This window comes from Rhinolophus ferrumequinum, chromosome 23 (genome assembly GCF_004115265.2).
Source record: "Rhinolophus ferrumequinum isolate MPI-CBG mRhiFer1 chromosome 23, mRhiFer1_v1.p, whole genome shotgun sequence".
NCBI classification, from domain to species: domain Eukaryota; kingdom Metazoa; phylum Chordata; class Mammalia; order Chiroptera; family Rhinolophidae; genus Rhinolophus; species Rhinolophus ferrumequinum.
This window is the reverse complement of record NC_046306.1, coordinates 3,032,033-3,103,050: the sequence shown is the minus strand read 5'-3', so window position 1 is coordinate 3,103,050 and position 71,018 is coordinate 3,032,033. Positions and strand designations below refer to the sequence as shown.

Genomic DNA, 71,018 nt, shown 5'->3' with positions numbered 1-71,018 from the left:
ATTTCTTATTGCATTCCCAAACTCAATCGTACTTTTTTCAGAACTTGCTTTTGAGAATGAAGGGGCATAGGCCCAGCTTTGGTGAGTGGTCCAGTCTGAGTCTCGGTGACCTCCGTTCTCCCATCCTGACCTTGATGGAGTCGTTTGCTAGGGCGACCGACTTGGCCTGGCTTGCCTGTGACTTTCCCAGTTTTAGCCCTAGAAGCCCAGTGTCCCAGGATCACCCTCAGTCCTGGGCAAGTCAGAAAGGTTGGTCATCCTACACTTGACAATCCCTGATCACGTCACACACCCTGAGCCCACCACAGACGGCCCTTTCCTTCATCTCTGCAGTTTTGCTCAGGGCTGCTGTCTGCCTGGAGCTTAATATTTACAAGTACTTTTGGGCTTGCTGGCAGGACTGGCCCCACAGCCCGATCCGATCCCGAGACCTGTTTCCCTCCTGTGCCTCCTCCCAGCTCTGTGAGAGCAGTGGGGCAGGAGTAGGTGCCGGCATCACAACACCCATTCTCTTTGGGGGAAAACCCCTTAGTGTGGTCCTCTTCCATCGTTACAGGAGCCAAAGAGCTCTGGAGGTGCGTGTTCCTAATCCCCACCCCCTGGGACTCTGGCCCGGCCAATTGTATGCTCTCATCCAGGACTCTGAATCTTGAGGGAGACACGAAAAGACATTAGAGCCCACTCAGCACCTGGCAGGGGAATTCTGTGTGCAGGGGGCCAGCCCGCTGCTGGGTCCAGAGCATGGTCTTTTATGCAAGACCTGCAGCTTCTCAGCTCCCTTAGGACTGGCCTGCTTACTGAGCCCAATGCCTTAACCTTGTTGTCCGTTCTGTGAGCTAACTAATGTCCTTCTGATTAATTCCTTCAACACTGAGGCTGGGTGAATCAGCTTCTGATGTCTGCATTTTAGACTATGTTGTCGACTATGGTGGGTTCAGAACGGTAACATTATCCCTCTCTACCAACTAGCATTATTTATCAATTTATCCATCCATCCATTTATCCCTTAATCTTTCTCTTAATATACACAGCCATCCATCATCCATCCATCATCCATCCATCCATCCATCCATCCATCATCCATTCATCATCCATCATCTGTCCATCCATCCATCATTCATCCATTCATCATCCATCCTCCATCCATCCAGCCATTCATTCTTCTTTACCACTCCACTCCCTTTCCTCCAGTACCGTTAACCACCATACAAATATATTAACCATTTTGTTTGTATTTTTGTAAAATATGTATTGTCGCTTTGTATGCACATACATGTATACACACAAATCTTAAGTATATTGCTCAGTGGACCTCACATATGTCTATACTATAATTACCACCCAGATCAAGATACAGAAGACCTCCAAAACCCAGAAGTCTCTCTCATGCCCCTCAGCCAATTACTGTCCCCTTCACCCCAAGGTAACAACTGTTCTGACTTCTATCACCACAGATAAATTTTGGTGCATGTGATTTCAATTTACATAAATGGTCTTGTTACGTGTCTTGTCCTGTTCCTTCGTTTTTTCATTAAGTCCTATGTTGTTAAGATCCATCCGTGTTGCTAGGTGTTCATTGCACCCATCATTTCTAACTCATATAGAATACTTAACGTGATGGCCCGATCTGCTTATACCTGCCCTCTCTCGGGTGGCCTCAGCTCCCGGTGATGGCACAGCGAATGTCCCCACTGTGTTTGTGCATGGGAATCTGCCAGGTTTCTCAGTTTGCTGACATGTGAGAAGGTCAAGTTTTAAACCTTGGGGTGGGGGTGAGGGATTACAAAGTGAACCTTTCACGTGTGTTATGTTCTTGATGCTTTCACTGAATTTGTCAGTGTCTCCCTCTGGACAAGGGGGACGTGGCCGCCCTTCTGGGATGTAGAACCCTACTCTCCACCTCTGCTAATTTGACTCACCAGAGCCTCTCAGCACCTCTTAGCTCTGCTAGGATGACACGGGCCATCGTGGTGAACTCACGTAGCCACTCTGTGAGGCTCGCCAACCTGCCTGCCATTCAGCAGCCTAGACATTGTAAGAGGAGTCTTCGCAGGAAGTCACAGGGAAGGGAGCAAGAGTGAGAGAACAGCAAACGTTTGTCCATAAAGTCTTCTGTTGCGTGTTAGGGTCAGGCCAGCGGCCGAGGAACTTGGAGGCCACCGGCCTGGAAGACATGACGCGTTTTGTATCTGGTCTCACATGCATTCTGTCTGTGAAGAAATTCCTGGAGGCTTGTGGATGGGGGGTGTGGAAGAAATGTTTTCTCCAAAAGTTTAGGGACAAAATGGCCTGAAAAGCACCATTCTGCCTGTGAGGCCGCCTGGCCCACCCAGAGGAGCTGACTTCCTTAGGATACAGTAAAGCCTCCTCATCCTGTGCAATTTCATGAAGATCGGGAAGGTTATACTGGGGAGGATTTAGTAGCCGAAGTGGGTAGGAAAAGAAAATAAATGACTAAAAGAAAATAATCACTGTCCTCCAGGGTGTAGCCTGAAAAGTATCCACATAATCCTGATTTCATAATAATTCAAACCAGATGAAGAGCACGTCAAATCCAACCCCACACCAGTTGCTCTGATTTCTGATCGATTATTGTGGAAATGGCATTCAGATAGTCCAGGAGGAAGAGTGGGCTGTGAAAGTGCACCCAGCTCCCAGACACTGGGAGGGAGAGCAGAGAGGGTCGGCCACAGACTCCAGAGTTAGGCAGGACGAGAGCCAAATCCGTATTTTTTCATGTATCGGTTATACGACTTGGGGAAAATTACTTTCCTCACCTGTCAATGGGGGCAGTAATTGTTCCTGCTTCACAGGGTTACAGGCGCTTCAAGGTAGAAACGCTGCGAGGCACACCAGAGATCAACACCCACCAGGAGCTCCCTTAATGTCAGCGCTTTGCTCAGTTTTCACAGAACAAACCACAGGGTCCCTCCCATCAAGTGGTCGCCACGGAGAGCCAAGGTCAAAGTGAGCGATAGTGGAGCCATTGAGGTCTATCCGTGGTGTGGTCACTGTCATGCGGGGCAGCCTGCGGGGCCTCTGGTCCCGCTCCCCACATAAGAACACAGGATATGGTGAGGCCAAAAAGGAACACCCACGGAGCCATAGGTAGGGGAGTCATACCGCTGTAGTCTCACTGGAGGCTGGGTTCACACGACGTGCGACTTGCTGTCTGCTTTCTGCCAACCGACCGACTCTCTCCTCGACTTCCCTCCCTAACGCAGCCGCGGCAGTTACATTAGTGGCCAATGGCTCAAGGGTCACAGCTGACAGCCATCCACTACCCGAGCCAGCACCTTTCCATGTGAGGCCAAGAGCCTGGAAACTGCTCTCTGGGGCTCTGACCCCACAGTCACCTCTAGATATTCATCCTCCAAAAACACGTTTACTCGTGCAGCAAGATGTTTTCGTGAGAGGGCAGCACTGTTTGTCATACAGCACTGTGACATGATGGGAACACCTTCAGTGCCCATCAACCGTCACTGTGAAATACCCCAGAGTGCGTCCATTCAGTGGCTATTCTGCGCATTAGAAGGAATGAGTAGATTGGTACATATGATTGGGAAGGGCAACTGCGTCCGAGAGGAAGGCGTGAGACCATATTAATAGGATGTCTGCGTTTTTTGTCAAAATAAGTAAGAAGGAATAATGCATTAGAGCATTAGAGTTGAGCCCAGAAGAAAACAGTGAGAAGAATATATATAAAGAGCTGATAGTGACCTTGTCACGGGACGGTGGTCTTATAGGTCACGTGGTCATATAGCTAATTGGCCAACATGGGCCCCTCCGAGAGTCAACGAGGTTGCTTTGCTAAACCTGCCCCCCAGGCATGGACCTGAAGCCATGCGAGCCATCGGGGGCCTCCCCAGGGGACTTTCCTGTGTGACCAAGAGCAGTCAGGCTCTTGTTTGCTCGTGACAGAATCCAAGTCAAACCCACTTGGCTCTTATTCCCTTTTCCCGAGCCCGTCATTCAGTGGGACTGTGATTAAGCCAGGCCTGGATGAGGGAGGGGGGACCTTGGGGACTAGAGCCATCCTCTGGGGACAGAGCATTGCCCAAGCTGTATGGGTAGAAGGCAGCATGGATACTGGAAAGGCAGAACCAACATGTCCCACTGAAGTCCCCCGTATACTTGTGCAGCCCTGGGAGTGTCTCAACTTGAACGCTACTGGGAGAAGTTCAGGGGTAAGTAGGGGGAAAAGCGTCCCTTCAGAGAAACCCCCGTGGGTAATGCTGGAGGCCACAGAGGACTCAGAAGAGCAAGAGGGTCAGTGAGGAGAGGAGGAGAAAGGGAATATCGGTCCCGGACCTTGAAAGGGCATGTTTTGTTCCTTGCACCGGAGCGAGGGAGCTATATTTTGAAGAGCCAGCAATGGGGTGTGCGGGAACGTGGTGCTCTGAGCGGCCAGTTGGCTCTCCCTGATTGGAAGCAGCTGTGGGCCTTTGCGTTTGGAGCGAGTCAAAGAGTTTGGTGTGTTGCTGGTGTTAGAGGTGACCCCGGATGATTTCCTGCCACCCAGGCCCCACCGAATTGGAACCATTTTTCAACCTGGTCAGACATCCAAGACTCACAGGGGTTCTGAGGAGGTCTCCGACCATCCATCTAAATCAGTCTTGCGATGTTTTTCCTGCGAGAGCTCAAACGATTCCATTATTGTGCGAACTCCCAGCACCCAGACCTCGCAGGCTCGTGCGCTGTCTTCCCCTCAGAGCACTTTGGGTCACTCACGCTTCCAAGCAGAGAAATGATCCCCATGAGGCCACCTCTCGTGATTGAATTCTCAGGAGCCCTGGGAGGGTTCTTGCAGTGTAAACAGCAGCCTTAGAGAAGCTGCTAGAATGATCATCAGATTAGGAGACAATGATTCCCCTGGACAGTCCCCATACCCACCAAATCGGGGCAATTCATAGTGCCTACCTTAGAGGGTTATATTTTTCAGCAAGTTTTTAAATAACTTTTTTATTTCGAAATAGTTTTAGATTTACAGAAGAGTTGTGAAGATAGTACCTGTAAAGCTGGGCCCAGTCTGCCGCATTTTGAACATCTTCCATTTCTATAGTACATTTGTCACAACTACAGAGACCCCACCCTGGCATGTTACTGTTAACTAACCTTCCCAGTGTATTCAGATTTCACTAGTTTTCTCCTAATTTCTCTTTTCGGCTCCGAGATCCACCCAGGACACTGCACTGCATTTGGTCGTCATGTTTCCTTAGGCGACTCTCAGACTTTCCTTGGTTCTGATGACCATAAGAGTTTGGAGGAGGACCCGTCAGGTGTTTTGTGGAATGTCCCTCAGTTTGGATTTGTCTGACAGGGTTGGCTTTGGAGAGGAAGACCACAAAGGAGAAGTGCCCTTCTCGTGGCATTGTATGGGGGTTCATGCCGTCATTTAGCTTGATCATAGACCGTCATTTTGAGGACTCAATGATGTCACACTTGCAAGAGGCATAGATGAGTTGCTGGCTCACAGCAGATCTGTGATGACTAGATAGATGGACTAATGAGTCGGTGGTTAAGAGTGTTCACTGTATCAGGTGGTGTGTCTGTGTCCGACAAAGACAAATCAGCCTTACCTCATTCCCTCCAGGACCCCGCAGGCTGGGGTGTGGACAGCCACCCCCACCTCCAATCCACTCTGCTTTGTTCAGCTGCTTCAGAGTTAGCTTTGGAGCGCTGGCAACTGGGATGTGTGGGAAACCAGAATATGAACCAAGACGGCAATTTCTGGCCCTTGATGAAAAGGGACAGAGCAACAGCTCAGCATGCAGTGGGGACAGTGAGTCACGAGAAGGGTGGAGAGTCTCTTGAAATAGCTCTCAGGAAAACTGTGTGGCCAAGAGAACCACCCCCCGTGGCTCTTTCACTAACTTCCCATGTAACCTCGGAGAATCGCTTCAAAATGGTGCAGCGACAGTGGACTGGCCTTTCTCACCAGGTACTCTTCGACTTAAGGTGATTAGCCTCGGGTACACATAGATACAAGGACAAAAAAGTCCCGGTCCTCAGAAAGCTCAGTCTTAGAACATTGTGAGACTCAAAAGTGACAAAACGTATAAAAAGTGCTTCAAAAGTAGGAAGTGCAATGCAAACGAAAGACTTTTGAATAAAAGGCTGAATGGGCATCCTCTGTCTTTCGAGTCACTTTCTCACCAGCACGGAGATCCCATGGCTACCATGATCTTCGAATATAAAAGACGCTGCTGTGGAGGTTTCGTTGCCTCTGCATGGCCAGTTATCTTCTATAACAAATAGGAAATTTTAAAATGACAATCTTTCAACCAGGTCATGTCATGGTGATTGTGAGTCCCTGAAACTCAAACCCATCCCTTCTTTCCTATTGAAAATCTAGTAGGAAACATTTCAGCAATTTTATTTCAGTTCAGCTAAGGTGATGGTTTTCAGAGGGAACATCTAAAAAGTTCCCAGCGAGGTTGGCTGTCTTGGGTTCTTTAGTTACAGGGAATGTCCAATTGAACCCAAATGAGTATTCAATTTTTTTAATTTTTTTTATTTTTGGCCGAGGAAGAAACAGTGATGTGTATGCATGTCATCTGCCTTCTGCTTGTTGCAATTCTTGGAACATTTTCATCATATTCTCCTAATCGTGAAAGGGTTCACAGCACATTTGGGATCATGGATGAAAAATGGGTACCAGGGGAATCCAATTAATTTTTATTTTTAAGTACGAAGGGCGGGCACTGGCTTAGTGCTATGCTCGGCCCAGTCTCTCAGGATTATGAGTGCTCCAGAGTTTAGCAGACACCCTCTCACATGGTGCTGGTGGGTGAGGCTGCGCCAAGCAACGCAAAGTTACACGTGTTACAAGTGTATGTGCGTGAGCTCTGGCAGCTTTAAATTTATGCTGTATATAAATTGCACTTATTTTCACCAGGGCAAAGTTCAAACTCCAGAGCAATATCAACTTCGTCCTAGAGTTGAATCTACAAGACGACAGAGAATCCAAGGGCTCCAGGCTCCTTTTTCCTCCTGCCCTCCGTTGACCAGAAACAGAAGTCCTGCCTGAACCAGGCAGGTGGCCTCAGGAGGATGAAGCACGTACAATGTATGTGTAGCTGAAGTTCTGTTTGCAGACATGTTGGTCTGTTCGAGCAGAGTTTGTGCGAGAGCCCCAACTCTACTCAAGTTATACAGGTCGTGGCATAGTTTTAAGCTACGAGAGCCAAGGGATTCTCTGTTCTGCCTGAGCTTAGATGAGTTGGGTTTTGTCTCTTGTTATCTAAAGAATCCTCTCTGATTTCTGTACACAGAGCCTGGAGTGCAAAGGGATGCTTGCTAATGGGGTGTTGTCCAGGCGACTGAATGCTTTAAAACATACAGTCCGGAGGACCAGTGTTCCCAACCTTGGCATACGGACATTTGGGGCCAAGCGCTTCTTTGTAGGGGTTGCCCTGCACATTGTAAGATGGCCAGACCTATCACCGTCTAGACTCCAGTAACCAACATCCTTCCTCAAAGTTGTGACAATCAAAAATGTTTTCAAACATGGCCAAGTGTCCTCTGGGGAACAAATCACCCTCAATTGAGAGCCAGGATGTAAACAAACCCACAGTACCTTATTTGGGAGAATTGAATGGACCTGTCCTATCAAAAGTAGCAGCTGGGTTGGATGAGAACACCAACAAATAAGATGAGGTGAAACGAAATGAAAGTCAAGATCTTGCTTCTCGTGTTACTTCTGGTTTGGAAGAGGTGCGTCATCTTCAGAGGCACCTGCCGGAGCGGATCCAAGCCAGTTACATTCCAGGAGCTTCCAGGGGACAAACTGGCTTCATTCATCCAAGGTCATCAGTCACCATTCAGCCCTGGTCTGTTTTGGAGTCATTTAATTTCTTGCTGAACACTTCTCATCTTGCTCAAATTTGCACCCTATGTCTGTCTTTCTCTCTATTAATAATGCAAGGGTTTCAAATAGGTAGAAGTTTGCTTATCATCCTAACCATACTTATTTAGAATGTCGAATTCCTCTCGAGATGACAAATTTGCTCTCTGTCAAAGTTATGCGGCTGAATGTTTATAACAGATCCTCTCATTAATTGGATTGTGTCACTAGAATGCATGCTTTTCTTTCTTTCAGGTGTACAGGTGTGAAAAGTCTCAGAAATAATCTTGCAAGGGGAAGCTTCCACTCACTTTCACCTGAGGGGACCAGACTGTGTAGGTCCACCCTTCAGCACCTTAGTTTTTTCATTGGCTTTTGACGTGGAGCAGCTTGTACTTACTACACAGCCATCTCCTCTGTTGAGTCTGGAAAGACTGAACATTCATTACACCCCAGAACTGGTCTCAGCTTCCTTCAGAATTATTATTTCTCAAAGCTTATTTAGACAACCTCTGGCCTCCCTTTCAGTTTATATAAGTATTTTCTCACGAGCCTTGTTTCCTGGGGCGTCTAAGGCTACTTCGAACCATGAAATCTTATTCATAATTCTATTGTGAGACAGAACAAAGTCTACATAACCTCATCAGAGGTAAACAGCAACACTCTTCCAATTGTTTCCCACAATGCTCTTCTGTTTCCCAGAAACGGTGTCAGAGTTCTTGACTCTATTGTGGAAGTGTACCCATGCAAAACCAAATAAAAAACTCTTGCAGCTGACGCTGCTCTTCGTCGCTTAGCCTTGTTTACCCTTTAATTTCATTGCCCCTGCTTTGCCTGGAATTTTTTTTTTAAATTTTAATCCCCTGAGATGAGTTTCCAGTGATTTTCCCCACCTCTTTCCATCCCAGACACACAAATTTGGGGGAAGGAGCAGGAAGTGGTTTAGAGAAAATGTCAGGCAATCGAAGGGGACAATTGGATATTCCTCAATGACAAATTAGCAGGCTGAATTTAAATTAATTTAATTAGCCAATGCAGGGGAAACAATAACACAGCAGGACCAGTTGTCCAATATGCCAGGTTTTGAAACCGATTTGGTCACATCGATGAATACTGCAGACAAAGGTCCTGCCTGGGTGAACCTGTGTAAACTTCCCTCTAAAACCTGATTTTTTCAAAGAAATCTAAGAGACTGAGACAGAATGACTATTTAAGGCCAGCAAGAAAACATGCAAATAGCAAATAATCTTGTTTCCTGTCACTGACAGCTCTGGGGGGCAATTTACCCTTCAATTTGTCTGAACATCAAAAGAATCCCTTGGTTTGAAATATTTCCCAAAATGGCACTAAATAATGTGTCTCTTTCAAACCAAATCCCTGCTGGAACAGAAGCCCTCATTTATATACCTATCCTATTGGTGTGGTGCATTGAAATTCCCTGTAAGACAGAGGAACTTGTCAGAGAGAGCTTGGGTCTGTTCAAAGGTCAGGCGACCTTAAACATTATCATTCGGGTGATGCCAAAGCAGGGGCGATGACACCTGCCAGGGGACTCTCGGCCACAACTTGGCACAGGCGATCTTCATGCTCTCCACGAAGACAGGGAATGGGGTGGAAGCGTTTTCTTGCCTCTGTGTAGAGAGACCATTTCCCCCAGGAGATCAGCCTCCATGCATTATTGAAACAATGTGACCCAGGTTTTCAGTGTTCCACCCAGAGAAAGAAAGAGTTGGTTCTATAGCAAAACTGTGCAGTTTGGCGATCCAGGCCACAGCCAGCCTTGGACTGTCAGCTTGTCGTTCACAGAGACCCGAGGTTAGCGGTCTATTGGGTTTAAATGAAAAATGAAAGCCACACTGGGTGTGTGCCCCCCATTTCGTTACCACATGACCTTTCGTCCCTTTTCTTCCTCCCGACATTTTTTTTTTTTACGTAAGAGATGGGGAACCCTGCTTTCACTTGAACCTTTCATTATTATCTTTAAAACTCCCGCTTCCACCCTCCCTAAAACTACCTTTGGAGAAAGGGCAGCTGACCTTGGCACAGCAGTCAAACACCTTTTACGGATCACATTCCAAGTGTCTCCCTCCGGACGGGGCATCATGTGGCACAATTACGGTGGCAGTGGGACCAGGATCGCGTTTCAGGGCCCCCGCCCCAGGTCACATGCTTGACTTCACCTTCCTTTTCAAGAGTTGGTGGGAGAAAGATTCTGAGCGGGTCACTGCAGACCAGTTATGCTTTGTAGAGGAGCTAAGAGAAGGAAGAAATGATTTGTCTTAATGACTTTTTCAAAGGCTTCCAGGATTTGCTGCTATTCCCTATGGTGTTGAATTAAAGAGCTCCAAAAACCAACCCACTCGACCACTAGTGCCATTGATAAATTTTTTTGGGGGGGAGTGGGGATCTTTTCCCTGTTTTTAAAAATTTGTTTTTTAAAACTGTGGTAAAATATACATGACATTTACCACTGGAAACATTTGTAAGTGTCCAGTTCAGTGGCATTAAGTGAATTCACATTGTTGTGTGACTCTCACCACCATCCATCTCTGGAACGTTTTTCATCTTGGAAAACTGAAACTCTGTCTCCATGAAACGCTCACTCCCCAAGACTGTCCCTCCCAAGACCACAACATCCCAACCGCTGGCAACACTACTTTACTTTATGTCTCTAGAAAGGTAGCTGCTCTAAGCATTTCAGACGAATAGAATCATACTGTATTTGTCCTTTTGTGACTGGCTGATTTCACTTGGCACAATGTCCTCAAGGCCCATCCATGTTGTAGCCTATGTCAGAATTTCCTTCCTTTCAAAGGCTGAATAATATTCCACTGTATGGACAGACCACATTTTGTTTATCCGTTCAGCCATCCATGCACATTTGGGTTTCTTCCACCTTCTGGCTATTATGAACAATGCTGCTCAAAACATGGGTGTAGACACATCTGTTTGTGTTCCTGCTTTCAAGTCTTATTTTCCGCTTTTTGATAATAGTCATCCTAATAGATGTGAGTTGACATCTCATTGTGGTTTTGATTTGCACCTCCAATGATACGTGATGTGAGCCTCTTTTCATGTCTTATCAATCATTTGTATAGTTTCTTTGAAGAAATGTCTATTCAAATTCTTTGCCATTTTTGAATCTGTGTGTTGGTTGTTGCTGAGTTTAGGATTCTCTACGTATTGGGAATAGTAATCCCTTATCAGCTCTATGGTTTACGAATATTTTTTTCCCATTCTGTTTGTTGCCTTTTTACTCTGTTGATAGTGTCCTTTGATGCACAAAAGTTTTTAATTTGATGAACTCCAAATTGTCTGTTTTTTCCCTTTTGTCGGCCTGTGCCTTTGGTGTCATATCCAAGAAGTCAGTGCCAAAGCAAATGTCATGAAGATTTTCCCCTGTGTCTATTTCTAAAAGTTTTATAGTTTTAGCTCTTATGTTTGGGTCTTTGAACCACGTATATCGAGTTAATTTTTATATGTGTTGTTGCATAGGAGTCCAATTTTATTCTTTTGCATGCGGATATCCCATTTTCCCAGTACCATGTGTTGAAAAGACTGTGTTTCCTCCACGAGATGGTCTTGGCGCCTTTGTTGAAAACTCACTCCTGGATGTGCGCAAGGGTTGTTTCCTGGGCTTGCCATTCACGCCCATGTGGTTTCGGTTCCTGTCCAGCAGTTTCAGTAGATTATAAACTTTCTGAGAATGGCGCCCACAATTTCTCTTTATTTTGTATCTTGGTGTTGCCTAGCGGCTTTTTAAAATTGAGATTCACCTGCTCAATGTAGTCAGGGGCACCTGTTGACCTCAGTGACCTGCTGGGTGGGTCTACATCGATGCCTGTCTGAAACATGCCTCTCGTGGGCGTGTCGTCACAGAATAGGCAGGCATTCTGATGATTTTGTCCTGCCAGCCTCTTTCTCTAGCCAGGGTGCCTCTGGTTGATGCCCCATCCATTGCTCACTTCTCAATAAGCACTGCTGAGCAAACAGATGAGCCAGTGGAAAAATGGCTGTTGGGAATATGGGAGTGACCACTGGTGTCTGGATCTGCCCTCCCCCCCCACCCCATTGTCAGTGGGGAGCAGTGGCCCAGTGGGGTTGAATCAGTTGGATTCTCTTTTCAGCCCCCTTTTCTGGGTCTTCTCCCTCTTCCCAGCTCCAACCTTTGGGTCACTCCAGTTCTCAGTCTCCAGATGTCTTCTTGAGCCACATTTATTTCCATGGTGAGCTTATCCCGAAAGCTTTAAGTGTAATCTATCTGCTGACAACTCCCAAATTCAAATCTCCAGGCCCAACCTCTCTCTTGGAAGACCCAGTTAAGTCTCTGAGCCTTTCCGAGCCTCAGTTTCCTCACCTGTAAACAGGGATAAAATGACCTTCCTTGCTGCCGTGTGTCAGGCTTTGTGTGTCAGTGTGTGGCATCCAGCAGATGCCTAGGAAGTGGAAAGCTTTATTTTCAGTTTGTCTTATTAAGGTTCAGCTGTAGGAAGCCCCCAAGATCACTTAATTACCACACATTGCTTAATAAAGACTATCTGGGGGACAAAATGAAAGCAAGAATTAAAATAAGGTAGATCCCAGCGTCTCGCGCCTATTTGAAAGCTGCATGCAAGGTAGGCCATTCAGAGCCACCCCTGCTCACCTCCCAGTGTGACGTGTGTGTACTGTGTGTACCTTTTCTTGTTGGTGTGTTTTTCCAAAGGGTTTTCATCTGTCTCCTCCTCTTGTCTTCCACCAGGTCAGAGCAGTGATGGTAACAGATTTTAAGATTATTTCGAGCTGCAGACAAATGACAGTGGGGCTGAGGGAAGGATGACGGATGGCTCAGTGAGAACAAGTGGATATGTGACCAGTGCCTGGTTGTCCGTTTGCTGGGGTGACAGAGGTGTGCTGGGTGGCCCCACCCAGAACCGCGTGTCCAGGAATGGGTATGAAGAGGGGCAGGTAGGGGGCACCAGAACTAGGGAGAAGCCCTCTCAGCACTCAGGGTTATGGGATCAGCCTCCAAGAATACCTCTTTCATCTTTTTCACCCCTAACACTTTTCTCTGAGAAGTGTGCCTCAAGTTTGAAGAAGAGACAAGGGTTGGAATAAAAGAAATTGGCTGAGTGCTAAAGCAAAGGCCTTTGCAGTATGACCTTCTAATTTTGGGGTATAGGGGCTACCCACACTCTAATTTCAGCTGCTGAAAGGGTGGGAAGAATTCCCTTCATTCAGACAGAACTTCATTGTACATTTCAAAACACTTCAATATCCATTCCCCCTTACCAAGCTTCAGGCCAGAATCCTAGAAGGCATTTTGAGTCCTTTCCAACTCTTTTCCTGCCTCTCAAACTCAATGTGTTGCAAAACCCAGTTGGCTCTACCCCCAAAGTATTTTCTGAATCTGACCTGACCGTGATTCTTCATTCCCACCACCATGGTCCCACATGAAGTCATCACCATCCATCTCCCGTTTGGTCCACGCAAGCATCCTGGCGGGTCTTCCTGCTCCTGCCCTGGATCCCTGCACTCTGTTCTCTGCACGGTGCTAGGGGCCCCAGGGGGCGGAGCTGAGCGCCGCAGACCACTTTTCTCAGGCCTTGCAACCTAAGGGGCTTGCCCTGCTGGATTGCTCACTTGCTTGGGGCCAGGGGCTCCTTCATTTCTTGCAATTTCTCTTTCCGAGCGGCAGTGTCTATCCCATGTCCGCTCCACTATTGTGCCCCAGGAGCAGATAACTGGTTTCCTAGTCATAGGTCCACAGATAAACAGTCATTTTGCCCCAGGATGGATCCTACCTAACGTCTCACCCGTTCTTGATTTAGGCAATTTAAATGAAGAGATTTGGGACACAGAGTAGATGCTCTAGTGGGTTGAGATTTTTGGAGATTTAGATTGGGGGGACTGTATTTTGCTTGTGGAACGGATATGAATTTGGGGGGAGCCGGAAGCCAGACTAGTGGGTTGAATGGTGACCCTTCCCCAAACATATGTCCACGTAGAACCTGTGGCCTTTTTTAGAAAAAGGATCTTTGCAGATATCATTATGTCGAGAGATGAGATCATTCTGGATGATCGGGGGCGGGGGTTACTAAATTCAATGACTAGTGTCCTTAGAAGAGGACAGAATGGGAAAGGACAGGGAGGAGAAGGCCATCAGAGGTTCGAGTGCTGCTGCCCCCAGCCTGGGCCCCAGAGGCTGGAAGAGGCCAGGCAGGATTCTCCTCCAGAGTCAGGAGTAAGCTGGTCCTACTGACGCCTTGATCTCAGACTTCTGACTGTGAGAGGATAACTTTCTGTTGTTTTATGCCATCAACTGTGTGGCAATGTTACAGCAGACATAGAAAACTAATGCACAACACTGCAGCCTCCCTGCCCTTCCGTTTGGCAAATGCACAGCTTGGTTCCACCCCCTGGGGTCTGTGTACCTGCTGTTTTCTCTGCCTGGACCACCCTTCCCTGAATATGTAGGTATCCGGCTTTTGGCTCCCTCCCATTATTGGGGTCCACTCAAATGTCAGCCACCAGGAGAGGCCTTTGCCAACCACTGTCATAAGTGTCCCCCTTAGTTACTCAATATCCCCTCACCCTGCCAGTTTCTGTACTGCATCCTTCGCAGTCTAATTATGATGTTCTATGTTATTTACCTGGTTATTCTCTGTCTTCCCCCAACAGAACTATAAGCATCGTGAGAGCGGGACCTTGTTCCCCAGTGCCACAAACGGTACCTGTGTCCCAGACGGTCTTTAGGAAATTTGCTGAATGAATGAATGAATGAATGAATGAGTGAATTAATGAAAGCAGAAGGAGAGGGCTCCTGCCCTTGCAGAGTTCACATGTCTCACCCAGGAAACAGCTGGGGCTCTAGGCCATCAGCAGGTCTCCGGCAGGGAGGGCTCACAGTTGTGCCCTGAGGCCCAGGGGCTGGCAGGGACTCTGCCCCTCACTGTTCTTTCTTCTTCTGGCTGGAGACTTATTCAGGGACCTAGGGGTCCCGTTTTGCTTGGTCCCTGAATGTCCTGTGCCCCTGTCACCCACCCCTGCCCTGCACTCGGGCTGCAGGGCCCAGTGAGCTCATGTGTGTCATTGCCGTTCACCCTGTCTGGCCTCCATCCCTTTGTTCTGCCTTCTCATCTCCTCTCCAGGGTCCAGAATACCTAGTGCAGCTTAGCAAACCCATAACCATCAAGGGCTGTGCTCTCTCAGGTGGTATAGCTCCGTGCTGGGTGGGCCACTGTTGGGACCCTGGGTTGAGCACACACGTAAGTTAATGAACGAGTCAGCTGGCCCACCAGCAGCAGCACCAACAGATACCACGGGGGTTTAGAAAGGAGGCACACATGGCTTTTCAGTTGTCGAAAGTCAGGACTCACCCACCTTCTACCTCCTGGAGAGACCCCAGTCTAGTGGAAGGGGGACGGGCCCTCAGGTCTTCACAGACCAGTGGAATTTCAGCTTTCCCCATTGGTGCCCCCAGGCTGGTAGCTGGCCCCTGAGTGGTTTGCCTTGTTTGTGAGCAAAAGGACCTGGGGAAATTGAGGGGCAAGTGGCAGCGGCTGGAGAGACCCTCCTAAGGTCTTGTGGCATTGCCATCGGGTCCTGTTGCCATCATCCATCTGAGATGACGCCCATCGGAGTGAGCTCCAGGGGGAGACAGGCACACAGCTCCCCAAGGCCAGGGACTGCTGCCTTCTCCTCTGTAACATAAACCCTAGATACTGGCACACATTGTACACCAAGCACTCCTCAGTCCCATGTTTGTAGACGTCAGTTCGACTCAGCCAACTCATTGGACGAGCTTTGACTGGGCGCCCACACCGGCCAGGTCCTGCGAGATGCTAAGGACTGGAAGGTGACAGTGACATGGAGCTTCCCTTCCATCAGAGGGGCTGTGCCAGGGCAAGGTCCCACAAGGGAGGGAATATGAGATGGGATGAAAAGCCTGGATTGGCCATCACACAGATCTCAGTCCCGGCCCCTAGGACTCCGTTAGTTTTAGTCTTATGCCCTATGGCCAGTTCCTTCATGTCTCCAAGCCTAAGTTTCCCCGATGGTGGAAAGGGGACCCTAAGGATACCTACCCATGGTTGACATGAAGATGAAATGAGATGTGATATGGAAAGAGCTTACTTAGCATGCTGCCTGCGACAAAGCAGAGACGCCGTAAATACACAGCAGCTTTTAATCGTAATAAATGATTTGCATGCAGCTTGTAGAAACCCACCTCCTCGTTTCATATCTGGCCACGTGGAGGGTGGACTACATCCCCTCCTGTGTGTGCAGCTCACTCAGTATCGCTGTGGCGGGGAGACGTGCACTTGGTTTTGTAGAATTCTTGGTCTTGAGATGGCCTGTCTTTCCGAGTTATCTCCTGACTGTCTCCAGCAGTGCCCCTAAGTCTCCTTCAAGCCGACCCAACACATTGAAGTTTTCGGCTTTATACCTAATTCCTACACTCGGCAAAAAGAGTTACTCCGGGGTTGTTGTAGAGCCGACGTCTGGGGGGGCCTGGCCTCAGGTCTGTTGCTACGTGGTTAGCGAGGAGTTCTTGCTGGGAGAAGACGGTTTGCCGGGCCATGGGAATGGAGGGGTGGTGACAGCACTTCACCTGGCCAACGGTAGACACCACCCAGGCAGCCCTTTGGAATGAACACACAGCAGGCCTCTCTGGCCACACCCTCACTGATGATCAACCAGCACCAGTGAGGCCTGTCTGGCTCTGACCCGGAGGGACACTGGCTGGAAATCCCCAGGACTGATGTTGAGACTTGCCCCTGCCAGGTGCTTGGAGCTACTCTCCCATTGGCTGCCCAGACCTGCTCATTTGCATAGCAGGGGTGTTCCCTTGACCTGATCTCCTGTCTCTCCTTCAGACCTCTGCACCAGACCTTGGCGGGGCTTCTCTGATTCTCCAGACAAGGTTGGATTGCCTTGTTCTAGCACCTTGGGCTCATCCTTGCAGCCATGGTCACTGTAAACAAACCTTGAGTAAAGTTTGGGCCACTCCACCCACAGGTGGGCTGTGGGTCTCCAATGTATCATTGTCATCATTGTCACTGCAACAAAAATAACAAAAGCTTATCCTTGTTGACTTATGATGTGTATATCATTACATGTAAGTCAATCACTTAAAATCCTCCCAACAACACTGCGAGCCAGCTAGGTGTCATTGCTGTCACCATTTTTTCAAGGAGGACACTGAGATTTGGAGAGCTCATCAGTGCGCTCACAGCCACCATACTGAGTGGTATTTGAACCCCCGCCGTGACGCAAGTGCCCTTGCTCGCAGCTCCCCTGCAGGTGTGCTTAAGCAGGGTGCACGAGATAGTTTTCGGAGGTGCAGGGACCTGACATCGACACTCATCTCATAATGACACGGCGACTCCTAGATCTTCACCCCTGATTGCCTCCAGGACAGTCCTCTCCGTCAATAGTGTACCCTGAACTGCTCCCTAACACTTCCTTACCTCCCTTTTTGCAGAAAGAGAAGGCCAGCCAAGACCTGAGAATCCAGCACACAATCCTATCTGCTTAGACGTTCGATGGTCATGTTTTGTGCCTTCATTCTATTTAATTTTATAATTACTTTCTCTTTATGGCACGTGAGACTCGTTTCCATTTGTGCAACTGACATCGTCTTTTTTTTGAAGCAAAAAATGTGAGGAAAAAAAGTTATGGGGTAATTGAAAAATATTAAGTGAATAACAGTAGGGGAGTACCCAGCTATGGCAAAAATCAGGGTGGTAGGATGTGTGTGACAGCTGTGCTGCAGGCTCCTTGGACTTAGTTGCTGAGTCTTGCCCATCCCCCAGCAGACCCCAGGATAGCTTAGCCCTGACTGCATCTGTCTTGCATTGTGCTCTAACAATTACCTGCCTTTTCCTTTATCTCCCTGGCAAATCACAGGCTTTTAAGGTGTAAAGGCTGTGTCACACTTCTGTAAGCTCCTGGGCACCAAGCACAATGCTCCTGAGTTGTTGGTGATTGATGGAGTCATCTCTTCCCAGCTTAACTGCTCTCACAATACTGTACCTGACGTTAGCGTTTGGCACAAATTAATCATTTATTCACGGTATTGAGGAAAAGACAGACATGGCTCAGAATTTTTAAATCACAAGCAGCTCCAGGCATCTGATTCCTTCTTGGGCGATGGCGGCCATAGCAGGGAGTGGGGATGGCTGGTCTGCCACGGGGAACTTTGAGCTGCTGAGAAGGTTGGAGAATGTGGGTGGGGATGCAACCTGTCTAGAAATGGTGACCTGTCTAGAAAACTTAATGTGTAACCAGCTCTGGTAAACTATATACATATTTATATCTTAGTGTGTTCCATGAAACAACAGCCCAGCAGTGATGGTGAAGCCACTGCCAGCATGTTGGATTAATTAGAAAAGATCGATGTTGCAAATGAAATACACAGATTCCAACTGCCTTAGAGCATAACGACTTGGCTCTCCAGGTGCAGGTCTGGTTGCGGGGAGGCTTGAGCCAATGCCTTAAATGGCATCACGTGGACCTGATTCTCTGTCTCTCCGTTTTGTCCTTCATGGTGTTGCTTCCCCAGGGCGAGCCACAGGGAGAAAGATGACTTGTCTAACCAGAAGCTCCAGCAAATGTTGCCTGGCGTGTCATTGGCTCTCATTGGGTCATGTGCCCATCCTTGAACCAATCACCTATCCAGAGGGTGGGGTGTGCTGATTGGGCTTGAAAGTCAAACAGGCCTAGATTAAAATCATGACCAGCCCCCACAGCGGGGGGCGGGGGGGGGGCCCTTTGGCAAATCTCTTCCCCTCTCTGTCTCAGATTCCTCATCTGTGAAATGGGGATGATGGCAGTGCCCGCTTGGCAAAGTTGTTGTGAGGATTAAGTGAGAGGACTCAAAGAAGGCACTGAGTGTGTTTGTGGAGCATGTACTAAGTGGCAGACCCTGGTGTAGGTGTTGAAGCCACTGGGGTGAACAGGGAGACATGGCCTATACCTTCTAGTATGTTGTAGGGGGCAACAGACACTTACCAGAGTGTTATAGACATAGGCATTTTGTCACAATGCTGAAAATCCTATACATGCGAATTCCCAGGGCTCCCAGGAGCACTAATAGTGTTCCCAGGAGACCCAACCTAACCTGAGAGGTCCAGGCAGTGGGCAGCCCTTGATCTGAGATCTGCAGGGAGATCAGATGATACTGTGAAGAGAAACTAATAGACCGATCTCATCGCTCTTCCTGGGAGATGCCAAGTTCATTGCCTCTGCGTGATTCCCTCTATCTGGATTGCTTGCCCACGTTTCTGCGTGGCTTGGCTTTCTCCTTCAAATCTTTGGGTCTCTCCTCAAATGGCATCTCCTTGGAGAGACTTCTCTCTCCACTCCACTCAAAACGGGGTCCCTCTCCCTCGCTCCCTTCCATTTGTGCATTCTTCTTCATGGCACTTATCCCAACCCAAAATCACATTAATTAATGATTTGTGTTTTTATTGTTCATTGTCTTTCTCACCAAGAGCACGTAGGCATGAAGAATCCATCCATCTTGTCCACAGTCCTAACATCAGGATCTAGAAGGGTGTCTGGCTCCTGACAGGCGCTTAAATAGTTGTTGAATGACCAAAGGAACAAACTTAGAACCCTTTTAAATGAATTTTCATTGTGATACCAGTTGACATCTCTGGAAACCAAGAGTTTAATCCTAAACTTAAAAAGAAAATAGCCACACACTATTTCCATTTCCTCCCCTAATCCATCACCATGTTCTGGCAGGAGAGTTTGCTCCGTCTCCGAGCTCCACGTCTCTGAGAAGGTATCAGGTCAAATCCTGCCCTCTCTGGATTTCTCACCCTGAGTTATGACTTCCAGACTCCACTGCATTACTCTTTTGTTTAGCGGGTGTCCTGCTGAGGTGGCTTCTCTGGTCTTTTAGAAGGGAACTGTTTTTACCCGAGAAAATGTGGAGCTCATTAAAAACAGGATTGCGAAATTTCTTTCAGAAGCAAATGCGTCTGTGCCATCACTTGAGAAGTGCCCAGGAGTCCCTTCCTTATTCTAACTTTTGAAAGTTCCAGAATCAGGCAGTCCCTTAGCATTCTGTCCACCCCCAATCCCTGGCCCCTACCAACCTCTCCTCCTTCACTCCATCTGTTTCCATGTCCCTCTCACCCTTCATTTCCTTACTTTACTTTGAAGTCTGGACAGTTCCCATGTGTGAGGGAGACCTAGATGAGGAGAAAAAGTGGGTGACACATCAGAGCTATTTCGGCAAATGCAGTGTATAATATCTTTTTTTCTCTCTGACCTGGGAAGAAAAGTTTAAAGATTTCCATGTAAAGAAATAAAACTGGCTGTTTGGGGGACTCCGCCCCTCCCTCCCTCCCCTCCCCCCCACAAACCTCAATAACAACGAATCACCTGCACTCCATAAATTCTTCTATTTTAATCACTGATTTTGATGTTTGGTGATATAGGCAACTTAGGTATGTAGCCCAAATTCATGTTCAGCTCAGCCAACATTTACAAACAGATTTCTCAGGATCACGATGCTCTTTAAGTCAGGTCGTAGGATTGAAGTTCCTGCCTGTAGTAGGTGAGTCTAATTCTTCACGCCTCCCTTTCCATGCCCTTGATCATGTAAACTTGCTGTGCCCTCCTGGGTCACAAGGGCTGGGCCATGGGAGTTGCTTTGGCCCATGGGCTGTTCACAGATGAGACATCAACAGAAAACGGTCTGTGCACTAGGTTTTCTGCCTTTGGAGTCCCGTCTACAGCCATGGGGAGGACATGCATGGGCTTGCCTGCTAGAGGGTGAGTAACGACTGAGGTAGAGCTGAGTCATTTTCGTTGTCCCAGCCAAGGTCAGTCTGGATTCCTCAATAGCCAGCTGACCCCTGGGTCTATTAGTGAGCCCAGCAAGGTCACAGAGCTGCCTAGCCAACAAACGCTTTGTGGCCCATTGTTCTGTTTGGGGGCATGTTCGTTATGCACACTATCGTGGCTATAAATGATGAATACACCACCGTCAAAGGACTTCCAGCTATTGGGAGAGAAAAGTTTGTTCACCACTGTAATTCATGCAGCTATCACTGCTGGTAGATAACATTTATTAAATGCTCATTCATTTTGTGCCAGGCCCTATATTCAACATTTTCTTACATTCTCTCGTTTAATCCACACAGCAACCCTACGTGGTAGTTTCTACTGTTATCCCCATTTCAAAGATGAGGAAACTGAGACTCAGAGAAATGAAATAACTTGGCCAAGGTCACACAGCTAGGCAAGGTTAGGGGGAGTCAGAATTTCAATCCAGGACTGTTCGAGTCTAATGCGCCCACAAGTGTTACCATTAGGTTTTACTGCAAGTCTAAATGTTTTGGCAGCCATAAGGTCAGGATTTATTCCCTTTAAAAAAGCAAATCAGGTAGAACTTTCTAGAAGGGGCAGCAGTTGAGTTTTGAAGTGGCTTTGGGCAGGATTCATGCAATGAGGTGAAGGGAATGGAGAAGTTCTTTGTGAATATTTTTACTCTGCAAACAGATCAAGGCATTCAACAGCTGCTAGCATCAGGTTTCCCAAATCCGGTGACCGGTTGCATTTGCTGGACATAGGAACTCACTAGTACATGAGCTTTAGAAGGATACAGTTGGTGAAAAATTCCTCTGATAAAAGTCAAGGCTACTTCAAGGTGGGTAAGATGGGCAGGTGTGTTTGTGGCATGTTGACTTAACTTGCTCAAAAGTATCTCTCCCATTAATCTGCTAGGATGCCTGAAATTCCCCCCTTTAGGTACGTCATTGAAGGCGCCAGTTGAAATGCACACTTGTTGTCGGAGAGAAGTTGAGAGGGTGTGTGTGTGAGAGTGGTCTGTCTGGGTGGGGGCTCCTGGGAGGAAACGGGAAGCTGTGAACTGGAGGCATTTCTGAGGAGAACGGGCACCGCACGTAAGGACAGACATTCTCACATGAAACTGTCTTCTGCCAGGGGCTGACGCTGTTGAAAATGGAGCCCTGGGTCCCGCCACCAGGATACAGTCCCTTTATGTCTTCTGCTGAGCCACCACCAGGCGCTGGGCTGGCGTCGCAGTTGATGTTTGTATAACACACTGCTTCACGGTTCGGGTAGCCTCCCACCTCTGGGTAGTTTCTGCCATCCTAAGAAATGGCTTATGAATGAATACTCGTGTCTTGCCGACTGGAAGTGTGGAACCTCAGACTTTCTAGAACAGTTTTAAATATTTATTTTGGTAGCATTTGTCATCCCCTGACTAAATCAACCAGTATGACTCTCCTGGCGCTGTTTCTTGAGACAGCCACCATCAGCGGTGTCTACTGACAGCGGTAGGCGCGTACCCCTCACCCCGGCACCCGTCATTTTGACTGCCTACCCAGTGTCACAGTTAGGTGAGACAAAATACTAGGATGCTTTTGAAGGCAAGTGGCAGACACTTAATTTGAACTGGCTTCAACAAAGAAGGGAACGTACTGGCTGATGTCTTTGAGAAGTCGGGGTGCAACGTTGGTTCATCTCCCTACATCTACTTTGTCCTTCTGCCTTCTCTGTGTCAGCTCCACTCCTGAACAGACGTGTCTCCTCATGGTGACAAGATGGCTGCCAACACCCACAAGCTCCCATCCAACCGTCTCAGGAACTCCCTGGAAAAACAGAAGAGCCTCACATTCAAAGTCCCACAGGTCTGCCTATGTCACGCAGGATGCGATGCTGTGATTGGTTAGTCCGGAGACACAAGCCTGGCCCTGCAGCCCCACCCGAACCATGGAGAGTGGGGCGGAGAAGCGGTTCCCCAGGGGAAGATGTAGTCTATACCAGGCCTGGAAGAACGGGGTGCTGCAGGGCCAACCACAGCCAGTGTCCACAACAGAAAGCAGGGAAACCACTGGCACTCTCTCAAACAATTTTTGTTAGACTCGCTGTCAGATTTATTTTTGGGATCAGCCAATTTCTTTTAGCCCTCGAGCACACGTAATTGGCATGTGCTCTGATGTGTGGAATGCATTGTGATAATTTTATTTCACTTGGGACTCTCTATATAATTGATGGAGCTTTTAAAGCAAATAATGTGGAGCCTGGTTCTTCCCCCAGTGAGTCTTCCAATGAACCACGTGATGGACTCAAGAGGAGGTACACGGCTAAGACGGGGACAACATGGAAAAGTACTTAATTACCCGGTTTCTGAGCATGTCCAGGGTTTCCGCTGACTAGGGTGGATGGGAGGAAGAAACTCCAGGATAATGGGAAACTGCATAATGGATTATGTTACTCTCAATAAATCCCCTGAATTTTAGGGAAACAATCTTCAAAAGAGTCATAAAGCCCATGAAGAGGCCACTCGAGGGGATGCTTATCTAGATAAATCGCAATATTCTTAACGGCTGGATTTTGAATCAAAGTTGAAGTGAGAGAGAGGTACAGTCTCCGAGATACAGCCGCACATCTGTCAGCCTGGACAAAGTTGATGAAAAATAAACAGAATGACCTTGCCGTGCCCTCGGCCGCGGCCCTGAAGTGTCCTGATCTATCACGTCTCTTCGGGGCACCGTTGATGGCAGAGACAGTAAGGGATGATCAGGAGCGTTGGCAGACTTTAGGGGAGGAGAAGGACCATTTCTTGGAGTCCTCTGCAGAGGAAAGATGTGCTCATCATTCCTCCAAATGACCTTTCATCAGAGATTAGGGGACTAACGAAACTACACTGGTGGCAAGGAGTGACTCGTCGATGACACACAGAAAATAACTGAGGGTCATTATAAAGCCAGGGTATGAGTTCGAGAGGTGGGGCTGCTTCTTCGTTATAAACTCTGCCCCTGGAATTGGATAGAACTTACTTGGAATCCTGACTTTGCCATTTAAGAGCTGTCGACTGTAGACTGGTCACTTCAACTTTTTTTGACCCTCATTTGTTACATCTATAAAATGGGGATGACGGTAGGATGAATTTTGTTGAGTTGTCAGAAGGCCAAACAGTGATTATAACCCTTATCACCAGCTTGCCCTCGAATCATGTGAATTGTGTGTTTCCTTTGCGCACTGCTTAGCCTGGAGCCCAGGAAGACAGCTAGTGTTCCAGCCAGGGACTTTTCAGTTGAAAGTGACAGAGTCCCCAAATAAGCTTAAACAAGAAATTATGAGCTATTACAAGTGAAAAGTATATGGATAGTGCGGATTTCAGGCCTCGCTGAATCCAGGGCCTCAAATCAGGACATCAACACAGTCTTTCCAGCGCTTGACTCCATTCTCCTCTGTGTTGGGTCCATCTCCAGGCAGAGTCTTGCTTCACAGTGGCAAGGTGGCTACCAGTGGCTTCAGGCACATTTCCTTTCTTCTCCACAATTCCAGTGCATTGAGAACTTCCTTCTCATGTATTCTAGCAAAAGTCCTGAGGGTGACTCTGATTCGTCCAACCTGGCCAAGCCCTGAACCAATCACTGTGGCCAAGTGGATGGGATCTATCCATTGGCCAGATCTCGGTCACACGGGTGCCAAACCCACCTGACCACGTGGACAAAGGTTGGGTGAGTCCTCAAAGAAGAAGGCAAGTGCTGTGACCAGGAGGCAGGGAATGGATGCTGAGGGGGCAACAATAACCAGTGTCTCCCACAGTGGCCTTCCAGGCTAGGAAACAAATCAATCAGTGCAGCAGTAAGCGGACAACTGGGCCCCCAGAAACAGGTGGGCACTGATGGTGTTGGTTCCCAGCCCACTCCTGATTCCCCTCGTGCTCCTTGCTCCCGACACCCAACCAGGTGGGTCCCACCCAAGGTGAGCAGGACTAAACCCTCAGGTTCCCAAGGCGGCACCAGCCGCGTGCAGAGGCACCTCCCCCCGGGGCCATTGGCTCCTTTCGCCACTCACTACAGTCACTGTCATCAGCAATCATCACTGATTTGGATTTTTGCAGTTCCTCTGTACCTTCAGTTTGCCCAGAATACAGCGTATGTATTTTATTCATTTCCACAGACTTTTTTCTCAAAGCTATTTTCAAGAACGATGAGGCTCTCCCTTCGCCATGCAAGCAAGAGTTCCCTGGTGCTGTCTGCCCTCTGCTCTGTCCTCTGCCTAAGGGACGAGGCGATGAAACTGCTCTAGTCCTGGTCCTCCCCCCAGCCCCTCCCTCCTCCTCCCTCTCCCTATTCTCCCCTCCATTTCTCCTCTCCTCCCTGTCTGGCTTAATGCTCTCTACTCTTTAAATCTGAGCTTTCCATAGCTTCAGTTATAGGCAAACCAGCTTTGTGATTGTTATGTTATATGTGTTTTACTACAATAATAAAAAAAAAATGGGGAACAAAGCTTAGCTGGATTCTGTGGCCTATCCAAGGCCCTACGCCTATGGCCTGTTCTCTCTCAGCACAAAAAAGGGGGCTTGTTAGAGAGCTGTTAAAGACACCCAATTGAGGGGTCCTCCTGGGCATCGTCAGAAGGACTGAAGAAGAGTAGAAAAGGGAGGACCTTTCTCACCTGCGAGTGGGTGCTGTTGGCTGTCATGGAGGTGCCACCTCCCATCGGGGTGCTCTGGTGGTTGAAATGGCCGGTTAAAATGCTGCCTCCTCTGATTCTCCGGCTGACCACATTCTCTTCTTTTCTCAGCTCTGTGTGGTTGGGTGTCTTCTGGTCTGAGCACCCTGTATCCTTGGTTGTCTTTGCACTTCGTTCTCTCAACCAGATTAGAAGACTCCGAGGGCAAGGGCAGCGTATATCGGGATCCCTCAGCTCCGGGTGCCTGATAGGCTCATCCCGCGTGTGTTGGTTTTGGTCCAAGCCTCAGAAGGCAGTAGACCCAGGGAGCGGTCTCAGCAGCCCTGACATTTCAACATACCAGGACACTGCCTTCTACCCTTTTCTCTGTTTTAGCGGATTAGTATATTTTCTCTTTTACCAGCCATCCTCCAATAATTTTTTTATTTTATGGGTGATGGATATTTTAATTCCAAGGAAATAGATAATCATGAAGAGATGTAACTCCTAGCCCAGTGGGAACAGAAGATAATCCCAGTCTTGGGTTTTCCTAATTTTCAAAGCATGGAGCACAAAAAATAAAGCAGAAGTCCCCTACAGAACATTGGTCCTTATTGACGGCCAGTGACCCTAAAAGATGGTGTCTTTCAGTCTCCACTGCTAGACTTGGATTTGAGGACCTGGCAGAATGGAAGGGGAATTGCAGGGGTGGATTGAGAACTATTTTAGTTACAATGGCTCTGTAACAATTGCCCACAATCGAATGGTGTAAAGTCCATTTATTATGCCCAGGGGTTCTGTGGGTCAGGATTTAGACAGGGCACAGGGGCACAGCTGGCCCTCAGTTGGAAGTCTTGAAGGCTGGGGGCTGCAGGCATCCGAGGCTCATCCAGACACTGCGGTGGTTGGCGCTGACTATTGGCTTTGAGGCCTGTTTCTCACCATGTAGGTTTCTCCATGTGATGGCTCCACGTGGGCTCGTTTGGGCTTCCTCCCAGCATGGTGGCTGTGTCCAGAGGCCAAGTGTCCTGAGAGAGAGTCAGGTGGAAGTTGTAGCACCTTTTAGGACTTCGCCTCAGAAGTCATTCATGTCACTTCTGCTGCACTGTTTTTTAGAAGTGGATCGTTCAGGCTAACGGGGTCGGGGGGAAGGGTTGCTTAACTCCACCTTTTATGGGAGGAATGTCACAAGTCCCCTAAGACATGAGGAGCAACTCCAGGGCTTCAGACCTGTTTCTCTTCCTCCCCAAGGAAGGGCTGTGACTCCTTGCTGAGCTCTGGCTTCCCAGGGAAGGCCACCTCCCATCCAACCCAAGCTGACGGGGTGGGCAGTGGAAGGAAGGGAACTGACGGATGACATTTGGAGCACGGCCTCTTTTAATCATCCTTCCCTCCAGTCAGGGAACTCTGGCAAGAGAGGGGCCCCGGGCTCCCTTGGTGCCCTCAGAGATCAGCAGTCCAGGCCCTAGTCCATGGGAAGCATTTATTCATTCAGCCACAAATCTTTCTTCCTATGTGCCCAGGCACTGTTCTCTGCACAGATGGCCTTGGTAAAGAACAAAATAGACCAGCCCTCCTCTTCTGGGCGGGCTCCGTGCAGAAGACAAGTCTCAGGTGAGCTGCGAAAGCCTCCTGCCCGTGGACTCAGACGACCATGAAGGAAATACAGGGCGAGACCTGAGGCTTGCCTTGGGAGAGGAAGCTGCCTCTCTTGGAAGCCACCCCTCTGTGCAAGGGCTATAAGCAAATCCCGGGGACACCCTAGGACCACTAACCCTGCTTCTTGGTTCACTTTGCTCCCAGGCCACTGCCCGCATCCACTGGCTCTAAGCTCCTGGGAGAGGCAGGGAGACAAGCCACTGCCTTGAGTCACGAGTGTAGAGTGTAAAGTACAACCCGGGCCTTGGCAGGCGGGTCTTAAGGGTAAGGTGTCATTAGGTGAACACTGAGAAAGGTTGCTTTCCCTGAGCCCCTGAGATGAAAGACAGCAGCCGTTCTGCGCTGCCTCTTATCTCTCCTATTGCTCCAGGGGTGGGGACTGTAGGTTCTGGGGCAGCAAAGCAGCGGGTGGGGGCGTGAAAGCCTGCGTGTGCGGGTGCGTGTGAGTGTGAGTGAATGTGCGTGTGCGCGCGCGCGTGGCCTCTCGGCAGCTGTCTTGGCCCCCACCCCACACCCCACCGCACCGGGCCAGCGTGCCGCCCCCCCCCCTCGCTGTGCTGGGTGCGCCGCCACCGCCGCCGCTGGCCACTGCTCTCTGCGCCTGCTCCCCCGCGCCTGCCAGGCGACCCTCGGTGCGCCCCGGGTTCAAAGGCCCCGCGCCGCAGCTCCAGCCCCTCCGGGGGGCGGGGAGGCAAAGGGGGGTGGTGCGGGAGCCTGAAAAGCTGGAGCCCACAGCCATCCAGCCCTGCGCAGGGATGGGCAGCTCGCTCTGAAGTTTGTGACTGCCGCAGCCAACTCCTGGCCGAGCCGGGACGCAGCGAGCTAGCGGCCGGCCTCGAACCCCCACAACTGGAGGGCGAGGCCCGCTGTGTCCGGCTGGAGCGCCCGTCCGCAGCCACAGGCGTCTGTCCTCCCAGCCCGGTGCTCCCACGCCTGATCGGGGTTCATGGAGCTGGGGCTGTGGCTCCTTTTCGGGGTCACAGTGACCTCCGCTGCAGGTAAGCGGGCGGAGCGGCGCGCCTCTCCTGGCGGGAGCTCACACAAAAGGACCCTGGAGTGGGGAGTGGGGGGACTAGGGGAAGGGTGCCTTGTGGGGGGGCAGCCTCTTGCCTGGGCTCGCCACCTCCTGGGGGGCAGAAGCTGGCCGCCCGGACTACTGCGGGGGCTCTGGAGGTTGCAGCCCACGCGCAGACGGGAGACCAGCAGCCTGGGCCAGCTTGGTCAATTTTTCCTGAAGTTGGGACCTTTTCAAAAAGTTTGCAAACTTTTCAGAAACTGTGTAAAATGATTGCAAAGTTTTGAGAAAGCGTGCAGAAATGCTTGCAAGTTTCCAACGGGTGCAAATAGCTTGCAGACCTTGCAGAAAATGAAAATAGTTTGCAAGCTTTCCACCAAGTATGCACATAACTTTGCAGACTTTTCAGACACTGGGCATGTAGCTTTTGTAAACTTTTCAGAACAGTTGGCATAGCTTGGAGCCCTTACAGAAAGTGCACCTAGCTTGTAAATTTTGCAGAAAGTTTGGTGGTCGCCCTCTCCCTGGTTTCGGGGTCCGGGAGTGTCGGGGGCATGTGCACCCAGGAGCTCAGGAGCCCCTCAATCTGCCTCCTGCAGGATTGGTGCCTCGCCCCCAGCCTGGAGATGCTGGCAGAAGCGGGGTACCCCAGGCCACTCCTGCAGCCAGATCTGAGGGGGACATCGAGGAGACTGTGGCAGCGAAGGCAGTGCAGGGTCCACGCCCCGAAAGCCCTGGGCAGACGCAGGCGGCCGAGGGAGGCCCCGTGCGCGGCAGAGCCCGGCGCTGCACGTGCTTCACCTACAAGGACAAGGAGTGCGTCTACTACTGCCACCTGGACATCATTTGGATCAATACCCCCGAGTGAGTGAGCCCTGGTGGGGACAGGCCTGAGGGGCGGGGCCTTCCCAGCCAGGCCCCCAGCTCCCCACTCCCACAGGATTTGGTCCCACCCGGTCTGTTGAACTCTTGCTGGGTCTCCTGCCAGCCCAGGTCCCGTCTGCAGGTCCCGGTGTGATCCCCACCCCTTGGAGGGCCCGACCAGGGAGAAACCCAATCCCAGAGTTTCTGATCCACTGGAACGGAAGCCCTCCCTGCTAGCCAGTGAAATGAGCCAGCCAGAGGGATTAGATACCTGAGAAGTCCCTCTGAGATGGAGAAGGCCCGAAAGTTATCTCCTGCCCCAGGCGCTAAGTGGGCCATCCCCCTTCCTGACCCTGCCAGGTTCCAAGGAGTTTCAAATTCCTTGAAAGCAACCTTCTCTCCAGGGAGCGCTGGGGTGGCCTTGGCAGGGCCTGGCAGAACCTGCGTATCAGGCTGAGATTCCACGGGCGCCAGGCTCCTTTCCTCCCAGGGGCTGGCTCCTGTTGCCCACTGTCAACCACTGCCACCGCCACAGATGACCTCCCCTTCTCCGCTCCAGTTCCTAAGAACTGTCTCAGGACTGAGACAGGGCTGCCTGATTCGTCCTGGGTCTGTCTGCCTTGCTGTGAGGTCTACCCTCTCCAGCCGCCATGGAAAGGGTGCTGTGCTGTGGGAAGGGTTGCTGGCTGTTTGGTTCACGTCCTCAGTTCAGGACCCCCTGTGTGTAAGCATCGTCCTACAAGCAGCAAAGAGGGCTCCACCTTGCTAGTCACTAGCCCTCTGGCCTTTGCCTCCTTGACCTCCAAATCTGAGACTTGGACCAGATGTCTCAACATTCTGCTCGCTGGGTATTCTGGAGGTCTCCTGGGACTCCCAGCACCCTGCTGGGTCTTCTGGTCAAGGAATTGGTGTAAATGGGAATCCTGGGGTTGGAAAGGCAAATTTGTCACTGTGTTGGGAGCTGCCTTAATTTGTGTCCCTCACGGTTTCCTTCATCCCTGAACCAATTAACCTCTGAGCACTCTGGGTGACAGCTTTGATGGGCTCACTTCCCACCAGGGTCCATGGACACCTGGAGAATGAAGTGCAAAGCAGGGTAAACCAAGGGGTCGAATGTCTTTCATACCAGGTGACAAGACCTTTTAACTACATGTAGGATAGATCTGGAGAGTCACCCATATGCCAGAATGACAGACAGGGCGGCTTCACCCGGCAACCTGGACACAGGCTCAGGGTCAGGGCTCAGAAGAGTCCTCACTCAGTTGGATTCTCTGTCGTTGCCGTCTTAATTAAGAGTCTTCATACTTTTTGAACCAGTCTCCACGTTTGCATTTTGTCCTGGGCCTCACAGATTATGCCGTTGATGCTGATTGCAGACTTGACTTGTCAGGCTGTGTCTGCTCAGGCTTGTCCACACAGTGAGCCCTTCGTGGGGAAGACACAGGGATGTGTGGTTGGGTGGGGGTGGGGGCGGTGTGCTCCTGGACAGGCCCGGCGTTGACTGATTGCCTTCTTCTCAGACAGTGATCAGGGTCAGCATGTCTTACAGCCCCCATCACCCTGACACCTGTCCCCATTCTTATCCTCCTGGCATTGTGATGTGACCAAACCCAGGACTCAGGGAGGTCAACAGCGGGACTGAGTTCTGCCTTGGCAAGAATCCCAAGCTGTGGATCTAGAAGGAGAAAGAAGAAACCAGCCAAATCAGGGATAGGGGGCTGGGGACAGAGGAAGTGAGGGTGGGAGAAAGGAGAGGATTTGGAGACCACCTCAGTTCTCTGCCCGTTCCCAAGTTCCCAAGGAAGCGGGGAAGAGATTGTTTGAAATGAAATGCATCCGAGAGGCTAAGCAAATACCCCGCGATCTGTTTGAAATCCTGTCTCGTAATTTCAAGTTGTCTTGTATGGCCCGAGATGAAGCCATGGATTTTTGACTTTTTCTAGGGCAGACAACTAGCTAACCTTCCTCTCACAGTTTGATTTACCTCTTCCTTTCTTTCCTGACCCTGATTCATTTTAAACATTAGGAAAGAAGGATTAAATATGGTGTTTGGGAGTCCCGTGAACTACTCAGGAAGCAAAAATGACAATAGCCAGACTTGAGCGTTTTGAAGTTAGACAAGCAAAATAATTCCTATAAGGAAGATGTTTCCGGATAGTCTCTCTTTTTCTTTCTTTCCTTCTCCCCTCCGTCCCTCCCTCCCTCCTTCCCTCTTTCACGTCCTCCTTTCTTCCTAAAACTCTCTGTTGATAGGTAGACGAGTCCATTTGCTATCTTCAAGACATCTCGGACAGAGTTGCAATGTGAGGAAAATGGGCTCTAGGAGCAGGGAACATAGGCCTTTGGAGAAATGAAAGAATCTGAAAAATGGTTGAGTTGCGCTAAAGGGACAACGGAAGTGCACAATGAAGTCTTTTCCAGGTCCCGTCACAGCCCCACCTCTTGAGTGTTTCCTTCTCTCACTTAGCTGTCACCCCCTCTCCTTTAGCAGACCCTCCTGGTTTCTGAAACTTCTCCACGGTGTGATTTGCTACCCGTCCCTGCTGCTGCCTGCTCTGGGAACGCAAAGAGCCTTGACCCTCATGCCTAAACCAAAAATGTTGAACTTGGGTGATTTTCGGGTTTTGGTTATCTTTCCTCTTACTGCCCATTCAGTCACATGGAGATGGACTCAACGATCTCCTTTGGAAGAACATTTGCAAGGCTGAGGGCGTTCTATGAGTGCGGCCAGTTATGCCACAGTTAAGAACCTAAAAGCTGCAGGAGTTTCTGCTCAGATCTGCCCTGCATCTCGTATGGAAAGTTAACATCTAGTTCAGGTGCGAGAGACCAGTTACTCCCTGAAGTATCTTCCGGGTATAAGATCTGAGGGTCCCTGGTTCTCCCCCGTTCTTTCCCGTGCTTAGTTCTTCTGGACCTGAGCTTGGGCAGCCCTTTCTGTCAGCACACAGCACACAGCAGAGCCCAGACATGATGGGCTTGTGGCTGAGTCCTGCCGCCTGGTGATGGTTCCCTGTTTTTGTTGTCACCGAGTTTCTAGTTGCCAAGGCTTTCTTCCACAAGTGAGGCTTCTTGTCCCAGGGTGCGTGGATGCTCTCCACAAGCCCACACACCCCTGCAGACGGCCGTGGAAGAGCGGATTTCTCCAAGGACATAGGCCATAACGTCCATTGTATCCTCCATGGCCCCAAAGAGGACGCAGGTGTGTCCTGGGTGCCTGCAGTTCTTGCCCCTGTGGAGGTGGCTGAGATCACAGCTAGTCCACGGGACCATGAGATTTTCATGACTTTCCTTGGCCGTGTTAGGGAGCCCTCCCCTCCAACCTCGCCTCCCCCAACAACCCTCCATTGCTGACATAAAATAAAAGCAAAACCCCACATTAGAGAAAAACACATCCCATCTCTTGGTCATAGAAAATTGGCCAACAATAAGATAAGGGAGAGGTAGTGAATAAGCAGTCCATGTGCTTCCGTACTTAAACACATGGGGCTGTTCTCCATGGGGACACTTAAAAAACAGATGTGTCCTGTGACCAAGTGGGGGATTGTGTTAGTCAGGGCCTCCAGAGAGAAGCAGTAAGACCTGTGTGTGTGCGTGTGTGTAGATATGCATGTCTATACAAATACACACACACACACACACAGAGGAGCTGATGTTGCAGTCTTGAATCTAAAGGCATTCTGGAGGCAGAATTCCCTCTTTAGAGTTACCTCAGTCTTTTCTGTGAAGGCTTTTAACTGCTTGGGTGAGGCCCACCCACATTATGGAGGATCATCTGCTGATTTAAATAGTAATCACACCCAAAGCATGTCTTCCCAGCTAGCTACATCTAGACTGGTGTTGGAGCAGGTATCTGGGTACCATGGCCTAGACAAGTGGACACATACAATTAAGCACACAGACTGTCCGTACCCCACAGTGGGCCTGCCATCCTGTGCCTGCCACTGTCCCCCTGGCTGGAGAGTTAAGCCAGCCCATCAAATGGCCCAGGGAGCTGCAGGACACCCAGAAGGAGCCCTCCTGCCTTCCTCTCCACTTTGTTCCCAAGGATTGCGGGACGCTGCCATCTGTTAATCCCGCCAAGGGTATAAGAAGGAGGTTTCGTGATGGTGGGAGGGTAAGCATGTTTCCCACCCGGGCTGACAGGTAGGGATGGATTTATGAGAAGGTCAGTGCAGGGCGTTTGAAGTTAGGACCATGCTGGACAATCCGGGCTTTGTAACTCCTACTCGTGGGACGACCTCAGACCTAGGAGCTCTGACTTGCCGTATGGCCTGGGGGTGGTCCTACCTTCTCTCTGTGTCTACATGTAAGGTGCAGACATCAGCTCAACTCGAGGACAGTGACGAACCTGGCCACTCCGAAACATGCCGTGCTGAACTCAACCAGCAGGAATGACATTCATTTGGGGTTCTTTTTCTCCCCAAAGGAGTAGAGTGAGAATAATAATGGTGATAATAGTTAATAGAAACATTTGAACTTGTATTGAAGGCAACGATTCAGCAGCTTCATCTCTGCCCCCTGTGTTGTTCAAGAAAGGCGTCTCAGCACGTCTCCCAGAAGGGATCTTCCAAACCGTAGGACCTCTCAGTGGAATGGAGAAATCCGGTACCCCAGCCTCCTGCTGACGTGGGGTCAGCTGTCCACCCACCGTGTGATTTCAGGGACCCCAGTAACAGGTACCCGACCCATGAGCCAGGATGGGGACTGTTGTTGCTGGAGACACAGACAGGGAGGCAGAGGGACAGTCTTTCTGGTCGTCATGGTGGTGCAGATGATGGCGATGGTGGTGCAGATGATGGTGGCATTGGCTGTGATGCCTAAAATTTGGATGTGAGGATGGCATGAGAAAGTACCAGGGACGTGCTCCGACAGTGGCTGGAATCTGGTGAACACACCATACCACGAAGACAAGACCATAAATATAAGTACACAGCCTCTGGCCAGGGGCTGTTCCTCTTGCCTGCTGTATCCGGTTCTGTGGTTGGAGGACGCTGTGAGTCGAAAGTTCTTCCTCAAGTACTGCTGAGGTCGGCCTCCTTGGACCACAGCCCTGGTCTGGGCCAGCCTCGTGGAGTGACACTTACCAAGCTGGCACCCACGGTGCTCGGTGGATGGCCTATTAGCACTCAATTTGCATAAGGTTTACAGATCCTGGGAAAGGCGGCCCAGGCTGCCACTGTAGCTGATAAGCCACTTGATAAGGACACTGGTGACCAAAGGTTGTTTCAGGCTTGAGGAGATTTGGTCCACATTTTCTGTCCCTCCTTCCTTGTTTTCTATTGCTTCCCGCTCACCTGGGTACACAACCGGAATGTTTGGGGAAAGGGGCCAGGTGTGCTCAGAAGCCACTGGCCTGGGGCTCCCTCTGTTAATGGGGTGGCGGGGCAGTGGCTAGGGTCTGGCGTTTCGGGATAAGTTGAAGGATCTGTGTAGAACCTCTTGTTAAAGGCTTCACGATGAGATCTTGGGAAGGGGTCTGTCTGCACGATGGTCTTGTCTGGACCATCAGAGGAAACATACAACGCCTTGCAATTTGCAGACTGAGGACCCCATAGGGCCCTGAGACCCTCACTTCCAATCTCATCCAGCCCAGGACCGGAAGTGTGGGTCACCAGGAGGCGATCCCAGGAAATACTATGGACACCTGTTTACAAGAAATAAATAAATAAGGACACATAAGAGAAGATGGTATCGGCCCGACCACAGTGACCTTGAACTCAGGTATCTGACTGATCATGATTTTACTCTCTGGCTCTTTTCCTCCCTTCCTCCATTTCTATGTGCTCCTTGGAAATCCGGTGCATGTTCAGGTCCAAATTTGGAGTTTGAGTAGCATATCTCTTAGGACATTTCAAGGAAAGATATATCTGTAAAATCTGAGGGCCTTGGGGTTAAATTTCAGAGTTTGTTGGAAAGGTCGACTCACATAAGGTGACCTTCCTATTGGAGTCGTTGGGCCCGAAAGCCCCCTTTTCTGCCCCACAGTGGGTATGAGAAGGTGAGGACGTGTCCAGGAGCAAAGATGGGCTCAGTTGAAAAGTAGCTGATCCCAACTGGATGAGAGAAAGGGACGGACTTGAAGTTGGGGGATGTTTGAGTTCAGCAAGAAAACTTGCTACAAAGAGGTCGTGACCCTGTGTGACCCTGGAGGGAGAATTTGGATTTCTGCTAGATGAAAGGGACCTTGCAGCTAGGAACTTGGCCTTAAATCTGAAGGCACATAAAAGGCTGTGACATCTCTGGTGCAGTTTATTCCTGCAAGAATTTAAAACAAAGGCATCTGGGAGGCAAACAGTGCTCTCCCTGAGGAGGCCCCACTGGCCGTGCTGGAGCTCCTCTCAGCTTCATCCCCGCAGCTCTCCCTTCTGCCCTGGATCCGCAGCATCTCAGCACGTCTGATGGAGGCTAGAGAGGGGTCCCCTTCAGACCTCCAGGTAGCCCCGTGTAACCACTGCTGGCAAATAGATCGGCCGTTTAACAAGGGAATGACCTGCTTTCCTATGTCATGTTTCAGATGGAAACAGAGAGTTCTTAAAAATAGGACACCCACACAGCACGCACTTCCCTCTCTTTGGAATAGGAAGCAGTTTCACTTAGAAGGAAAATAAATGCAGACAATGACCTCTTGGATGAGCTGTGTGTCCAGACACAGTGAGGGCTGCTTCTAGCTCCTGCTGATTCCCTCAGTTTCCCAGGAACGGACAAGCAGGACAGGGTGTCTGGTTGCCTCTCTCATCTGCCCCAGCTTGAGGGTCTGAAGAGCCAAGAGCTTTTGGAGAACACAGGCCTCATCTTTTATGGCCTTCTCAGGGCCAACTTAGCAGGAGGGCTTCATAAACAGCAGCCAGGGAGCCCGGTGCCCTGGCCCAGTAATTTAAAAAGCAGAAACAGATTCATTTCAGAAGTTGATGAGAAAGGCACGGAGGCCGCCGTGCCCGAGGAGTCAGGCTTCTTCTCTGCGATGGCATGAATGACCCACGGTAGACATTTCGCCATGACCTGGGGAGCGTAAAACAGCTTTGCCAAAAGTCAGAAGCAAGGCAGTGGGAAAGCGGTGGTATATGTGTCTTTTCTGGATTTTTATGACTGATTTCCAACTGGGTCCTTGCAGGGTCGAGGATACGGTGAGGTGAGTGACACAAAAAAAGAGCGAGTGCAAACTATAAGGAGAGGCCGAAAAGTCAGCAATAAAGACAAATAAAAGTTATCTACATTGTTAAAAACAATCAAAGTAAGTGCCATGTCGTAATTGACACAATATCAACATTTTTAATAAAGGCAGGATCCGACGACCCCCGTCGCCCCCTAACCCTGGCCCTGGGTTCTGGTTTGGTGCTAAAGCCTGCATCTCTAGGGGGCTCAGGTCCTCTAAGTTTGGGGTAAGTGATTAATGGATCGGAGCTACCAAAAGGACATGACACAAGGACGCAAACAATTCCATTAGGGGGAGAATGAGAGCGGCTTTGTTATCGTTGCGAAGGGAAGTATGCTGTTGTTCAGTGGGGTTTTCCAAGGTGAAATGTCCTGATACTAGCAGGGTTGTCTTCTCTTGCATCCTGTGGATTATTTAGTTCTCTTGTTTTCTGCAGATTGTTTAATTCTCTTGCTTTCTGCGGATTGTTTAAATGGATATGTGATAGTGTATATAATTTTTTAATCCCTCTCCAAATAACCCCATCTTAAAAAAAAAAAAAAAAGAAAACAAGAAAAAAAAATCCCTGCTCCTTGTTTTACCCCTTCTGTTTCCACTGCTGGGAACTATTTTGGGCCACATCTGTCTGCAGCTTTGCATAAAGTTCTAATGAGGCCATGCCAAACAGACGTGGGCTTCCCATGCCTCCATGCGACCTGGAATTCTTTGGGGTCACTGGGGGTTGGGGAGAGAAACTCTAGCCTGACTCGCAGGGACACATTTGGGTTAGACCAGATGGAGGGGAAACCAGCTGATCTGGACGAGTCTGTGGACGGCACCATTTGCCCACCTGTTGGAGGGCTTGATTTCTCTCACTTTTTTTATGAGCCGGAACTCTCGAAAACCCCATACCTTACAAAAAACACAGAAGGATTTTTCTGTTGCTCTCCTCTCTTTGACCCCTGTGCTTCCTCTAAGTATCCCTCAGCACACGTGTGCCTGGGGTCAGGGACGACCGTGTCTGTGTCCCCGTGAGCTGATGGGACGATACAGTGTGTGGCATTGGGGTGATATTTCAGCTCAGTTATAGGGTAACAGGACATGGGAGAGTGGAAACGGGTTAGGTCAAAGCTTTCTAAATACAGTTGGTGGGGTCCTGGGGACCCCTTAACTTAAGCGAGGCAGGAACCCCATATTCAGATGTGGCTTGATTGATGGAAGGAAGGGCTAGGGTCTTCTCCAGCAATTGTGCTGTGTGGACATGTTCAAGTGACAGAGGATGTTTGAGAATCTCTAGGAGGCATTTGGAGCTGGCCAGGCCTTTCCAGAAATCCAGCCCTTTCATCTCAAGCCCAGAGGGAGGGGAGCTACCCAGGGGTTCTCCGTGAGCTAGTCTTCAATTTGGACCAGAAACCTGTGTCTGCAAACCTCGTGGAGCTTCTGGTTTCACCTCTGATGCCTCTCTTACCTGTGCATTCTGGTTTCTCCTTCATGGTGCTGAGAGGCCTGCAGGGCTATTATCCGGACAGTTCTTCTGCTTCGTGTAATCTAGAGACCCATATTCTTTCTAGAAAGACCCTCAGAGACCCACCAATTGAGGACGACAATGGTAGAAATCCCATAAATCAGCCAAGGATTCTATACGTTTGGGAGATTGAATGTGACCTAGAAGTCATGGCTATTTTAGACCCTTCCTCCCTCCTTCCGTCCGTCCATCCATCCTTCCCTCCCTCCCTCCCTCCCTCCCTCCTTCCCTCCCTCCCTCCCTCCCTCCCTCCCTCTCTCCCTCCCTCCCTCCTTCCCTCCCTCTGTCCCTTCCTTCCATAACAGATGTTTATTTTTGAGGTAATTGAGGTATTATTGAGCACCCACTCTGGCTGCCTTCGGTGCAGAGGTGACCAAGGCAGAAACTATCAGTGACTTTGGCTGGACAAAGTCCAGCTGTTGTCGACCCCTAGGGACAAAAAGGAAGCCACACCTGCAGTACAGATGAAGACATGACCCCTCTTCTTACATCTGATTGGCGGGGGTCAGTGCTCAACTTTCTTTGAACATAGTTATGATTCTGGTAAAATTCCTAAACAGTTAAGTCCTGGATAAACCCCAAAGTTGGGTTTTGGGGGTGGGGGTTGGAGAGGGGTGTCTTAAAAAAAGATAACCACCAAGCCTAGCATATTGCTCCTTCCTGCCTGATATTTCCTGATACTCGAGGGTCGTGGGAGGAGGATTTTCCACACTGGCGGGTTTTGGATGAGCAGTCAGCCATGGGGTCTTCTGAACTAAAGATGCAAGAATTTTCTGCCGTGGAAGTAAAGCTACAGATTGCCTGTTCGCTCTACATTGTTTGTGAGCCGAAGGTTTGGGTGATAGTCTTTAGAATCAGCAAGTATGTGTGTTTTCTGCTTGTATAACGAGGTCGCTGAGGAGCGGGATTTCGTGGCCTGTTTTCTTTCCTGGACGTTAGAGGGACACCCTCTGGTTGTCTGGCATGAGGCCTGGTCTACAGCAGACTTTCACAAGCGTCTGATGAATGGACATGGAGTGCGTTCCCTGGAGGAGAAGACTTCCGAGGTGGTCAAGCAAGTGTCAGGGGGCCGGGCTCTGCACGTCTTGGATGTGTGTGCTTGCTTCCACCTGCCTAAAGGACAGTGTGGTCCAAAGCAAACATTTCACAGTGGGCACACCTGGGAAGAAAGGACTCCAGCCAGCTGAATGTGCTGGGTTTTGTCCTGATTCTGAACACATTCTTTTGTGCTTTGTTGCAACAAAGAAAACCTCTACTTGTCCCTGGCAGCTGGAGAGTCTCCAGGTTTTCCTGTGAAACCCAAGAGATCATGGTTGCATCAATCTCAAGAAAGTGACTTCTGGGTCAGCTAGAGGTCCCTGGTCGGAAGCAACAGAAACCCAGTCCAGCTAACAGCATGAAAGGAGTTATTGGAAAGACACAGGGTAGCCCACACACATGTAGGAGGAAAAGCACCAGGCTCAGAAAGGAGAGGTACCAGGGATAGGACCGGGGTTCCCAGGGCGCAGTGGCACAGACAAGGCAGGATGGGGACACCTGGCAATGAGAGGCTCAGAGTACTTTCTGATCTTGAGTTGCTCCACTCAGTTGTCTTGGTAGAGAGAGGGTCGGTTGTCCAGCTTGAGTCGCTTGATGAGTCCTTAGGCAGGCGGAGGTTAGGCGTTGATTGGCCGTCTCACCAAGACCTCACACAAGGATGGAGGGACAGTTCCCCAAGGGGAAGGTAAGAGATTGGATTCTAGGAGATGAAAACAACCTACACTGGCCCCAGGCTCTAGAGATTTCCAGGCTTTTAAGTCGTCTGAGAGAGGCAGTCCTGTCTGAGCTTGTGTTGCCCGCCCAGTGCCTCCATGCTTTTGTGCACAGTGGGAGTCCCCTGGATGTTTGCTGAAGTGAATGGACGCTATTCTCGGCCTTTGCATATTCAGCCCCTTCCTATAGTTACTGCACCCTGTCTTCAGAACAAAATTCTTAGCTAGAAGTTCTTTCTGGTTAAGGTTACAAAGATAATAAATGAAGGCGACCTACACTTTCTCCCTTGCCCAAGAAGATATTTCAAAGCTCCAGGAGCAGGTGAGTGGTACCTTCTAAGGAAGGAATTGAATAAAACCTGAAATCGAGCCGTAGTTAGAAAGCGTGTTGGAGCCTAGAAGCTGTTTCCCTGGGGAATGGTAGGAGGCGGTATCTCATGACCACGGGGGCCTGGCAGCTGGGGGCTGCCTCCTGCCTGTCTGCCTGTGGGAAACAGTTGTTTCTCCTCTTCTCGGCCACAGGCCTGGTCAGGAGCGTCACGCCTTCTGTACAGTATATCCCCTGGGCCTGAAGGCAGTATCCTCCTTGCTGTCTCATTTCAGCAGGAAAAGTGTGACCTGACGGAGATCGATCATCAATTTGACATGGGGGATCGTGAAGTGAAAATGTTCTATTTGTTGGGGAGACAGTCAGTCAGAACTGGGTTTTTTTAAAATTGAAAACAACTATACTTATAAAAACAGCATTAAGGACTAATTTTGTCACAGTGTCCTATGACCTGCCTGGCTTTGCTTTATGGGACAAGCCACTGGACCAGGGGCTGTAAACTCAAAAGGCCCGTGAAGGTAATAAAAGTGAGCAAAGAAGGACAAGTGGAAAGTAACTGGGAGTGGTGGGTGCTGGGGTGAATGGAGTGGTACTGACTCGTGACTTTATCACTCAGCTCTGGACAATTGTCTCCATAATGGAGTGTGGTGTTAGTATAACTACCAGTTATTCAAAAGAAGCTGGAAATTGGGATGTTTATGTGAAACTTCCAGATTAAAAAAACAAAAAAACAAAACCAACAATAAAAAACCCTGTCGATTGAATGAAGCCCACAAATGCCAATTTGCTGATCTCTGTATTAGGTTAAAACTTTGGGTGAAAAGGGTCACTTGTCTGTCTTGTTCAGGGGTGTTCAGTCTAGTCCAGTGCCTGCTCATCAGAAACACGCAGCAGATCTTTATTGAATGGCATTTAATGGGGGTGGGGTGAGAACTGGGTTTTTGAGGGAATGACAATTTTTTTTTTTTTTTACAGATTTTATTGGGGAAGGGGAACAGTTTATTGGGGAATAGTGTGTATTTCCAGGACTTTTTCTTGGGGAACAGTGGTGTGTTTTTCCCAGGACTCATCAGCTCCATCCAAGTCAAGTTGTTGTCCTTTCAGTCTTAGTTGTGCAGGGCGCAGCTCAGCTCCAGGTCCGGTCGCCATTGTTAGTTGCAGGGGACGCAGCCCACCAGAGGGAATGCTAGTTTGATAAACTTTCCTGAGACTTTAGAATTTTGGCCACTGAAGCTCCTTCACTGCCTTTGGGAATATCTGTATCTCTCCTTTAAAAGCTTCTTGTAGAGAGAAATAAAATGCTTTCAGTGTGATGTTGCAGATGAAGAATGAACACGAGAGATTTGGGGGTTTAATATTCAATAACATTTATAGGTGACATTTGGAGAAAAGTGGCAAATATGGAACACTGTGATAAATAAGATTCTGACATCACCATCACCAATCAAATAATGAATGTTCTGAGTACATACGTTGAGGGGCAATTTATTACTCAAAGACACATGACACTAGACATATGTAGGTGTGCTGGAGGGGTCTTTAGTCTAAGGGCCGATGACGCACTCTTAGATTGCTCTTCTCGTCTGCTTCTCTTTTGTATGGAGCTCTGTGTTATAACTGAAACATTAATAGGTAGAAGAGATGCCTTCCTTGACGAAGAATTTCATGCTCCAAACCCTATAGGCTAAAACAATTGGGCAGAGAGTGTGCTAGTCAAAGGTTCTTGGCCGATTTAACTTCATTTTCATGGTTCCACCATTAGGTCTTTCCAATTCACTGTTCAAGAAACAGTAAATGACAAAGGGCACCAAGGCAATTGAAATACAAGTGCTTATTGGATGGGCAGTGTTGAATGACAGACAGACCAGCCACAAGAAAATCTGGCAAAGAATGGCATACACCCTGTACACCCAAAGTTTTAACTTAATACTCTGATTCCTTATTATGCCTCCTTATTGCTTAGTCACACATCTCAAATGTAGATGTGGTAGGTGGCACTTTTCTGCCAGATACAACTCACTTGAATTCCCAGACCAAATAAGCAAACAACAAAAGCGAACATTAATTTACTGCTAACTCTTGGTAAGTGTTTTTCAGGCAGTGCCGTGTCTTATCCAATCTGTCTAACAACCCTTTTGTAGATCAGGAAACTGTTGAGAGAGTGGAGTGATCTTCATGTAAGAGCTTTACAACATAATGATGGAATTACCAGATAACCCTTCTCTGTGCTCTTGTGTACCTTGCACATACCTGTACACATTGGTTTGTAATGTTTCCTTTACCTGTTTTCATACCCCGGTAGCATGTGAAGTCCTGAAAGCACAGACATTCATATGTCTTTCTGTATCTCAGTAACACTTAGAATAATACTAGGTATTCTCTCTCTCTCTCTCTCTCTCTCTCTCTCTCTCTATATATATATATATATATATATATATATATATATATATATATACACACTCTCTATATATATATACACACACACACACACACACACACCATCCTCTCTAAATATACGAGAGTGGATACTTGGCAAGTGTTAGTTTTATGGAATGGAATTTCATGGTTATTGAACTTTTTAAGTTGGAAAGAATCCAGAATTGCTAGACTAGATTATCTCACAATTAACTACAAGTTGCTGAAGCCATAGTCTTTATTTGTCCAACCTTGTGCTAGATCCATGGCAGATACAAAAGAAGACCTTCCTATTTTTGAGGAGCTGGGAATCCAGTCTTAGAGCTGGTCAAGAAAGACCCCTGTCCTGGGCACTGTGGGCTAGAGGTCTGCCTCTGTTCCTCCTCTCACCATGTCTCCCACCCCACTGTAAGGAGTCTGTGGGACTGAAAGCCACATAGTAGCCCTTCTTCTAGACCGTATTCCAATATTCAGGATCCTAGAATCTCCTACCCAAATGTTCCTGGGTCCACTTCAAGGGCTGTTTATGTATGTACCTTCCCAGGTCTGACACCCAGGGACAGAACAAGGCTCTACAGGGTGGCCAAAGGGTGGCTGCTTGCAGGAGGAGGGGTAGCTGGAGCTTGGGGGTGCATCCGTACAGGGGTGGGTAAGGCCTGCCTTCCCCTTGGTGTGGGATGGAGCAGGACAAAGGGAAAGGTGCTGAATCTCCTTGGGCTGCCATGTTTCAACATGGAACTCCAAGGAGCCTCAGAATTCTAAATTTAAGCCTTAACTTCCCGGTGTTTTAAAGCCATATTTGTTCAGGTAAAGGGCAGAACTCTTATTTAAGAGCTTCTCTGATTCATTTAAAACCTATACATTTCAACCTAAGGGAGGTGGGCTCCACTGGAGCTGGAACTCTTGTTAGGGACCGGCCCCTGCAGGGCATCAACTTCCATCATCCGCCAGCGGCCCAGGTCAGCCAGCAGAGCCCATGGGTCAATCGCCTCAGGCTTGGAGCAGGGGGTTCCCTGCCTTAGCACAGTGGGGGGGGGGGGGAAGGGACCCTACCTCTCTGTGAACGTTCTTGAAAATGGCAAAAGCTCGTTTGCATACTAGCTCTTTGCACTTGGCTGCTGGGGAAGAGAGTAGCGTTTCTCTGTTGACAAATACCACATTGCCTCCTTTCCTTACTTAAAAGACTTCCGCATGTTTTTGCGGAAGCTGAGTAGCTCTGTGCACACAAATGCATTGCCAAGTGACAGCAATTTCAGAAGGGCAGGTCTTGCTGTTGATGGAAAAATGGAAGCGTTGTTAGTCTTCCAGTGTAATTTTCACCAAGAAATGGGAGACTGGATTTAATGTCAGTGCTTAGAGATTTAATGTGGCCCTATTACTGGAAAACTAGACCTTTAACCAAATCCTGTCTCGCAACAATGTCTGTATTGTTTGGCTACCCCCCCACCCCATTTCCCATTCTTGAGGAAAAATGGGGTTTTTAGCAAAGGTTTAGTTCAGAACAGGACTGGACTCTGTTTGCCTTCTCCCTTCGATGAACATGGACCGCTCCGTTTGGGCCTGCCTCCATCTGAGCAGCACCCCAATGCGGTTCTATATAATAATATGGTGACATTCCTTAGCTCTCTCCTCCAACCCAGGAGGGAGGAAGTTCCGTTCAGGCATCAGGTCACGATGGAGCACCCCCACTTTGCCCTCACCCAGCAAGGCTCCACGGCGTGTGTTTCAAATTAGGGTAAATTCAATTTGGTGACTTGGAGAACGCAGAGAGATGTCAGGACCCCTTTTGGGTGGATGTTTGCGGTGCTGCGTAGGCTCACAGTAATCTTGGGGACTGGCAGGAACATCGAGACCTATTGGAGAAGTGACTTTCGATCACGTAAGTTTCCTCTGGTTATTAGTAATTTGTCCCCCAAGCCCTGTTCATTGGTACTAATGTAGTAAACGTATGCTTTTAACTTTTTCCCACTGAACTGCCTGGCAATCCTCTCTTCCTTTCTCTGGAGAGTGATGGTTTGGATATATACGAGCATAAGAAACAAATTTAAATGTTTATTGCTCTGAATGACACTGTCACCCTCCCAGCTCCAACTGTAAACAAAATTGGTAAACAGTTTCAGACTTTTTTCTTCATAAGAGTTTCCCCAAGGCCGGTTCTGTCCTGGGCCGCACCTCACAGGGCCCAGAGGGTTTATCTCTTCAAGAAAGCGGCATTTCAGGCCAGGATGCATCTCTGACTGTAATTACATTGTTGTAGGCCTATCAGTGCAGACTGCAAGGGTGCTGTGGGCACTGAAGTTCTGACAGGCGGGGCGGGAGCCAGGGCCCTCCTCGGGCTGCTGGGTTAGGAAGGCGTCCTTTTGGTGTTGATGGCCAGTCCCGGGCATTGGCTCAAGGACAAAGACTGGGACCAGCGTGCAGGTCAACGGGAATGTCTGTGTAGGGGTTTAGGTACAGGAAGAAAAACCTCTGCGAGGACCGTGGTTTGGTCTTGAAAAGACTGAACATAGCCACGTGCACACCCAGGCGTCTGCTGGCTCCTGCTGGAGAGCCTGGCTGCTGCAAGGATGTGGAGACTTTGTCCTCCGTCTCCCCCAGCACCCTTTCTGAGGGTTGGGGTAGAAAGGAAGAGTGAAGGACTCCCTCCAGAGGCTTCCTCAGACCCAAAGTGCAGGGGGAGGCTGTGGACACCAGGCCGTGGGACGTTGCTGCACCACACAGCTCGTTGCCATGTGAGCATTCTGTTACCTGCTCGCCAGCTCCATGCCCATGAGTCAGGGTGGCTGGCCATGCTTCTCCAGACGTGGCCCTGACACTGCTCTGTCCTTTGCAGGCAGACTGTGCCCTATGGACTGTCCAACTACAGAGGAAGCTCCCGTGGCAGAAGGTCTGCAGGGCTGTTTCCGCGGAGCCACCAGCCCTTGAAGTGGACACCACGCTGCACTTGTGTGCAGGGCGACGACAGGGCCTGCGCACGCTTCTGCACTCGGACTCTGGCTGTCGGCAGGTACGCCTCCCTCTTCGCGTACTCGTTTCGGGTACCAGTTTTCCTGAGGCAGGCAAGGGTGGGTGTGGGGGCGGGGGCATTGGTCTAACTGCCAGGTGGTGCAGGAGGGCTCAGCCATGCCCTGACCACAGTGGGCCTGCAGCCCGGGACGTGAGGGACGGAGCACACAGGGGCTGTGGGCCCTCGGCTCCTGGAGGCCGTCCCCATCTCCTGGCCGCCTCTCCGCACTGAGCCACTGTGGCCACGGCCGGGTCTGGTTTCCAGACTATTCGTTCTGGACCGCACAGCGCTTTGCCAAAACCTGAATAAATTGCCTACATACGCAAAATTGAAGAATTACCTGCGCCGTACCCCCCCACCCCCAAATATGTATTTTTAACTTCTTTAAAAACAACCAGTGGAATCCCCTGGGATCGTCAACCCCATATTCTCTCCTGCCAGTATAGGCTGGAACTGAGTGGGGTCCACTCATGTTTGAGGGGGACATGCAGCATCCATTTTCCTGCATTCCTCATCATCTTACTTTGTGGCCCCCGGAGGCCCCCGAGTGTGAGACCCTGCAGTCTATCACAGCTGCTGGAGAGGAGCTTTTGACTGCCTCAGTGTGGACTCAAATGAGTGAGCGGGCCCCGCCGTGACCGGGGGTGGCTATTTAACTTAGTTTTCATTTAACGGGTTTTTCTGTTAGTGCCGCTTGCTCCCCCTTTTCTTTGCTTTGGGCTGAGACTCACCCACCCAGCAGGCATAGCCACCCTGGAAACTCCTCTTGGGGCCAGGGTGCTAGGATGAGACCTTCAGGTGCCACCCTGTGCACACACAAGAAACTCGGACAGAACAGGTGCCACGGTGGCCGGGGACCCAGGATCTGCTGGCTGGCAACCCCAGTGACAACCACATTTTTCTTCTTGTCTCTCTCACATCCGATGAGTAACTGAGGCTCAAATAGGCTGCCCCTGACTGCGTGCTCAGCCTTCAGAAATGGTGCCCGGGACGTGGTCCTAGGCGAACGCGCTCATGTGCTGGCGAAGAGGAAGGCGTCACCTGACACTGAGAAACCAGCCCCAAGGAAATGCAGGCCGATTGCAGGCCGACGCATTAAAACCAGCCCTCTCACCACAGGCATTCAGGGACAGCAGGAAAACTGGACCGAGAAGCAGTGACTGCCAGCGGTGCCGATGGACGCCAGCATCCGAGGAGGTGAAGCTGCTTTCGTGGGTGTTGCACTTTGTGGGGCGTGGAGGACGTGTGGGGGTGGCATCTGGCCTGAGAGGTGGTCCGTGGGGCGCCACATAACAGGCCGTGGTGCCTTTGGTACATCGTCTCGGAGGACAGACAGAGCAGGCCGAAGCTGCAGACGGCCTGTCACTGCCCTGCCCCGAGCTAGCCCGCCCTGTGCCTTCGGAGCCGACTACTTGTATCACGTGGCTTTAGCGCAGTGATGTCCAGCCCTGGGTTTCACCGGGCACGGACAAAGCCAGCCAACTGCTCTGCTCGGAGCCCACACTGCTGGGGCCCCGCGTTTCGCCTCTGCTCCCGTAGTAACATGGTCTTTCCAGAAAAACAGTCATTTCTTCTTTTGAGCCACTGCCTCTGGACAGAGGTGAATTACAGCATCTCGGTAGCAAGCCCCCTAAGTCCCCCCACATTCGTTTTATTATTTTTTTTAACCTGCTCGTCTTTTTCGTCTGAGAGCCTTAGGGTTTCCTGCAGCCAAACTGAGTTTATTTGTCATTCTATCAGTCAGGACTCATTATTAATGCCCTGCCTACACCCCTGCAATGGGATGGTAATTTATGGTCACAAGAGTCGCCTGGACATGTCTTGGGTTCCTACAGGGACTGATCGAGGGAGGATTAAACCGGCCTTGGTATACAGGAGGCTTTCCTGATCAGTGGCAGGTCATTTCTAGTTGCCCAGAGAGGGATCTGTCAGCATCCATAATAAAACTGCAGAGGGAGAGAGGCCCGAGGCGGCATGAGAGGTCCCTGGGGAGCATGAGTCAGGCCCCAGCTGGTCCCCGATTTGCCTCTTTATTCTTTTTCTTCTTTCTCTCTTCCTCACCCCAGACTCAGACTCCTCTCAGCAAGGGAGGGATGTGATTAAAACCATCCATCCATTGCATCATTTATTCATTCATTCAGCAAAGATTTGTTGAGCACCTGCGACACAAGCAGTGTGCTAGATGTTGGGGACACGTCAGGTGACAAAGCAGAGTCTGCCTTCATGGACCTTAAGTAGTGGGGGAAGCAGACAGAAAACAAATGCATACAATACAGAGTGAGATGTGTGTAGGAGAACAGGAAAGCAGAACAGGGAGAGGAAGTATTGGGGGTGGCTGCAATTTTGCATTGGATGGACAGGGGCAGTCTCTCTGGCCAGGTGACATTGGCATAAAGGGAGAGGGGTGAGCCAGAAGGATGAGGGAGAGAAGGAAATTTCAGGCAGGGGTGCAAAGGTGCTGCGTGTGATCGAGGACGGCAAGAGAAGGACTGCACAGAAAAAGCATGACCTTGACTTTGCTATTTTTGGTATTGTTCTGTGGAATGTTGAGAACATGAGAATGGTGGCACAGGTGTCCCACTGGGTCCCAGAAAGCTCCTTACAGGAGCTTTTCTTGGGAAGGAAAAGCTTTTTCCTTATAAGTCACGGCCCCTACTTGCTTTCTTGCAAGACTCGAGTTCGTAATTCTGGATTCACATTCTCAGAGGGGCTGCTGCTGCCGTCCTGAGCTTGTGATAATCAAAGGTGGGACTAGGCTGCGGGAGAGCTCCTGGTGGCCGCAGCTGCTGTGTTATTATATTCACCTTCCTAAATGGATGGCAGGCTCTGAAATTGCCAACAAGCACTGGTGAGGAGGTTCGATTCAAAACGAGGACCCGGCTAGACATGCAGGGGGTCGGGGGAGGGGAGAAATCGCCTTTTTCAGCTAGTGCAAAGCTCTCCTTTTGTAAAACACCTCTTTGTTTCTTTCGCCCCCTTTCTCCAAGATAGGTTGAAATCAAGGACAGAGAGAGCAAGTAGGCTTTAGACCTCCACCATCCAATGCCAGCCCGGCAGCGGTCCTCCCCTCCCTGAGCTCTGCCTGCCTACTGCCCCCGCCTCTCAGGAGCCCTTTGGGAGAGGAGGCCAGCAGCGTCCTGTGTTAGGAGGCCTCAGTCCTGCTCCGACTCAGTTCACATTCCCACCTCTTTGAAGACAAAGAATGAGTTCTGCCTGGGGGAGAAAACCCACCCAAAGGGTCCTCACCTAACAATTCACCCCTACACCAAGAATGCCCCAATCCAAAAGGTCCCGGTTCCCACAACGGGAAAATGATCGCAGATGTGCCCTGGGGCCTGCTGCTCGAGGCTTGGGTTTCATGCAGGAAATTGGTTCGGGAGAGGTACGGCACGTTGCAAAGCCAGTGGCTGGCTTTCGACTTGACTTTTCCACTAGACATTTGCGAACTTCTTGCAAATGTAAACACGTGTTGTCTTGTAACAGCTGCTTCGAGCAGCGGGAGCATGCTGACGGCTGGATCCTCACAGATCATAGGTGCGACGACGTGGACTAGTGTGGGCCGCCGGACAGCAGCGGCGATAGAAGCGGATGCTAGATGTACAGGAGTCGATGAGCTTGAGGATATAGACAGAAGTTTTCATCTGTGCTTGTACCCACCAGAAGAATATATCTGAAAAAAAAAAAGGAAGGGTAAAAAAAGAGAAACCTTGACGTTGTGACGAGAAAATGAGAAAATTCATAGCTGTGGGTTTTGCACTAGGGGACAGGCAGCAGCCTGCGTGTTCTTGTCCAGTTGACTGACTTTCTGGGCCCTTTGCAGACGGCCAGGCCCGTGCACCAAAGGCCTTGTTTGCAGGAAGTCACTGGAAAGGCAGCCCCAGTTCAGGGCTATGAGGGGCGATCTCGTATTTGCTTTCATGAATAAATGTGTATCTTTGGAGGAATGGTTTCAAAATAAGCCACACACAGCCTTTGTAAATTATGTAAATTCCTATTTATCTGTATAATTGGCACCAACTGGGAGTGGTGACGCCTGACGGTCCACCGTCCCTTTCAGCTGCGCTCTTGCAGCCATGCTGAAATGACTGTGAGTGTCAAAAGGTAGTGCCATGCTGAAATGACTGTGAGTGTCAAAAGGGGTGTGTGAGGTCATCACGGGGCAGAGGCCACTCGCTTCCATTCCACCCCCTCCCCCCACGGCAGAGAGAGGAGAACTGGCCTTTGAGTGCGAGCGAGATCACCATGTGGGGAAAATTAAGATGGTGAATGATGGAGCACTGGCCTTGACCAAATGCTAAATGCTCTGTATTTCATAAGTTATTACAGGTATAAGAGCAAGTATCTACCCCAAGGAAACGGAAGGGATGTGCTGGCAGGATTGTGTATAGTTTAGAGAAGCGATTATTTATTACGAGACTGTTCTCTCCTCCAACTCCTTCATGTGGCTCTGTTAAAGATAAAGCCACTGTATGTAGAGAGTTTTTAAATTGGGTCCCAAATCCAAGCTCGTGTTCCTCAGAGCTTGAATTACATTTTTAAAACACATATGCGCTGTTGGGCTCAATGGTAAGATGATATCTCGGCGAGAAATCCAGATGCTAACACTCAGAAAATACTAACTGTCAAACGCATAATAAAAAGATGTCAAAGTTTGCTCTGATTTGTGGGTGTGTTTTTTTTTTTTTTTGCTGGTGTTATATACCTGATTACACATCGACTTTTCATGGACCTCTGAGGGGACGAAGAGAGTTATAGTTCAGGAAGTAGAATCTATCTAAAGTCAATTTTGGAGCCAGATGAGCAAGGGGTTGCTTGAATATTAAGGAAGGAGAGGGATTTGGGGACCATCTGAGGAAGATAAAGTATTCAAGGCGGTCAGGAAGAGGGAAATTTGGGGAGAGACTTGGCTCCTTCCTCTGGCACCATCCTGTTCACCTCTGTAAGATGCAGAGTCTTCTGTTCTGGCCCCACAGGCCATGGAAGGGCCAGAGTGCGGATCCGGGGAGGGAACAGTCCCAGCCAGCAACCAGCGGTCGACCCCATCAGCTTTTAGATGGGCATTTTATCTTGCTTTGCTGCTCACAATTCTTGTGAATTAGTAGACATAAGTGACCCTATTTGGTTTGATCTTCTCTACCAATTGCAATGTTCTTAAGCCTTTAAGACTTACAAGACATCTCTGGGAGTTGGGAGTATCAGGAGGCGGTGGGCTTGCTTAATTTTCTTCCCTCCCTCCCTCTTTCCCTCTTTCTCCTTTCTTTTGAGTCAAGAACTGGGGTCATCAGAGACACGGAATTGAACAAAGAGACCCAGCTGACAAGCAAAGAGCAAGCCAGTATTCTGAGTGGGTTTCATTGCATCGAATCTGAGAAAACCCAAGAGCCTCTTGTTTTAATTAAACTCATTTTAGAGAGTTTTGACTTTGATGAACTGATAAGAGTTGGGTAGTCATTTATTCTGCAGGATGTGAAGCAGCCCAGGAGGAGCTGCCAGTGTTCTCGGGTGGCGCTCAGGGCCTGGAATCCCGCAGACACAGAGGGAAGGGTGAGGCGAGCTGAAGGGTTCCAGGAGCTGGGAGCAGTTGAGTCCCAGACGTGACGGGCATTTCTGGGACCTGGGTGGAAGAATAGAGGGGCGTCCATGGAGTTGTGAGCAGGACCAGCTACAGGATTTGCAGAGCTCAGTGCAAGAAGCAAACGCAGGGCTCCTGGTTCAGAAGCATTGAGAATTTCAAGATGCCAGCCACAGAGCATTAAAACAAGCACTGGCCCTTCTGAGTGTGAGGCTCCATCACCCGCCCAAGTTGCATGCCTGTGATACTCAACAGAAGGGGCTGTTGAGTCTGGAGACCTGGCTTTGTCACCAAATCCCTGAGGGGGACCAGCCTTATACTGAGCCTCAGTTTCCTCGTTTGTAAAATGGATGTGACAATTCTGGCCCTGCCTACCTCATAGCTCTATTCAGAGGTCAAGTTGAAAGAAACGACCTATGTAGAAAACATGTTTTAATCCTGAACTCACCCAAGGCATCAAATACAGTCTTCAACTCTTCAAAGTTTGTCCTGAACTCAAGTCACCAGCTCCTATTTTTACTAAAAGTTTCTCATGGAAACATATCTTTGAACTTAGAATGTTCCTCACAGTAATAGAATTTGATTTATAGAAATTGTCAGGATAATCGCTTTTTCCCCCCGGAAGACATGTATTCTCTAAAATTCTTTTATATGAATTCTTAAGTATCTCAAAGCTTAAGCAAATCAAGTTACCTGTTATTCAGACCATTATAAATCCACTGGGGTCTTTCAGTCATTGAATATGCAATTTCTTTTTTCTTTGCTGGCAGGAATACTCAGAGTTGTTGAGATCTGTGTGATTTTTGGTGCAGGGAAATTATCAGAACTAGTAACTGTCAGGGACCAGGATGAATGAAGGCCACTGCCCTTCTTCCAGGCGTGTCTCATCCATCCCTGCAGCATTCCAGAACAATGTAGTCCTGAAGCAAAGGACGGGAGGTGGGGGGGGGGGGGAAATGGCGGAGGCGGAGGTATTAGAAATTCATGTCAGAAAGAGTCTCGGGGCGGGTGGTGCCATGAACGTGAGCTTGCTGCCTCCGCTCTCTTCCTTCCTTTTTGCCTTTTCCTTGCCTCCCCTTCTCTTTGCCCTTTCTCCTCTTCCATCTTTGCTTGAATGGACTTCCATCATGAGGCTACTTGATGTCAATTTCCTATTTATCTACACAATTGACAAGAACCACCAGACCCAAGCCTGGCTCCCAGTATTGGCTCAACGGCCACCACCGTGTGCAGGGGGACAGTCACCATCTGTAGGAACGTCAGACCCTTCCTGGGGGCTTGTTTTGCTCATCTCACAAGGGTCAAAGCGTTTCTGCCTCTTCCTCCGTAGTGAATCTCATAGCAAATGAATGTCCCCTTTGGTTATCTTGGTGTTGGATGTATACCAGCCCCAGGAAGAGGGTGGAAGTGATACTCTTACATGATTTACAAATTAAAACTAAAAAAAACATTATATATAGGGAAGTCTTGTCCCCGTTCCTGCTCTAGGTAATCATTTGTATTGCTTTCTGGTCTACCCTTTCACTGTTGCATTGTGAAAATACAGGCAAATGCAAACACAGTCTTGCTTCTCTCTATTTGCTTAGGCAAAAGTTAGCATACAACACTGTGTGACTCTTTTCTGATACCACTTTTTACACCAAATGTGTAGTTTTCTCATGACAACTAATATGTCATTTTTCTATACCCGTTCTCCAATTCTGTTACACCAGCTGGATGTGCAACAATTCAATTCAATGTTGACACTCGCTGTCTGGAGTGAGCCGCAGATCCCACAAATTAAGGACTCAGTCTCACAGGACTGCCCCCACTTCAGACACCAGTGCAAATGGGGTCCCCAGGTGACCTACACATCTGCCTGACCTACAGATTTGGGGTTTCCTACAACCCTTGTCCCCCATCAGATTTGATAATTTGCAAGAATGATTCACAGAATCAGGAAAGCTTTGTACTTACCGTGTTTCCCCGAAAATAAGACCTAGCTGGACAATCAGCTCTAATGCGTCTTTTGGAGCAAACATAAATATAAAACCAGGTCTCATATAAGACCTAGTCTTATATTATAGTAAAATGAGACTGGGTCTTATATTAATGTTTGCTCCAAAAGATGCATTAGAACTGATTGTCTGGCTAGGTCTTATTTTTGGGGAAACACGGCATGATTACAGCTTTATTGTAAAGGATACAACTCACGAACAGACAATGGAAGAGCTGCAGAGGACAGGTTCCTGGGCGGGGTGGGGTGGGGGGTCACGGTAGCACAGAGCTTCCGTGCCCTCTCCAAGCCCACCTCCTTCTCAGCACAACATTGTACTCACCAATCTCGAAACGCCCAAACCCCATTAGGGTTTTGGGTTTTTTGTATTGTTTTGTTTTTTTGATTGAGGTTTCATTATGGAGACATAATTGATTAAATCACTGGCTACTGGTGATTGAACTCAATTTCTAGCCCCAGTCCCTTCCTTGGAGGTCACGGTGGGCTGAAAGTCCCAACCCTTTAATCATGGCTTGGTCTTTCTGGCATCTGCCCCCATCCTGAAGATATGTAGGCCCCCATCATGAGTCATCTCATTAGCATACAAAAGACAATAAATTCCAAAGGTTTTAGGAGCTCTGTGCCTGGTACTGGGGACAAAGACCAAATATTTATTTTTTATTATACCATAAACCCATACATTTTTGTGCCTTGCTCTTTGGGATTAATATATTTAGGAGATGAGTATTCCATGGTTTATCCAATAGATACCCATTGGTGGACAATTGGATTGCTTCCAATATTTTGTTATGACAAATAATACTACGATGAATAATCCCTCAATCATTATTTCATACATTGGCGGGTCGATCCGTGGGATAAATTCCTAGAAATGATATTACTGTGTTAAAAGGGACTTTTGTATTTTTGGTAGATAGTGTCAGATTTGAGGCATGTGTTGTTATTATCCTTATCCGTCACCTTTTTGGGGCTCCAAGGGTGAGTCATTATCCCACTGTGTCCCAGCTATTAAGGAGGTGAAAAGGGACACAAGCTGTTTAGGAGACAGGGAGCGGTGGACTGGAATGAAGAATCCTGTTGGGGTGAGGTAAGGAAGTTTTATGAGTTGGAACATTATGGAAAACAGCCAGTGGAGTGAGGACTGGTACGGAAGGAAGTGGGAGCCATTGAAGGCTGTTGAGCATCTCCCCCTGTGCCACCGTGTTCCTGAAGGTGCTTGACTCCGTTTTGGAATTTTGATAACATTGGGAGGGGCAGTGGGAGCCAGTGAAACAGGATTGTGTTTCTTCTTCTTTACTGTTGAGTGAATTCCCTCACAGGGACTTCTTTCAGAGAGGACGGATTTGTTTGGTTGTCAAGGACAGGGGCCGTTTTCGGAAGCGTCAGGCCCCCGTCTCATAAAAATAGCCCTTGTATCTTTTCACCAAGATGAAAATCTTTTCCTCATTGAGAATGCAAAAGCCAAGATCCATATTCATGTATGCCAGCCATTTGGGGGGTCTGCAAACCCATTCTTTAAAAGCTTAAGCCCCTACTTGCAGGGTAGATCTCTGCTCTGGCCAGACCTGCTTGTACCAGCGCTGGGTACCAGAGCAAGATGTCCGCCAGGAGTTTAGAAGTGGATGGCACGAGTGAGCTGGTCAGAGATTGAGGTGAAGGACCTGAAGGTGATAAAGCAGCTCAGGAAGGGCCTCCCTTTTCTGCCTCGTACGTAGAGCATTGAAGAAGCCATTCTTGAGAGACAGCCAGAGGAAAGAGGAAGCTACACTCCTAGAAGGGAGACTGCACAGCATGCAGCCTGGTTCACGGGGACGTTTTGTCTCTGGTTTAACCTGTTGTGAGGACTGGCTTACTTTATATTTGGAGGTCACACAATAAGACATTTTCCTCTCAGCAAAATCCCTCCAGTGCCTGAAGCTCATGTTATGGGTAAGCATTCTATGTGAAGACCCTCTTCTAACTGACCAGTCACACCAGCTTTTATTGCTTCAAGTCCAAGGGGAAAGAGCTTTGTCCTCAGTTGTTCCTGTACAAGTCCTGGATCCATTGCGATTGGGCCCACCTGGGTCACACGTCCATCCCCAAACCAATCACTGGGCCAGGAGGATACAGTGCAAGCATGGGCGTGGGGTCTGATACTCACTCAGTTCTTAGACCAGAGAAAGTATGGATGCTCTTTCCAGAAGAAGGGAAAATGGGTGGTGGGCAGAAAAACCCACAAGCGTGCCTAGTCACCCAAGGGCCTTGATGAAGACATCATTCCCGCCTTGGATTAAGTGACTTATGTGCTTCTTCAGAGAAACCATGGTTTTCATCACTTTCCATCTGAAATGTATCTTGACAGGCTTATTCAGAGACTCCTTGCCAAGTACATGTCTCCCCAGCATTGCTCACTGCAGAAGACCTGGTGACATCTTCATTTCTCTCCATGCTCTGTGGCCCAAACAGCCTAATGTTATAAGTAGGGGAAAGAGAATTCAAAGGGAAAATAGGCATGCTTTTAAAAAATATATTAGAGGAAACTGCCACCCAAATTGCAATGCAAGTATAAGTCTGAAGCCAGTGAGTGTGTGTGTGTGTGTGTGTGTGTGTGTGTGTGTGTGTAAAACATCATTATAAGGATGCCCAGGAAACCATCATTTATGACCGTATCCCAATCAGAGTGTGTGGAGTTTCAAAGCTGAAACTTCAATATCTTAAGTATCCGCACACTTAGTTTCTTAGGTAAAAAACCAGGGGACACGTTTTCCTAGTTATTCATTGATTTACCTTGGGATCAAGGAGCCTTAATTGTAGGCATAGGTTAGAGATAAGGACACACCGATATACATCAGAATTGCTATTGAATCTTCTCCAAAGTGATTTAATAATGGAGGTACTTCCAACTGGCTCAGGCAGTTTAAATCTGACCCCAGCTTAGAACTCGGGCCACAAAGGGCGACAGAGTATTATTGGAGAGGTTCCCTTTTCTGATGGACAGCCAGTGCTGGAAGACAGATGGGCGTAATTGCTGCAGGAGGTGGGAGAGGGTTAGACTGTTCTCAGGGAAAGAAGGGGCTGTGAGTGGATCCTCTAAAAGCACTGGTAGCATTTGAAATGAGACCCTGGCTCAGGAGGAAGCATCTGGGCATGGGAGTTCCTGAGCCCAAATGGTGGGAAAATCCTCCAAAATCTTTGGGATTTGGGTCTCTGCAGCTGGGCAGCAGCTGTGGCCCTGGAACTGGAGCCAACCCCAGGTGGTACCACCTGTTCCAGTTAGCACATTTTTCCCAGCCTCGCCAGGGAGGCCAAACCATTTCTCACTTCAGAGTTTCCAGGAATGTGGAAGAAGACGGAAAGGGGTTCGATTGTTGAAAGAATTAGGGAGGCGGGCATTCAGCCTGGAAACCTCCCAGAGGCTCAGGGTGAATTACCAAGAAAGGCCTGGAACAGCAAAATTTGTGCTGTTTTCGCTGATTGATGCCTCAACTAAATCATCCTCTGACATCACATTTTTTGCACCTGCAGAATCGTGTGGTCAACACTTGGTCATGTGGACTCCATAAATTTAGAGTTTATGATCGATCTGACAGGGCATGGATTGGATATTCTCTTCAAATTATCTATGAAAAAGCAAATTAAGAGCATAATCCTGAATGGGTGGGACGTGCCTAACCTTTTCACAGGAAAAATTCCGTGACCTTCCAGAACATCTGTCACTATGTCATAAAGTAATAAGGTAATTCCCAATGATTCTTTTCCAGGTCTACCAGCATTCTGCAGGGGACATTTTCTGGGTTTTTGCTGTGCTTGAAGTCATACCTGAGGTCACATGCAGTAGCATTTAAAGTACCTAAGGACAACTGTGTCCTTTATAATGTGTGTGGCATACATCTTCGCCCACAGTGAAGCTGAGAGGGACTTAAGGACTCAGGTTTGGAATCCGGTGGCCTGCGCTCCAGCCCCAGCTCTGTCGCTTGCTGCCCTGATTGGTTACTTAATCCCTCTGAGTCTCAATTTTGCCACCTGTACAATGGGGATGATAGCAGTACCCACAGCCTCCAGCCAACACTCAAAGTGCCAGGTATGTGAGTGGACCACCTGGAGGTGGGTCTCCAGCCCCGTGCCACCCTTCCAGCCTCATGAAAGACCCCAAGCTAGGACCTCTCAGCTAGCCTCTCCGAATTCCTGACTCACAGAAACTTTTGAGATGGTTAAGTGCTTACTGTGGTAAGTAAAATAATCCTGCTAGTAAGAATGCCAACTTGGGGGTTCCTTCTAAGGATGAAATGAGTTGATGCACAGACAGTGCTTCGCGTTTACTAAATGCTCATGGACGATAGACGTGGCAAGGTTTGCTGGGCAAAAGGAACACGCCGATAAAATATACATGCTGACAAAAGGTGACCGATTGAGCAAATAAAAATACAGGAAACCTAGTTGTATTTGAATTTCAGATAAACAATCAATAAAATTTTCGTGCAAGTATGTCCCATGCGATAGTTCAGACATACCGGGCTGGATCCATTGTTTATCTGAAATTCAAATTTTCACTGTGTGTCCTGTATTTTAGCTGGCATCCTAGAGGGAGGGGATTTAGTTCGTCGAATTCCACCAGACATTTCTTTCTGGTGTGGCTCCATCCTTTATTCCCCAAGTGGGAGAAAAAAAAAAAAAAAAGCAGTTTCTGAGTACTGAAACTTATTTTTGCAATTACCACACCTGGCGACAGCACAGGGACTGTCATCCTCGGCACATCTCCAGTAGACATGTAAGCTGAAATGAGTCTCATGTAAACAGTTTGTCAAAATGATTGAAGGACTTGAGCACATTCATCCCCAAAACTTTGATGATGAAGGTATTTATTACAATGTTACCTAAAATGGCAAAATACTTGGGGGAAAACCCCATTGCTTAAGGAATGCAAAGCATCTGAAATTTTCCCCTAAGTTTCCCAGCAAGAAGCCAGACATTTTCTGATGGCTGTCACTGAAGGTTTCAGAGGAGTGACAAAAAATAAACAACAAAAGCGTCGTCTTCTCGTGTGGCTGTAGTCGGCCCCAGAGCGGACGTTTGGAGGTCACTGCTCCAGCACAGAACGCCGCTGTGGACACTTGCATCGGCGTCTGCAGTTCTCAGGTGACTCATGGACCATCGGCTCTGGTTGCTTTGAGGACCCGGTGCTCTGAGAAACTCACCGTCAGAGGGTTAGACTGAAGTCTCAGGAAACACGGAGTTCATACAAAATGTCTTTCACATATCACCTGGCAGGAATACCATCTTTGCTTAAAGTGAGGTGCTCCTGACACGTGTGGGGTGATGCAACGGGCTCCAGAAATGCTTAGGGTCCAGGCACTGCAAGAAGGCTGGGGTGCTTTCAACCGCAACAAGGCACCACATGCTGCTCTTTCTCTGCCAGGGTAGCCAGGTGTGCTTGCCAGATCCTGGGGCGGTGGGTAGGTGAGTGGTGGCCTGGGTAAGCCCAGGATGGAATTCCAGCCGGATACTTGGGGAGCTGGTGGGCTGTTGAGTCCGTGGGACATTTACCCGTGTGAACTGACACCCACAGACCTTTGGGGGGCTGAGTTTCAGGGAGGCATCCTAAAGGAAGGGACAATGCAGGAGAATTGTGTGGGGTCCGCTTCCCATTGTCATGTGGACTTGAGCCCCCAAGGAAAGAGCCGAGGGACTGACGGAGGTGCCTTTTGCACAAGCCTCCACTCGCGCAGGTTTGCCTCCCCCTCAGGGGCAGGTGCAGGGGTCAGGAGGGGCTCCCTGCCTCCTCTGTGTTGCAAACCCATAGCAGTTTCACAGCCAGCTTGCCCACTAGACCCAGTAAGTGCAAGGCTTTCCAGGGTCCTGCAAAAATGTTGTCGTTTCTTTTAAAATTGGAAGAAGAATAAATACTATAATAATAATGGATATCTAATAACAAAATCCAGCCTGGATAGATTAGTTTTTAAACTAATGCAATTGTAAAATATACTTTTAGTACTTTTTATGGAGGAAGGGGACCAGGACCCTGGTGGGAAAAGATAATCAAATAAATACCTACATTGCAACCCAGTCAGATTAAGGGTGGTAACAGGTGGTTGGGGCCTGGGGAGGGACGGGGGCGGCAGTGCTTGTGTGCCGGCTTGTTGAGTTTGAAGGAAACTCTGGTGCAGGCCTCTCCAAGTGAAACTAAGTTTTAAGAGCGAAAAATCAACAAGAAAAAATGACTTCCTCTCCTTCTGAAACTGGGGCAGTGTGTCACAATCCCGGGAGCTCGGCACAGCCGAAGCTTGCTTCACCCGAGGGAGCGTGGTGACGACGACAAAGCCGTACCTCCTCGTCAGTCTCTCACCTGAAGAGAGGCAGCCGCTGTGCCTTCCTATCCAGGTGGGAGCTGTGTGTCCACCTGAGCAGTGACATCAGGATTGAATCGTCGAAGGACTTCGGGGCTGGTCTCCCTGGACTGACCAGGGAAATTGATCATTTGTTTCCAGGAGAAGATGGCAGGGCTGACAGAATCTCTATGACGGTGCAATTTCTTCATCCCCTTTGAGAGCACACGTCCCTCTGCACCTCCCTCGGACCCACCTGATTCTGGACGGTTCTAGTTTTTCTCCAATGATGGTTCAGAGACTCTGGGGCTCTCCTCGGGTCCCCCTCCTCTGCTTGTCACAGCGGTCGGCCTTCCCTGATAGTGTAGCTGGCAGTTTCTTTAAATAGTCACTCAAGCTGTTTTTCCTCGTATTTCGCCCCATTTCTGGCAGCTCGCTGGCCCCGTCTGCATCCCTTGCCTCCTGGCAGGTGTATGTTAGAAGCACCCAGGTGGAGTCACCTGCTGCAGCATCTCCCCCTCTATAAAAACAGCCCACTGCAAACTGGTCATATGGAATTCGCAGGTTGCACCCAAAACCCAGGACCCTGGTTTACCTGGGGGAACCGGGTAATCTCCGTGTCCTCGTTTATCACCAATGGGCTGGAGCTGGGGTCCAGCTGCCACCTTCTGTGGGGCAGGTCTGCCCGCCTGCGTGAAGCTACGTGAAGGATGGGGACCTCCTCCTTCCCGGTTTCCATCCGTTCTGAACCCATCGCATCCCAGGCCTTGCATGTCCCTGACGAGCAGGAGACACGCACACGTCGGGTGTGAGCGTCTGGGTCAGATCGAGACGATCTCACTGGCCCACCTGATCACGGACATTTGCGGAACTAAGGCTAGGTGTCCTGAGGGGTTCCTGGAGAGAGGGGCAGGGGCGATTTGGTGGAGACAGAGGGGAGATGGAGACAGTGGGTGAGCGTTCGTTCCTCACTCGGAGGACAGGACGGGCCAGAGGAGGGAGGTCAGCAGCTTGGAGGGGTCACCGGCCCGATCTCACTGGCTAGGGTGATGGACTCCTTTGTGGGTGGTGGACCCAGCCCAAGGGATCTTTCCTACACTTGGAACCTGTGCAGACCTCAGCACAGCCCGAGGGAGCTGTGCGGTATCCTCCAGCTGGCAGGATAGGCACATGGCAGTGAATTTCAGTGATGGCGAAAGTAAGCGGGGCATTTCTTGTCCCACTGAGTTGTGGCCTGAGCTTCTCACTGGCTACGAGGGACCTAGAACCCCAGGGAGCAGAAGGGCCATTTCTCCTGCGCTGTGTGGTCCACGGCCTCTGGCACGTGTCTGCCTGGGCTGGCAGCCGTTGCTTGATTTATTGATGGGGGTGGCAGCCATTCTCTTGTGTCACTCTGGCCCCCCTCCCGGGGACAGATGAAGACACCAGGTCTCAGAAGCTTGCCCCCGGTCATGCTGCTGAGATTCGGACCCCAGCGTGGGCCAGGCCGGAAGCCCACCTGCTATGGTGCATTTGTTCCATTCTGTCTGCACAGGGCAGAGACTGGTGGTACCTGAGGCCTTGTCCCAGTGCCCCGCCAGGCCCTGTGTGAGATGCATATCTGCTCTTCTCTCTGCCTGCAATGCTTTCCCCCCACCCACACTCCTGGCCTGCTACTTCCTGTCCCAGCCTAAACATCCCCCTGGAGACCTTTTGTTTGGCTTTTTAAATGAATGGAATTTTTAAAATTAAAAAGCAAAATCGGATCTATGCCTTTTGTGATAAAAACGACTTCCCCTCTCAATTAAGTGTAATTACACAAAGGTATTGTATTTCCTGATAAGGCTGAGATTGGACGTAAACAGTCTGGGTTTTGGTTTCTAGAGCTTCCTCACGCCAGGCCCTGGGGGCCGTCATGGGCCTGAGGTTCCTGTTTCAGGTAAGTCTATCGTGTCTGGTAGGTGGGCCTCTCCAATGACGCGTTCTGAGGACTCATCTACTGAGTTTCTAGTCGCTGTGTGTTCAGGTATGTGTTGCTGTTGGGTCTCCTCCCAGGGGGTGGCCACCCTGAGAGCTGACAACACCCAGCATTCCTTGCGTCTTGTCAAAGTCAAATGAATAAAGCAAATGAAACAAGTGAATGAACCCCAATGATTGTGAGGCTGGGCTTCCGAGCTGCAGCCCTCCAGTGCTGCCACATGACCTTGGGCAGTGGGCCACTGAACTCCTGGAGCCTCAGTTTGCTCATCTGACAAATGGATGTAACCACACAGCTTCTCCCGTGGGGCTGATGTGAGCCTTTAGTGGGATAAGTACCATGCCAAGAGCTGAGGAAGTGACTATTTTTAATATCCTCAGTGTTATTATTATTCATAGTGTGTGTGGAGAAAGAAGGAAGAAGGCCTCAGGGGGACCCCATTGTCACAGGTTTATCTCTTGGCTGCAGGGCCTCGGGGATGGCTCCAAGAGAACCTCAGGGACATTTGCCAAGTGGCTCCTGGGATCCAGGAAAGCAAAAGGGAAATGCTGCTTGGGCCTTTTTAACCTCTACCAGTCTCCCCCACCCCACTCAGCTACCGTGGACGTTGGGGGCGGGGGGGGGGGGGGGGACAGAGTCAAGGTCACGCTTCCTCTGCTTTGCTTCCCATTGTCTTTGGGACAGATGCAGCCCTCTCTCTCTCTCTCTCTCTCTCTCTCTCTCTCTCTCTCTCCCGCCCCCCACCCCCAACCTGCTCACAGGGACCAGGGCCCACCCTGTAAGGAACAAAATGTTGTGATGAATACCAGGAGTTTCTCCAGAAGGTGGAGGTGTCCCCTTCATCTGCCGTGGGCTTGCAGCTGCTCTGGGAAAATTCAGGGAACCTGGTGTCCGGGGCTGCGGTGTGGCATAGCCTCGGAACTCGAGAGGAGACCCCCTTCTGGGTACATCCCGGATATGGCTGGAGCTGGGGGTGAGGTCACCAGTGGTGTATTTCATGCTGACCAGGCCCGGGCAGGCATGTCTCCCAGCCAGACCTCAGCGGGAAGGAAGGAAGCAGGAACTGAGCCTGGCTGTGCCCAGCCCTGGCTTTCACGCACAGCAGCCCAGCACATCCTCGTTCCCATCCTGAGAGGAAGCAGGGTGGCCAAGGGCATTGGCGTTCGAGGCGGATGTGGCTGTTAATCAAACCTCCCCGCATTTGAATCTCAGTAGCCTCGTGGCTGTGGACCATTCCTGAAGCTCTCTGAGTCTTAGTTTCCCACTGAGGTCGTGGGGGACAGCCTGGAGCCTGCCCCAGCTTGCTGGAGTGGCCACCAGGGGTAAAGCCAGACAGGGCTTAGGAGACAGCCTGGCCACAGTGGTGCTCCAAAGTGGTAGGGTTCCATCCCCGCTGGAGAAAGAAAACGGAGGCCCCGAGGATCCAAGGAGTAAAGCAGGCTTGTGCCAGGGAAAGGAGTGGGGCGCATTGCCTGAGAGGGGCACAGGGGACAATGGCAGAAACACAGCACTGAGCTCAACGCAGGTTCGGATTCTGCGCCCAGGTCCTAGAAGCTGGCAAAATCTGCAGGCACCTTGGCCATAGATTCCTCTCCGGCCTTCGCATCCTGCCTGATTGCGTGTGCTGGCGCCATTGTGCATCCAGCGCCATGAGGGGATGGGCACCTTGAGCGCCCTCCCTATCGGGAAACCTGACCTTTCCTGCTTGGCAACGTCACTAAGCTGAGACCTGTGGGGACGGTCCTGGGGGAAGGATTCATCGCCACATCCCTCAGTTTCAGCATGTACTCGGCACTCAGCAGGAGCTTCGTAGGGGTTGATGAATGAATGAATGAATGAATGAACTCACAATCAAGCCACTCTGTCCTTATCTATAGGGTGCGAGCTTGTCGGAGCCAAAACCTTGGCAGAGCCCCATGGAAACAGAAGAAATGAGTTCACCTAGTGAACATGTGTTGAGGGGACAAAGAAAGGAACCAGAAGGGCACTTGTGTGGCCAGAGCAAGCTGGGGTAGGGGACGGGCAGATGGTGTGAGATGAGTAAGGGAGAAAGGCAGCCCAGAAGTCTAAGCAAGGTCTGGGCGTTTTCTAAGTACAGTGGGACTTTCCTACTGGAGCCACACACCCCTGGACATAAGCAGGGGTGTCCCCTCGCAGTTAGAAAGTAACTTACATCAGCTAGAGATTTGGGTCAGTAGAACCTTCGTTTGAATGGCAGGGCCCATGATTGTGTCTCTGCCTTACTTCTGGCCGAGACCCGGGAGAGGGATGTCCTCTGTATTCCCTCGCTGAAGCCCCGTCTTTTAAAAGGTGTTTAAAATTAATGAACAGAATCTTGAACTCTCAGCTTGGCAGTAGAAAGATACACACAGGTGCACTTTGTCACGCTGACAGATTCAGTGGGTGTTCATTTCTTATAGGGGAACGTCGTTTGAATGAAGACAGCCGCCATCCGTTAAATAAACAGTCTAGCGGTTTCGAGGGCCAGACAGGCCCAGAACACCGCCTCGCACGGCACTTGGCTTCTGAACTCAGATTGCACGTGGTTGGTTCACTCGGAGCACCAGGGGCGGGGGGCTGTTCTAGGAGCAACGAGAAATTCCGTCTCGTCCACTGACTTCAGAGCCTGTCGTGGACGTTTTAAACTCCCAACTCTTTCTTTTTCATTATAAAATGATATATGGTTATGACAGTGCAAAAACAAAATAATCACGACGGAAGGAAATACCGTAAGAAGAAAAAGTGTTCCCACCTCCTGTACTGTGATGTTGCCCTCCCCAGAAGTTTTCCGCGTGTACTCACACATGTGTGTATACCTGGTATTGGGACAACTGCCGTGGACCCTCTGCTGTGCTGGTCTGCAGTAGCTTTTCTCCTGTGGGTCCACTCGGACACTTGCTGTGTCAGCTCCATGGGGGGTGAGGTCCTGCCTACCTTGGTCACTGTCTCAGTCCCTGCGCTTTTGTCATACCCAGGAAATATTCGCATTGAATGAAAGAAAACAGGCTCCTTGCTGACCTGCCGTGGAGTTCTCCCGGTGTGACACCCTCCACTTATGTTAGGGGCCCACGGAGCTGGGGTGTGGGTGGCTAGAAGAGCCCTGCTATGGAACGCCCCCATCTCAGGCGCCTGCACTGGGGACTGGGAGGGGACAGTCCTACAAGTGAGGCAGAGGGCGCTTGTCGTTAATTCTGATCATTGTCAGATTGCTGACCCGGCCCGTCCATGGAGAGAGCACCTCCTTGACTCCTGGCATGGTTTTGTTTTTTTCCCGAAGTTTTGTGCATTCTTTCCCTGCAACCCTCTCAGGGCCTGGAGGCACAGTGTGTGCAAAACTCTGGAGCCAGCCTGGACGGGGTCCAGCTGCTCTTCTGGCTGCTGCCGACTATGCATCTGGAGGATGGGGGTTACTGGTGGTACTTACTTCAACGACTGACTTGGGGTCCCACAAGCCAGGTGCACCTAGAACAAGCCGGCATGTGGGACTGACCCTGTCTGATCCTGAGTCCCAGGCTCTCTGGGGGCGGTGGTGAGCTCCAGGGGCACCTGTCTGTGTCTTCAAAGAGAGACAGATGGGAGAAAGGCCCTGGGGTCAAAGGGCAAAAACCATTGGCTGTTGCCTGTGTGGCTGTGGCCCGGGGCTGGGGGGCTGAGCCTCTTCTGCGCGCGTGCAGCTGCAGGCCCAGGATGCACAGGTGGGACAGGTGGGAGCTACAGGTAAACCCAGGCCCCGACGGTGCGCTCCCTGCAAAGTCCCATGCGTTGAGCAATGTTACAATCGTCGTGGTAACTCATCCACTACTTCTGACCTTTGGATTCAAAGAATAATTAATGGGCCACTTTGGATGGTGCCTGGGGTGTCAAGCTTTTAATTAATTCACCGGACTGAATATATTTAGCCAGACCATTCTGTCCGGTCCATCCAATTACCCAGACTCATTATACAATTTGATTGCGTTTTCCATTACACAGTGCCTTTGCTAAATGGGTGGCCATGCTACAGACAGGCGGCCCAGCGCCAGTATTGATCAGAAGACACAGTTTATTGCCGAGCGGAGACGATGCTCGGGCAGTAAATCTCACGTTGGACACAGCTTTCAGCCTCCAGCCTCCAGGTTGGGGACGGAACTGTATTTGGACGAAGACTTTCAGCCATCGACCCTCCTTCCAAACTCCCCCAGTGTTCTGCCTTTTGTTAAATGGAATTGCCTTTCCGTTGGAAAGGAGAGTTCCCTGTAAGTACAATCAGAGGCTCCTCCTGCTTTAATAGCGAAAATGGATGCGAGGTATTTGTCACCTTCCCTGGGTTCCAGAGTGGCGCCAAGTGTTGAGCCCGCCAGGGAGCATTTGGGTGATCAGTCAGAGGGGGACGCTGAGCCTTCTTTTATTCTTGAGGCCTAAGGATGGGGCCTGCGCCAGTCCCAGCAGCTCGAGCTCTGCATGGCCCTGGGGAAGCGGTGCCTCGAACCCTCAAGCCCTAAGCACAGCCTGCAGTCCCCGGAGCTTGTTTTTAAGGCTGGAATTGTAATTCCAAAAGGAGAAGCGCTCCCTGCTCCATAGTAGCAAGAATATTCTTTTATACATGATAACCGTCTCCAATTTCTATCACCCCTCGGAGCTGGATCAGTCTGTTTCATTCATATGAGACACAGAATGCAGCAGAGAAGGAAAGGGGGAAAGGAAAAAGGTGAAGCAATGGTTGGGTTGTTTGCCTCTACGTAAAAGCTAGTGAACACCACGTCCATGCCGGTCACTCCACATTCGTCACCTCCAGTCCTCACACAACCTAGGGAGTATGTATTTGTGTTACATTTTTTTACTTATTATTAGATAAACTTAGGCTTACAGAAGAGTTGCAAAAATTGTGTAGAGGGTCCTTGGAGGCCCCCCATCCGATTTTCCTTTGTGTTCACATTGAAGTAAGTGTTTCTAGACAACAATAGATCGAAGAGACAACTGAGGCCCAGAGAGGTTAAGAAACGTGCACAAAGTCACACAGCACAGGTGGGATTTGAATCCCACCATTTTGCCTGTGACACCCCGGCTGCCTGCAAGTGTAAACCACTATCTATCAAAGGACTTAAAAAGAAGGAACAGGTGCTTGTCATGCAACCACAGAATTCAGGAGCAGAGCTGGAGTTCTCTGCAAATGAAGATGTCAGACGCCTAAGAGCCAAAATAATGCTGGAACTTCACTTATGTCCAAGATGGACTGTGCTTTGCAAAGAGGCAAAACAAGACAACTGGACACCTTGAAGGCCAGCAGCCACAGTGCCCCCGCCTGGTTTAGACTTCACAGTCCTGACCTGAAACTCGGCTGCAAAATCTGCGTCTAGCCCACCTCGCTGGAACCACTCAACCACCAGCACATTTAAACTGGATTTGTGTTGACACTTCTGCTGGCAATCCAATTGGCAACAATTTACCTTAAGATTAAATGAACCATCACAAAAGAAAAAGTCTGGCTTTTGCCACGCTCCACAGACACCCTTTCAACAAACACCATTCTGATTCTCTGGATTCTCCTAAGAAGAGGAGGCACTGGGGGTTTAAGTCAAGAGATGGACAGGTAAAGAATAAACCCCGTTTATTAGACTCATACTGACACCACGCTCTCTGAATCCCTTCCAAAGTCTGGTGAAGTTACGTCCTTAAGAAAAACAACTTTTTAGTTTTGCAAGAACTATAGATTCACAAATTGCAACAGTAGTACAGAGGGGTCCCAGGTACGCTACCCCCTGTTCCCCCCAAAGGGTGACTGACATCTTATGTGATGATAGCACAGGATTTGACACCAGTTCACTCCGAAGCCCTTATTCAGATATCACTGGTGTGTGTCCCTTGAAAAAACGACACAGCTAGTGTACAGCTGGTGGTAAAAATGTCTTCTTGCTAATTGACCTCCTCTAATGATAATATACAAAGGGTAGAGCTTTCCCAAAAAAGCAAAAAAGTACGGGGCAAAGTATCTTCCTGTCTCTGCTTGGCCTTGAGTGACTGGGCAGGGTGGTGAGTCACTGAGGAGGGGCTGTTTTACCTTTGTCTCTAGTCGGGTCACGTGGACAGAAGCACACGGCTGCCGGATTCGGGAAACCCACCTCCCCGCGACACCGGGAACCCCCACATGCCAAAGCTGTTCAGATCCGAGGACTTCAAATTAATAACAAATTGCAAAACTAATGCACACTGGGGACTTCTCTTTGTTCTTGGAGTTGTTAGGAATTTAAAAGGTCATCGAGCTGTAATAAATAATGGAAAGAGTGTCTGTTTTGTACTTGGGGAAGGGTAGGGAGACGTGGGCAGGGGGGATGTCTAGTGGCTCTGGGGAGGAGGTTGGAAATCCCCCCTCTTCTTCCCTTTGTGTGGCAGAGGGGGTGAAAACTTATGGCAAGTTAAATTAAAAAGAAAAAAATCAATAGCATTTCAGGTGATTGTGAATTAGGGGCTATTTGCTGAGGCTTAAGGGGATTAAGGTTAAAACCTGAAGATGATCAATCGGCAATTGCTGCTGAGCTGGAGGGGGTGGTGAGCATTCTGCAGTCTTGGGGGGCAGGGGCTGCAGGAAGCCCAGGAGGCAGTGGGGACGCACCCCTTCCAGCATCGAAAGTATGCAGTCTGTCAGCGCGCGTGTGTCAAGCCTGAAGAATCATGGCTCAGATGCATTAGGGAAGCCATTTGCCAGGTCATCTGCGCCTTGAAGCCCAGCCCTTTGCCCTCCCTCCTTACCACCCTCGAGCCGCCCCTATCCACCAGGAAGGAAATGAGAACGGCTCTCACTTCAGACCTCAGCAGACAAAGACAGAGGTGCCGACCTGAGGCTGCCTGCACACCAATCAATCCTAGGGCTGTAATAACTACAATTTTCTGATTTGAAGGCAAAACCAAATAACCCAGGAGAGCAATTCAGGCCACGTGCAGCCCTCTTCCTGAGACAGCGCACAAATGGAGTTTTCTTTCACAAGCCCAGTTTTAGGCGGCTCATCGTCCCCCTTCATCATTTCTGAGCTCTCCCTTCCCATCTGCTGGAGGCACAGTTAACAGAGGCTCAGAAAGTTTCTTGCTTCCAGTTTCTTGCCTTTGTCGACAAAGCTTCACTTTTGCGCTGAGGAAATGCTGAAAAGTCAGCCGCCTGGGGCAGGCCTTGGGAAAGTCACAGACCCTTTGGAATCTTGGTTTCCCCATCGCCACTGCCAGGGGGTTGGAGGCTGGAGAGTGGTCCACTTTGGCTGAACACTAAACTGTACGGAAATATCAACAGCCGGGCCCTGCACGGGGTGACGGACTCAGAATCTCCAGGGGACACCTCTCTGGCCCCCATATCTGCTCTTTACCAAAGCGGACTTTAAAGTGTAAACCCCGGCTCGAAATTCCCCAGGGGCTCCCACTTCACTTGGAGTGAAACTGGAGTTGGGGCTGTGGCCACAGCATCCTCCCTTTTTGTCTCTGCCTGTACCCAAGTCACTCTTTCTCTTCTTGCTTTGCTGGGCCACTCTGGCCTCTTCAGTTGATGGTACTCTCCAAGTTGGTCCCACCACCCCCCAGGGCCTTTGCCCATGCTGTTTCCTCTGCCTGGCCTACTCTGACCTGTCCAGGGCCAACCCCACCGTATTCCTTGGTCCTCAGCTCAGCTGTCACAGCCCCAGGTCATGCTGTCTAAAATAGTCTCCTTCCTGCAGCCTGGCTGTACTTTCATGGCTTTGGTTATGGTCTGGAATGTTGTTATTTTTGTTTGTTTACCTGAATTTCCACAGGAAATGCTCTTTCATTGCGGCCCCTTGTCTAGGGTGTAGTAGGTGTTCAGAGGTATGTCAGCTGAGTGAATGAATGAATGAATGAATGAATGAATGCATTCTGTGATCAGATGAGTTTCAGAGGCACTGGAGCAGAGCCAGACGCTCATTAAGGGCTTTTTTTTTTTTAGCTGTGACATTTTATGAGTCTGGATTCATCTCTCTCAAAGCTCCTCATTTTACACATGAGGAAGCGGAGGCCCCGGTGGGGTTGATCATACGTAATGTGGGGTTCCTCCCGCAGCTGTTAGCGGGGTCCTCAGGCTGTTCCCTCTCCACTCTGGGGGCACCTCCTGGCTCCTTTGGATTTGAAAAGAAGGTAGCTGGTACATGTGGCCTCTGAGTCCAGCAAAAGTATCCTGTGGGGTGAATGGGACCACCTGGCGTTGTCCGTGACCAAGGCCCCCGGAAGTGAGGAGTTGAAACTGGCGCCAATAGCTTCATTCCTCCAGCTAGAGCCATGCATTTCCCAAGATAGAAAAGGTCAGAGAGACAGCAAATTATTCGGAGGCCGTGGAAATCTGCCTGGTGCTTCCCAGACTCTCAAACGCGCCCCTTAATCCTTCATTAAGAGCTGCCCATCAGCTCATCTCTGCACATTTAAAATATTTTAGAATCACTGCTCCCCTCTGGTGAGAGCCTGAAGCCAGCCTCCCCTCCCCCGGGGCTGTGCTTTGGCTGGGGGTGGGGGCGCCCCTGGCCTCCCTGTTAAAGACTTGGAACACGGATGTGTTTACTGCAAGTCAGAGACACACCCGTTCTGTTTTAATGCACAGCTCCCACCTGGGATAATCTCCCCGCTTTGTACATCAGGGCCAGAGCTGGGTCCCTTCAACTACCATCTGCCCCTGCTGCCACCACCATATAGGACAGAGAAATATGCCAGCTGTGGATGCTGACACTTTGATTTATGTCCTTGTTTTTTCTGTGCTGCAAACTTTTCCCTTTGTTTGGTTGTGGAGGTGACCACTGGCCAGGTGCTCCCACGTCGGCTCCAGGAACTTTCTGTAAACTTCCAGCCAGCCACAAGCTTGTCCCCTCGCCCCCAAGTCGGGACAGGCTCATGTCAGAGGATGGTGGTGGCAAAGCCCCCAAAACCCTCTCCCGTGGGCACAGAGCCCCCTGCACCACCACCCCCAAACTGCCTGCCGGAGACTGACAAAGAACTGCCACCCACAGCCACTGATGCCAATCAAAGAGAACCGCAGGGCCCCGCCCAGGGAGGAAGCACGCTGGCCACCCATTAGTTGTTATGGAAACTCATTACCCCAGGAGGTCATTCAGCTGAAAATATAAACAATTTCCCAAAAGGTTTTAGCAAAATTCATGGGTAACAGCCATAATGGCATTATTAAGGGAGAGTAGGGCACGCCACTGGGTCTTGGCGGGCCTCCGGTCAGGTGGGGACCTGCTCGCCCACACGTTTCTGCAGCCGTCCCCCCAGCAGCACGAGGCCAGGCACATGGCAGGCCCCCTAATGGCCGCGTGAGTCCTCCATTTGGAGGGCCACTCCACTTCTCTCAGGCGCAGTTCGGAGACAGAGAAAAGTCAGGGGCAGGGCGCCTGTTCCTGGCTCGCTGAGCAACTTCACCTGCAAAGCTGAGCACAGAAAAGCATCCCCTGTAGTGAATGGCTATACATTATGACAGTAATAATAGCTGTGTGCTAATAATGTATCTACCGTTGAGTACTAAGTAGTATTATTACGTGGTATTATTTCTTTTATTAATGATTAATTGTTACTAACCTTAATCAGTAACGTCGCATAGAGTCCCACTGTGTGCCAGGCCACTGGTGTTTTGAGAGCTGTAATTCTAATCACAACCCTATGGGGCAGATACTATTATTATCTCCATTTTACGGATGGGCAAACTATTGTGCCTTCTAATATCCTTTCATTCCATTAAAAACATGACTGGGACCCTGTGCCAACCAGGATTGTTAAATTCCCAAAAGGCACCATAGCTCTCTCTCCCTCACTTTCACCCAACATTCATTCAACAAGTACTTACTGAGCTCCTACTGTGTGCTGCATACTGTTCTAGACACTGGGGAGGCGGGGCACACACCTGTGCTTGGACTGTGTGTTCTGCTTGGTTCTCTCCTGCTCACCTCTGCTTGGGAGACAATCACTCGTGTCTCCCAGGAAGCCTTCCTTGACATTGCCAGCCAGAGTGAGGGGTTTCCTTAACGTTCTGTATCTCCTCTCACCCAGCATTTAGAGGTCTTGGCAACTGCTTGTCTTGCATCTGTCTCTCCTTCTAGAGCTGAGACCATGTCTATGCCTTTGTATTTCTGGGGCGAGGCACAAAAGAGGCGGTCACTAGACATGTGTTGGATTTAATCACTAGAAAATAAGCTCCAGGAGGGCTGAGCCTGTATTGTTCACCACTGTATCCCCTAGAACCTTGTCTGGACCA

The 71,018-nt window shown here is 49.6% G+C and overlaps 1 protein-coding gene across 1 annotated transcript; it reads left to right on the top strand.

The window, feature by feature from the left end:
* The first annotated feature begins 27,799 nt into the window (after positions 1–27,799).
* EDN3 (endothelin 3) lies at positions 27,800–49,080 on the top strand. Its single transcript, XM_033094243.1, has 5 exons — positions 27,800–27,936; positions 28,553–28,817; positions 44,805–44,978; positions 46,098–46,175; positions 47,970–49,080. Exons 1-5 carry the CDS (start codon positions 27,885–27,887, stop codon positions 48,004–48,006), a joined length of 606 nt encoding a protein of 201 aa, XP_032950134.1. The 5' UTR covers positions 27,800–27,884; the 3' UTR covers positions 48,007–49,080.
* The last annotated feature ends 21,938 nt before the right edge of the window (positions 49,081–71,018 follow it).

Coding starts and splice junctions, on each gene's coding strand:
- EDN3 (XM_033094243.1), top strand. CDS start 27,885: ATGGAGCTGGGGCTGTGGCTCCTTTTCGGGGTCACAGTGACCTCCGCT. Junction 28,818..44,804: donor ATTTGGATCAATACCCCCGA/GTGAGTGAGCCC, acceptor TGTCCTTTGCAG/GCAGACTGTGCCCTATGGAC. Junction 44,979..46,097: donor CGGACTCTGGCTGTCGGCAG/GTACGCCTCCCT, acceptor CTCTCACCACAG/GCATTCAGGGACAGCAGGAA.